Source organism: Rutidosis leptorrhynchoides, chromosome 1, assembly GCF_046630445.1.
Source record: "Rutidosis leptorrhynchoides isolate AG116_Rl617_1_P2 chromosome 1, CSIRO_AGI_Rlap_v1, whole genome shotgun sequence".
In the NCBI taxonomy this organism is placed as follows: Eukaryota; Viridiplantae; Streptophyta; class Magnoliopsida; order Asterales; family Asteraceae; genus Rutidosis; species Rutidosis leptorrhynchoides.
The window spans coordinates 17,669,986-17,742,074 of record NC_092333.1 but is presented as its reverse complement, the minus strand read 5'-3'; the positions used below and the strand labels follow the sequence as shown (position 1 = coordinate 17,742,074).

The 72,089-nt window shown below is 34.6% G+C and overlaps 2 protein-coding genes and 1 pseudogene across 2 annotated transcripts; all 3 read left to right on the top strand.

Annotated features, from left to right (window-relative positions):
- The first annotated feature begins 54,160 nt into the window (after positions 1-54,160).
- LOC139857160 (enolase 1-like) lies at positions 54,161-58,294 on the top strand. Its single transcript, XM_071845894.1, has 16 exons — positions 54,161-54,315; positions 55,112-55,175; positions 55,312-55,376; positions 55,473-55,520; positions 55,608-55,694; positions 55,786-55,866; positions 55,990-56,091; positions 56,262-56,342; positions 56,459-56,533; positions 56,633-56,695; positions 56,816-56,896; positions 57,327-57,521; positions 57,608-57,747; positions 57,839-57,890; positions 57,974-58,030; positions 58,210-58,294. Exons 1-16 carry the CDS (start codon positions 54,250-54,252, stop codon positions 58,288-58,290), a joined length of 1,338 nt encoding a protein of 445 aa, XP_071701995.1. The 5' UTR covers positions 54,161-54,249; the 3' UTR covers positions 58,291-58,294.
- Positions 58,295-59,425: 1,131 nt separating this feature from the next.
- LOC139886403 (cysteine-rich receptor-like protein kinase 2) lies at positions 59,426-62,431 on the top strand. Its single transcript, XM_071870217.1, has 8 exons — positions 59,426-59,814; positions 59,908-60,317; positions 60,426-60,545; positions 60,636-60,745; positions 60,840-61,050; positions 61,147-61,378; positions 61,496-61,646; positions 61,881-62,431. Exons 1-8 carry the CDS (start codon positions 59,435-59,437, stop codon positions 62,136-62,138), a joined length of 1,872 nt encoding a protein of 623 aa, XP_071726318.1. The 5' UTR covers positions 59,426-59,434; the 3' UTR covers positions 62,139-62,431.
- A 215-nt stretch (positions 62,432-62,646) lies between these two features.
- On the top strand, positions 62,647-64,268 carry LOC139843468 (enolase-like; annotated as a pseudogene).
- The last annotated feature ends 7,821 nt before the right edge of the window (positions 64,269-72,089 follow it).

The following is a 72,089-nucleotide window of genomic DNA, read 5'->3' as shown; positions in this document are numbered from 1 at the left end:
AACAACCATAACCTTTATTTCATAAATAAAGGTTTAAAAAGCTTTACGTAGATTATCAAATAATGATAATCTAAAATATCCTGACCATTACATAATGGTTTACAATACAAATATGTTACATCGAAATCAGTTTCTTGAATGCAGTTTTTACACAATATCATACAAACATGGACTCCAAATCTTGTCCTTATTTTAGTATGCAACAGAGGAAGCTCTTAGTATTCACCTGAGAATAAACATGCTTTAAACGTCAACAAAAATGTTGGTGAGTTATAGGTTTAACCTATATATATCAAATCGTAACAATAGACCACAAGATTTCATATTTCAATACACATCCCATACATAGAGATAAAAATCATTCATATGGTGAACACCTGGTAACCGACAATAACAAGATGCATATATAAGAATATCCCCATCATTCCGGGACACCCTTCGGATATGATATAAATTTCGAAGTACTAAAGCATCCGGTACTTTGGATGGGGTTTGTTAGGCCCAATAGATCTATCTTTAGGATTCGCGTCAATTAGGGTGTCTGTTCCCTAATTCTTAGATTACCAGACTTAATAAAAAGGGGCATATTCGATTTCGATAATTCAACCATAGAATGTAGTTTCACGTACTTGTGTCTATTTTGTAAATCATTTATAAAACCTGCATGTATTCTCATCCCAAAAATATTAGATTTTAAAAGTGGGACTATAACTCACTTTCACAGATTTTTTTACTTCGTCGGGAAGTAAGACTTGGCCACTGGTTGATTCACGAACCTATAACAATATATACATATATATCAAAGTATGTTCAAAATATATTTACAACACTTTTAATATATTTTGATGTTTTAAGTTTATTAAGTCAGCTGTCCTCGTTAGTAACCTACAACTAGTTGTCCACAGTTAGATGTACAGAAATAAATCGATAAATATTATCTTGAATCAATCCACGACCCAGTGTATACGTATCTCAGTATTGATCACAACTCAAACTATATATATTTTGGAATCAACCTCAACCCTGTATAGCTAACTCCAACATTCACATATAGAGTGTCTATGGTTGTTCCGAAATATATATAGATGTGTCGACATGATAGGTCGAAACATTGTATACGTGTCTATGGTATCTCAAGATTACATAATATACAATACAATTTGATTAAGTTATGGTTGGAATAGATTTGTTACAAATTTTCACGTAGCTAAAATGAGAAAAATTATCCAATCTTGTTTTACCCATAACTTCTTCATTTTAAATCCGTTTTGAGTGAATCAAATTGCTATGGTTTCATATTGAACTCTATTTTATGAATATAAACAGAAAAAGTATAGGTTTATAGTCGGAAAAATAAGTTACAAGTCGTTTTTGTAAAGGTAGTCATTTCAGTCTAAAGAACGACGTCTAGATGACCATTTTAGAAAACATACTTCCACTTTGAGTTTAACCATAATTTTTGGATATAGTTTCATGTTCATAATAAAAATCATTTTCTCAGAATAAAAACTTTTAAATCAAAGTTTATCATAGTTTTTAATTAACTAACCCAAAACAGCCCGCGGTGTTACTACGACGGCGTAAATCCGGTTTTACGGTGTTTTTCGTGTCTCCAGGTTTTAAATCATTAAGTTAGCATATCATATAAATATAGAACATGTGTTTAGTTGATTTTAAAAGTCAAGTTAGAAGGATTAACTTTTGTTTGCGAACAAGTTTAGAATTAACTAAACTATGTTCTAGTGATTACAAGTTTAAACCTTCGAATAAGATAGCTTTATATGTATGAATTGAATGATGTTATGAACATCATTACTACCTTAAGTTCCTTAGATAAACCTACTGGAAAAGTGAAAAATGGATCTAGCTTCAACGGATCCTTGGATGGCTCGAAGTTCTTGAAGCAGAATCATGACACGAAAACAAGTTCAAGTAAGATCATCACTTGAAATAAGATTGCTATAGTTATAGAAATTGAACCAAAGTTTGAATATGATTATTACCTTGTATTAGAATGATAACCTACTGTAAGAAACAAAGATTTCTTGAGGTTGGATGATCACCTTACAAGATTGGAAGTGAGCTAGTAAACTTGAAAGTATTCTTGATTTTATGTAACTAGAACTTGTAGAATATATGAAGAACACTTAGAACTTGAAGATAGAACTTGAGAGAGATCAATTAGATGAAGAAAATTGAAGAATGAAAGTGTTTGTAGGTGTTTTTGGTCGTTGGTGTATGGATTAGATATAAAGGATATGTAATTTTGTTTTCATGTAAATAAGTCATGAATGATTACTCATATTTTTGTAATTTTATGAGATATTTCATGCTAGTTGCCAAATGATGGTTCCCACATGTGTTAGGTGACTCACATAGCCTGCTAAGAGCTGATCATTGGAGTGTATATACCAATAGTACATACATCTAAAAGCTGTGTATTGTACGAGTACGAATACGGGTGCATACGAGTAGAATTGTTGATGAAACTGAACGAGGATGTAATTGTAAGCATTTTTGTTAAGTAGAAGTATTTTGATAAGTGTATTGAAGTCTTTCAAAAGTGTATAAATACATATTAAAACACTACATGCATATACATTTTAACTGAGTCGTTAAGTCATCGTTAGTCGTTACATGTAAGTGTTGTTTTGAAACCTTTAGGTTAACGATCTTGTTAAATGTTGTTAACCCAATGTTTATAATATCAAATGAGATTTTAAATTATTATATTATCATGATATTATCATGTATGAATATCTCTTAATATGATATATATATACATTAAATGTCTTTACAACGATAATCGTTACATATATGTCTCGTTTAAAAATCATTAAGTTAGTAGTCTTGTTTTTACATATGTAGTTCATTGTTAATATACTTAATGATATGTTTACTTATCATAGTATCATGTTAACTATATATATATCCATATATATGTCATCATATAGTTTTTACAAGTTTTAACGTTCGTGAATCACCGGTCAACTTGGGTGGTCAATTGTCTATATGAAACATATTTCAATTAATCAAGTCTTAACAAGTTTGATTGCTTAACATGTTGGAAACATTTAATCATGTAAATATCAATCTCAATTAATATATATAAACATGGAAAAGTTCGGGTCACTACATTCGGGTCGGGTCCCGGACTATTTTTCTGAGGTTTTTAATCATATATGAGCATGTTAGAACAAGTTTCATGTGAATTGGAGGTCCGTAGTATGCCAAACATTTTTCGTATTTTGGACATGGAGGTCAGAACCTGACCACGGCTTATGTCGCGCCGCGACATAAGCTGGTCGCGCCGCGGCATTGGCCGTGCGCTGGTACCTTGTCAGTCTCAATTGTTCAAGTCCCAAATCAAAACTCTTTCAAGCATAAATTACAAACCGCTAACTCTTAGAACTCGCACCTTATATCGTTGGAAAGCTCTTTTGACAAGGAACACAACTAAACATGTATCATCAATCAAAAACATCATTTTCAACAACCAATTTCAGCATGACCATCTCTCCAATTTCAAATTCTATATCTTTTCTTTTAATGTCAGCGTAGCTCTTTTGTCGACTTTGGGCGGTTTTCAACCGTTGTTGAATTTGGATGATCTTCTCGGTAGTTTCTTGTATAATCTCCGGACCCGTAATCTGTCTATCCCCCACTTCACTCCAACAAATCGGAGACCTGCACTTTCTACCATAAAGTGCTTCAAACGGCGCCATCTCAATGCTTGAATGGTAGCTGTTGTTGTAGGAAAATTCTGCTAACGGTAGATGTCGATCCCAACTGTTTCCGAAATCAATAACACATGCTCGTAGCATATCTTCAAGCGTTTGTATCGTCCTTTTGCTCTGCCCATCAGTTTGTGGATGATAGGCAGTACTCATGTCTAGACGAGTTCCTAATGCTTGCTGTAATGTCTGCCAGAATCTTGAAATAAATCTACCATCCCTATCAGAGATAATAGAGATTGGTATTCCATGTCTGGAGACGACTTCCTTCAAATACAGTCGTGCTAACTTCTCCATCTTGTCATCTTCTCTTATTGGCAGGAAGTGTGCTGATTTGGTGAGACGATCAACTATTACCCAAATAGTATCAAAACCACTTGCAGTCCTTGGCAATTTAGTGATGAAATCCATGGTAATGTTTTCCCATTTCCATTCCGGGATGTCGGGTTGTTGAAGTAGACCTGATGGTTTCTGATGCTCAGCTTTGACCTTAGAACACGTCAAACATTCTCCTACATATTTAGCAACATCGGCTTTCATACCCGGCCACCAAAAATGTTTCTTGAGATCCTTGTACATCTTCCCCGTTCCAGGATGTATTGAGTATCTGGTTTTATGAGCTTCTCTAAGTACCATTTCTCTCATATCTCCAAATTTTGGTACCCAAATCCTTTCAGCCCTATACCGGGTTCCGTCTTCCCGAATATTAAGATGCTTCTCCGATCCCTTGGGTATTTCATCCTTTAAATTTCCCTCTTTTAAAACTCCTTGTTGCGCCTCCTTTATTTGAGTAGTAAGGTTATTATGAATCATTATATTCATAGATTTTACTCGAATGGGTTCTCTGTCCTTCCTGCTCAAGGCATCGGCTACCACATTTGCCTTCCCCGGGTGGTAACGAATCTCAAAGTCGTAATCATTCAACAATTCAATCCACCTACGCTGCCTCATATTCAGTTGTTTCTGATTAAATATGTGTTGAAGACTTTTGTGGTCGGTATATATAATACTTTTAACCCCATATAAGTAGTGCCTCCAAGTCTTTAATGCAAAAACAACCGCGCCTAATTCCAAATCATGCGTTGTATAATTTTGTTCGTGAATCTTCAATTGTCTAGACGCATAAGCAATCACCTTCGTTCGTTGCATTAATACACAACCGAGACCTTGCTTTGATGTGTCACAATAAATCACAAAATCATCATTCCCTTCAGGCAATGACAATATAGGTGCCGTAGTTAGCTTTTTCTTCAATAACTGAAACGCTTTCTCTTGTTCATCATTCCATTCAAATTTCTTCCCTTTATGCGTTAATGCAGTCAAGGGTTTTGCTATTCTGGAAAAGTCTTGGATGAACCTTCTGTAGTAACCAGCTAGTCCTAAAAACTGGCGTATGTGTTTCGGAGTTTTCGGGGTTTCCCACTTTTCAACAGTTTCTATCTTTGCCGGATCCACCTTAATACCTTCTTTGTTCACTATGTGACCGAGGAATTGAACTTCTTCCAACCAAAATGCACACTTTGAAAACTTAGCGTACAATTCTTCCTTCCTCAATACTTCTAACACCTTTCTCAAATGTTCACCGTGTTCTTGGTCATTCTTTGAGTAAATAAGTATGTCATCAATGAAAACAATGACAAACTTGTCAAGGTATGGTCCACACACTCGGTTCATAAGGTCCATGAACACAGCTGGTGCATTAGTTAAACCAAACGGCATGACCATAAACTCGTAATGACCGTAACGTGTTCTGAAAGCAGTCTTTGGAATATCATCTTCTTTCACCCGCATTTGATGATACCCGGAACGTAAGTCAATCTTTGAATAAACAGGCGAGCCTTGTAGTTGATCAAATAAGTCGTCGATTCTCGGTAGTGGGTAGCGGTTCTTGATGGTAAGTTTGTTCAACTCTCGGTAGTCGATACACAACCTGAATGTACCATCTTTCTTCTTGACAAACAAAACAGGAGCTCCCCACGGTGATGTGCTTGGTCGAATGAAACCACGCTCTAAAAGTTCTTGTAATTGGCTTTGCAGTTCTTTCATCTCGCTGGGTGCGAGTCTGTAAGGAGCACGAGCTATTGGTGCAGCTCCTGGTACAAGATCTATTTGAAATTCAACGGATCGATGTGGGGGTAATCCCGGTAATTCTTTCGGAAATACATCGGGAAATTCTTTTGCAATGGGAACATCATTGATGCTCTTTTCTTCAGTTTGTACTTTCTCGACGTGTGCTAGAACAGCATAGCAACCTTTTCTTATTAGTTTTTGTGCCTTCAAATTACTAATAAGATGTAGCTTCGTGTTGCCCTTTTCTCCGTACACCATTAAGGGTTTTCCTTTTTCTCGTATAATGCGAATTGCATTTTTGTAACAAACGATCTCTGCTTTCACTTCTTTCAACCAGTCCATACCGATTATCACATCAAAACTCCCTAACTCTACTGGTATCAAATCAATCTTAAATGTTTCGCTAACCAGTTTAATTTCTCGATTCCGACATATATTATCTGCTGAAATTAATTTACCATTTGCAAATTCGAGTAAAAATTTACTATCCAAAGGCGTCAATGGACAACTTAATTTAGCACAAAAATCTCTACTCATATAGCTTCTATCCGCACCCGAATCAAATAAAACGTAAGCAGATTTATTGTCAATAAGAAACGTACCCGTAACAAGCTCCGGGTCTTCCTGTGCCTCTGCCGCATTAATATTAAAAACTCTTCCACGGCCTTGTCCATTCGTGTGAAGACCCGTCCTAATCCATCCGGACGAAGTCCATATCGATTATAAACGATTCACAACAGTTGATTACATCGCGAGGTACTTGACCTCTATATGATACATTTTACAAACATTGCATTCGTTTTTGAAAAGACAAACTTTCATTACATCGAAAGTTGACAGGCATGCATACCATTTCATAATATATCCAACTATAATTGACTTGATAATAATCTTGATGAACTCGACGACTCGAATGCAACGTCTTTTGAAATATGCCATGAATGACTCCAAGTAATATCTATAAAATGAGCAAATACACAGCGGAAGATTTCTTTCGTACCTGAGAATAAACATGCTTTAAAGTGTCAACCAAAAGGTTGGTGAGTTCATTAGTTTAACTTAAACAATCGTTTCCATCATTTTAATAGACCACAAGATTTCAGATTTTCATTTCTCATAAACATACGTCCCATGCATAGAGACAAAAATATCATTCATATGGATTGAACACCTGGTAACCGACATTAACAATATGCATATATAAGAATATCCCCATCATTCCGGGATCCTCCTTCGGACATGATATAAATTTCGAAGTACTAAAACATCCGGTACTTTGGATGGGGCTTGTTGGGCCCGATAGATCTATCTTTAGGATTCGCGTCAATTAGGGTGTCTGTTCCCTAATTCTTAGATTACCAGACTTAATAAAAAGGGGCATATTCGACTTCGATAATCCAACCATAGAATGTAGTTTCACGTACTTGTGTCAATTTCGTAAAACAGTTATAAAAGTTGCGCATGTATTCTCAGCCCAAAAATATAAAGGGTAAAAAGACAAATGAAACTCACGATACTGTATTTTGTAGTAAAAATACATATGACGTCATTGAACAATGCAGGGTTGGCCTCGGATTCACGAACCTATATCAATTGTGTATATATTAATACGTATAATGTAAGTTACAAAATTTCATTTATTAATATGTATTATTTATATATTATAGTTTTGTAGAATTTATTCTAACCTTTATTTTAAAACGTATACTTATATTATATTTTAAGTTATATTTTATATATATATATATATCTATTTTATGTATATATATCTATAATGATTTACCTTTATATAAATAGTGACATTAATATATTTATATACATATATTTGTGGTTAGTATTGTATTTATGAAATTTTATTAGTTTGTTATGTGAATTATTAATACAATCCTAGTATATACCATAAGTATATATATAGTGTACAAAAGATTTATTTGTTAAAATAATAATTTAGATAATAATGATTTACTAATAATAATAATAATTTTATTAATAATGATAATACTAATAGTAAAAAAAAATGAAAATGATAACTGTTAATGATACTAATAATAATAACTCTAAAATAATATTAATACTAATACCATACTTATGTTAATAATAAGGGTTCTAATATTTATAAAATGATAAATGATAATCATAATAATACTAGTAAATATTAATGATGATACTGATAAATATGATATTATTAATTGTAAATGTACTGATGATACTATTATTTATAAACCGGTACAAATTCTAATATTGATGATAATAATATATTTTTATTTCCTTCATAATAATAATAATGATAATCATAATCATAATCCTAATGATGATAAAATACTAAAATGATAAGTTTATTACTAATAATAATATTATTAATACCTATCATAATAATAATAGTAATGTCTATAATACTTTCAAATATGATAACAAGTATGATACTAATAATAACAATAACAATAACAATCAAAACAATCACAATAATAATAATAATACTAATAATAATTAATATATAATAACAATAATAAAATTAGAAAAGAAAACTACCTCACATGAAAAGAGTTTCAAAAAAAAAAAAAGAAACTACCGTCCTCTGGACTCGATCTCGTGACCACATGCTCACACGCAAACACTCTCGACCATCCCACCAATTCTGATTCTCTGTACTAATATCGAATTTAAATTTTATATATAAACTGTTTTTCTTCTATTCCTCTTCTTCTCCACAAGTCTCATGGATTCAACAAAACATCAATAACCAAAAAAAAAAAAAAAAAAAAAAAAATCGGGGTTCCCTTTAAAGCTTCAAAACATTACAGAAAAAATAATAATTTGGGTTCTAAAATAAAAAAAAAAATACTAAAGGCCTACTGCAGCGTCGGTTCTTGGAACAAAACAAAAAAAATTGATTTCGTAATAGATAACATTATAGATAATGTTTATAACACGAAATAGTTTTCTAAACATGTATAAAAACTACTGGAATCGTCAATTTGATCAGAAACATATACACGAACGCGAATTTGTCTCAAGAACAATTGTTGACTTTTTTAAACTAAACTTTGACTTCAAAATTCAAGATCGATATAAAGATTTGAGAGTTGAGATTTTGCAGATAGATTCAAAGAAAGATTTCTAACCTTTCTGCATTTTTAGATTTTGAAACTTTATTCGAAATTGAATTAAGAGAAAAAAAAAATTGGAGCGTGCAGAGAAGAAGAAAAAAAATATCGCTGTGCTCTTTAATCCCATTGGATTTATTTTTTATTTGATTTGCAATTATACATAATCATGTTGTAATAATAGAGATCGGTTGATAAAAAATGGAGAAAATGTCAACACAGGTTCACGAGTTGGGAGCAGGAAAGAAACAAAAAAAATAATAATAATAGAGATAAAGGATACAGAGGTCACGCGTATAATATAGATCCCTACTGTTTTTTTTTAATTAATAATAATAATATATAATAACAATACTATTAATATCTAATAATATTAATAAAATTAATAATAATGATAAATATAATATTAATGATAATAATAATTGTAAAAATGATAATAATAATAATATAATAATAATAATAATACCATACTAATTATGATAATATTAATATTTTATCGATAATAATAATATTAGTAATAATAATCTAATTTATACATCCAATTTCATCTTTATATGATATAAAGTGATATTATGAATACAAATATTGATATTTGACGATACAAATAACATTACTACAATAACTATATTTGTATTTAAATTTAATTTATTAATATCATCTATTATTATGTAATATTTAATAATTATGTAATATGTATTGTAACATATACTGAATATTATATATTTATGCATTTTAATATAAATATATTATAATATTTATTTACATACTAATTATATTATACTTATGTATGTAATTATGAAAAATATAAATTTTTTATATATGTAAGTATTATATATATTTATTAAAATAGTACATTATTTCATCATAGATATATTATAAATTTCTACATATACATAATATAATAATTATGTATAAAATCATATATATATAGTTATATTTATGTATATATGTATACTACCATATATATAAAATCATGTTTTAAATGTTGAGTAGATGATTAATTATGTATATTAAACAATTAACTACAAAGTATAACATTGTACATTTAATATTTTGATAACGTTGGTAAAATATGTTTGAATCATTTATATACAATATACTATATATATTCAAAATGAAAATCTTTAGTTATTAAATGTTATCTTTTATAATAACAAAATTACTTAATAGTTCATTAATACTAATATAATTAGTTTTATATATAATTATTTATATTTACATTCTTAGTTACAATTAAAGGTTCGTGAATCGTCGGAAATAGTTAAAGGTCAAATGTTATCATGAAATAGTTCAAACATAATGAGACTCGGTTTAATAGACTTTGCTTATCGAGTCGAATCATATAAGATTATGTTTAAATTTGGTCGAAAATTCCCGGGTCATCACAGTACCTACCCGTTAAAGAAATTTCGTCCCGAAATTTGAGTGAGGTCGTCATAGCTAACAATAAATATGTTTTCCTGACGAATATGAGTTGATAACTTGAGTTTTATCATCATTGAGTAATATGGATAAAAATAATTCGATTATTCGAAGAGTGCGAATGAAGCTATTCACAAAAGGATGAAATGAGAAACAAAGATTTGTTTTTAACTTTTGACGTAGTCAGGTTTGAATTTAGAAAATAAGGCGCGTCTTAACTTTTGACATTGCCTTGGTTGAATTCCGGAATTTAAGGGATTTAAAGAAAATCTTGAAGATCTATAAAATCTGATTCTTCGGGATTTATGGAAATTAAGATCTCTTTAATTAAATACAGTGATCTGCCCCGATTACTACGTCTGATATTTCCAGTATAAATTAAGCTCTTCCTTTCCATTATTCTCACCATTCTTATACTTTCTTTCTTAGTTCATACATCCAAAAGATTCTGAAAATGATTAATCCAGTTCTGATCCTTGTCCTCATCCTTACTATCGCAACAATCATTCTCCTTTTCCAACTTCCACCAGAGGAATCTGCTTTCTTCTACTTCGCCCTCGGGATTATAATGTTTTTAATTCTCCCGTGTCTTTATGTTGCGATAAACATTGATATACACGGTTTGTAATTTATGTGTTGTTATCGGACTTTATATTCTCCCTTATATTTCAAAGCTCTATGCTTTTGTTTTCTCTTCCCGACTTCAAGTCAAGCGAATAATGGTCCAGAATTTATAGATATAGAGTTTCGAATGATTATAATGTTCTAAGCATGAAGGAACGTGATAGCACGATTTGATTTTCAAATTTATCAACATCACGGAAGATAGAACCATCAAGAATACATTTTCTTGATTTGTTACGGAGTTAAGTAGGATGAAAGAGTTATGTAACATGGCACATGATGACGTTATGATCTGTGAATCATCACGTTTCATTTAGAAACTCAGCATGACTTACTGTAATATAATCACGTTGATCAAGTGTCATTATATTATACTAACTCATGCATCAGTTCCCATCATTACTACAATAACATTCATATTTTAAGCTTGAAAATTTACAGAATATAGAAACTATAGTTTCTATATGATGTAATACTGATAGCACGAAAAGATTAATGATTTCAGATAAGAATAGTTATAAAAATATCTCCAGAAATATGGAGGATATTTATAATGAAAGGTACGATAATATCTCAGAATATCTAAGATCAGAGGATGATAGAAACTATTGTCTGCAAGGGTTTAGAGTAAGGAGCAAGTTATTCACTATAGACTTTAGCAGACATTGAATTATTTGGATTCTTTGAAGTCAAACTTATTCTTTGTGATTTATCCACGGCTTTCTTCATAGTTTCGCATAATCTGCTTTTCGGTACTATATTTTCTATTGAATGTTTCCAATATATTGATACACAGGAAGCACGAAGAGGTATATAATTTCGGACGAGAATATTTATGAAAATATCCTCAGAAATATCAAAGATATTGATGATGATATTTTGGAATTTCTAAGTTCGACGGTTGATAGAGAAAGATTTTCCGCAAGATTTTAACATGACTTCGGAGCAAGATATTCTCTAAAGATTTCAACGGATCCAGAATTACCTGAATCCTTTGAATATAGGATTTGGTCCTTGTATTTGTCCTTGGTCTCCTTCATGGGTAACTCAATATGTTTTTCAATACCCAATTTTCTATCGAGCGTTCCTAACACTCCTTTCTTTATCATCAAACTTTTGTCCGTTTAGACCATCTACCATTTTTCTGTTTCCTCTGCATTTAATGCTATGATATCTGAATCATCGGTTATTAATCCGAGGTGGTTTCAGGAGAATTGTGTTTTTAGATGATTAAACGCTGATGGTAATATGATGGAATATGAAAGGTTACCTGGTAACAATAAAAGAGCACGCGTATATATAAACGTTATAATAAGGTTGTTTCGTACGAAAAGTCGAAGTTGACTTGTTGGAGCTGTGACAAAATTGGCTAATTTTGAAAAGGGATCGCAAAGTTGTTTTTGTTAATAAATGCCAAAGGATCTGACGCGGCTATGTGTTGAACTTTTACTCAATTGCCGAGAGTTTTTCAGGTGCATAACTATATGCATAAATCTTTCCTTCCGTAGATGAAGTGCGGTTGATTCATCCTATCGATTGAGGTGTTTTCAAGAATCATGAAAGGTTTGAACGCAGAATGTAATCGTGAAGATACAAATGAGGTTTAAGACGAAATCAAGTGGCAAACTTGAAGAATTGTTTAGTTTCATATGTTATATTCAATATTTTAATTCATTTTAATTGTCCAATATTATTAGTCCACAGTCGATAGTCCACAGTTGACAGTGCAATCATTCATATATAGTTTAATATATAATATTTGAATTAATTAATACGTATCGTGACCCGTGTACATGTCTCAGACTCGATCACAACTCAAAGTATATATATTATTATAGAATCAACCTCAACCCTGTATAGAGAACTCGATCATTACTGCATATAGAGTGTCTATGGTGATTCCAAATAATATATATAGATGTGTCGATATGATATGTCAAAACCTTGTATACGTGTCCCGATATTTAAAGTACGTAAAATAAATAACAGAAATTAAATGACGATAAATAAAGTGCGTAAAGTAAATAACAGAAATTAAATGACAATAAATAAAATTGCGAGAATATAAATTGCGATAAATAAATTGCGATAAATAAAATGTAATACGGAATTAACAGTTAGCTAGGAACAGTTAGCTAGGATTTTGTTAGCGTGGTTTCTTAATAAAATTTAATATTGTTAATTAGTCTGTTTCTAATCAATTTTTATTGTGTCCATTATTTCTTCATTATGCCACTTGTTGGATTCTGATAGGTCAAAATTCAAATATGAAATTGAATTTGAATGAAAATAGTTATTCTTTGGTGAATGGATAAGTATCCCGGTGGTTGTAAATAGGATAGTGAATAACTGTTGAATCAGATTCGAAGAATATACAGTGTAACTTATTAATGTGAAATTTAAATATTCCTCGGGTATTACCTACCCGTTAAAATATTTTTATTATTAACAGTTTGTACAAAAGAATTTTTAATTACAATCTTTATGAAAACATATATACATATATATTTTCTTCAAATGTAATCATGAATTTAATGAGTTAACATGATATTAAACTCATTTAGTTTTCAGTTGGAACTAGAATAAATAATCTCTAAAACATTAGAGATTACATAATCACCATGTCGAACGAAGATAACTGATGTAGAATGTCATGTAGAATGATGATTATACTCGAGGTATAGATTGAGATGTTGAGGCATGTGATATTGAAATTTGGGTTGTTGGTGGTACTGTTGGTGCCGGTGATTTGGATGAAGCTGGTACGTTTTGCACCATATTTTCCAAGACTACAACTTATGCGCGAAGTTCGTTAACTTCTTCTATTACACCGGGATGATTGTCGGTTCGGACGAGCGGATGAATGAGGTTTAGAATCTGAGATAGTATATGATCGTGATGAGATACTTTGGAAATGAGAGAGAAAATGGTGTCTCGAACAGGTTCGCCGGTAAACGTTTTAGGTTCATTGTCAAGAGGTGAATTTGGTTAGTGGAAATGATCGCCTTCTTCGCGTTTCCATTGATTAAGTCGACTACGAACCCATCTCCAATTCATTCAGAATAAATGATGGCTAATTGATCGATTCATTCCGGTTACTCTGCTTTCGGAGCTCGAGTGGAAATCCATATCGAAATAGCTGTCGGAATAACTATCGAAATAGCTATCGAAATCTGATGGACTCGAACTGGTTGAGGGATTCATCTCGTACGATCAGATGAAGGATTTTCGATAAGAAATAGATTATAGGATGTAGATTAGTACCCTGCAATACATAATTTACATATGCATATATAATACTAAAATCCCATAAGCTACGGAGGAATCTACGGAAGCTGTCAGGCAAAGGTAACAATAACAGATACGCTAAGATATGAATTTAACTATACACTGTCTATGCAATAAAGGCAGTAAGACGTGTCTTAGACTTTAAGGATGATAAGCAAATAATTTTTCGATACTAAATGATAAGCAAAACTTTTGACATGCAAACACGGTCGAAGTCCAGACTCATTAATGCATTCTAACGACTATCAGTTAGACTCACTAATGCAAAACCTGGTTCGCTAAGACCACCGCTCTGATACCAACTGTGAAGACCCGTCCTAATCCATCCGGACGAAGTCCATATCGATTATAAACGATTCACAACAGTTGATTACATCGCGAGGTACTTGACCTCTATATGATACATTTTACAAACATTGCATTCGTTTTTGAAAAGACAAACTTTCATTACATCGAAAGTTGACAGGCATGCATACCATTTCATAATATATCCAACTATAATTGACTTGATAATAATCTTGATGAACTCGACGACTCGAATGCAACGTCTTTTGAAATATGCCATGAATGACTCCAAGTAATATCTATAAAATGAGCAAATACACAGCGGAAGATTTCTTTCGTACCTGAGAATAAACATGCTTTAAAGTGTCAACCAAAAGGTTGGTGAGTTCATTAGTTTAACTTAAACAATCGTTTCCATCATTTTAATAGACCACAAGATTTCAGATTTTCATTTCTCATAAACATACGTCCCATGCATAGAGACAAAAATATCATTCATATGGATTGAACACCTGGTAACCGACATTAACAATATGCATATATAAGAATATCCCCATCATTCCGGGATCCTCCTTCGGACATGATATAAATTTCGAAGTACTAAAACATCCGGTACTTTGGATGGGGCTTGTTGGGCCCGATAGATCTATCTTTAGGATTCGCGTCAATTAGGGTGTCTGTTCCCTAATTCTTAGATTACCAGACTTAATAAAAAGGGGCATATTCGACTTCGATAATCCAACCATAGAATGTAGTTTCACGTACTTGTGTCAATTTCGTAAAACAGTTATAAAAGTTGCGCATGTATTCTCAGCCCAAAAATATAAAGGGTAAAAAGACAAATGAAACTCACGATACTGTATTTTGTAGTAAAAATACATATGACGTCATTGAACAATGCAGGGTTGGCCTCAGATTCACGAACCTATATCAATTGTGTATATATTAATACGTATAATGTAAGTTACAAAATTTCATTTATTAATATGTATTATTTATATATTATAGTTTTGTAGAATTTATTCTAACCTTTATTTTAAAACGTATACTTATATTATATTTTAAGTTATATTTTATATATATATATATATCTATTTTATGTATATATATCTATAATGATTTACCTTTATATAAATAGTGACATTAATATATTTATATACATATATTTGTGGTTAGTATTGTATTTATGAAATTTTATTAGTTTGTTATGTGAATTATTAATACAATCCTAGTATATACCATAAGTATATATATAGTGTACAAAAGATTTATTTGTTAAAATAATAATTTAGATAATAATGATTTACTAATAATAATAATAATTTTATTAATAATGATAATACTAATAGTAAAAAAAAATGAAAATGATAACTGTTAATGATACTAATAATAATAACTCTAAAATAATATTAATACTAATACCATACTTATGTTAATAATAAGGGTTCTAATATTTATAAAATGATAAATGATAATCATAATAATACTAGTAAATATTAATGATGATACTGATAAATATGATATTATTAATTGTAAATGTACTGATGATACTATTATTTATAAACCGGTACAAATTCTAATATTGATGATAATAATATATTTTTATTTCCTTCATAATAATAATAATGATAATCATAATCATAATCCTAATGATGATAAAATACTAAAATGATAAGTTTATTACTAATAATAATATTATTAATACCTATCATAATAATAATAGTAATGTCTATAATACTTTCAAATATGATAACAAGTATGATACTAATAATAACAATAACAATAACAATCAAAACAATCACAATAATAATAATAATACTAATAATAATTAATATATAATAACAATAATAAAATTAGAAAAGAAAACTACCTCACATGAAAAGAGTTTCAAAAAAAAAAAAAAAGAAACTACCGTCCTCTGGACTCGATCTCGTGACCACATGCTCACACGCAAACACTCTCGACCATCCCACCAATTCTGATTCTCTGTACTAATATCGAATTTAAATTTTATATATAAACTGTTTTTCTTCTATTCCTCTTCTTCTCCACAAGTCTCATGGATTCAACAAAACATCAATAACCAAAAAAAAAAAAAAAAAAAAAATCGGGGTTCCCTTTAAAGCTTCAAAACATTACAGAAAAAATAATAATTTGGGTTCTAAAATAAAAAAAAAAATACTAAAGGCCTACTGCAGCGTCGGTTCTTGGAACAAAACAAAAAAAATTGATTTCGTAATAGATAACATTATAGATAATGTTTATAACACGAAATAGTTTTCTAAACATGTATAAAAACTACTGGAATCGTCAATTTGATCAGAAACATATACACGAACGCGAATTTGTCTCAAGAACAATTGTTGACTTTTTTTAAACTAAACTTTGACTTCAAAATTCAAGATCGATATAAAGATTTGAGAGTTGAGATTTTGCAGATAGATTCAAAGAAAGATTTCTAACCTTTCTGCATTTTTAGATTTTGAAACTTTATTCGAAATTGAATTAAGAGAAAAAAAAAATTGGAGCGTGCAGAGAAGAAGAAAAAAAAATATCGCTGTGCTCTTTAATCCCATTGGATTTCTTTTTTATTTGATTTGCAATTATACATAATCATGTTGTAATAATAGAGATCGGTTGATAAAAAATGGAGAAAATGTCAACACAGGTTCACGAGTTGGGAGCAGGAAAGAAACAAAAAAAATAATAATAATAGAGATAAAGGATACAGAGGTCACGCGTATAATATAGATCCCTACTGTTTTTTTTAATTAATAATAATAATATATAATAACAATACTATTAATATCTAATAATATTAATAAAATTAATAATAATGATAAATATAATATTAATGATAATAATAATTGTAAAAATGATAATAATAATAATATAATAATAATAATAATACAATACTAATTATGATAATATTAATATTTTATCGATAATAATAATATTAGTAATAATAATCTAATTTATACATCCAATTTCATCTTTATATGATATAAAGTGATATTATGAATACAAATATTGATATTTGACGATACAAATAACATTACTACAACAACTATATTTGTATTTAAATTTAATTTATTAATATCATCTATTATTATGTAATATTTAATAATTATGTAATATGTATTGTAACATATACTGAATATTATATATTTATGCATTTTAATATAAATATATTATAATATTTATTTACATACTAATTATATTATACTTATGTATGTAATTATGAAAAATATAAATTTTTTATATATGTAAGTATTATATATATTTATTAAAATAGTACATTATTTCATCATAGATATATTATAAATTTCTACATATACATAATATAATAATTATGTATAAAATCATATATATATAGTTATATTTATGTATATATGTATACTACCATATATATAAAATCATGTTTTAAATGTTGAGTAGATGATTAATTATGTATATTAAACAATTAACTACAAAGTATAACATTGTACATTTAATATTTTGATAACGTTGGTAAAATATGTTTGAATCATTTATATACAATATACTATATATATTCAAAATGAAAATCTTTAGTTATTAAATGTTATCTTTTATAATAACAAAATTACTTAATCGTTCATTAATACTAATATAATTAGTTTTATATATAATTATTTATATTTACATTCTTAGTTACAATTAAAGGTTCGTGAATCGTCGGAAATAGTTAAAGGTCAAATGTTATCATGAAATAGTTCAAACATAATGAGACTCGGTTTAATAGACTTTGCTTATCGAGTCGAATCATATAAGATTATGTTTAAATTTGGTCGAAAATTCCCGGGTCATCACAATTCGTGTTCTCCTGGTTCGGGAAATTTCTAATAATGTGGCCCGGTTTTCCACATTTATAACAAACTACATTGGCATAACTTGCTCCGACAATACTTGCTCCGCCATTACTCGTTCCGACACCATTTGTTACTTTCGTTCTATTAACCCCTGGTCCGTAGACCTCACACTTCGCTGCGCTATGACCATTTCTTTTACACTTGTTGCAAAATTTGGTGCAGAACCCTGAGTGATACTTTTCACACCTTTGGCATAGCTGCTTCTGATTGTTGTTGTTGTTGCGGTTATTATTGTTGTTGGGATGATTGTTGTAGTTGCTGTTGTTGTTGTTGTTGTTGTTGTTGTTGGGCCGTTTGTTGTAGTTGCGATTGATGTTGCGATTGTTGGGATAATTGTTGCGATTATTGTTGTAATTGCTGTTGTTGTTGTATTGGTGATTCTTATCACCGTTTTCCTCCCACTTTCTTTTGACTTGCTTCACATTGGCCTCTTCAGCAGTCTGTTCTTTAATTCTTTCTTCAATCTGGTTCACTAGTTTGTGAGCCATTCTACATGCCTGTTGTATGGAGGCGGGCTCGTGTGAACTTATATCTTCTTGGATTCTTTCCGGTAATCCTTTCACAAACGCGTCGATCTTCTCTTCCTCATCTTCGAATGCTCCCGGACACAATAGGCACAATTCTGTGAATCGTCTTTCGTACGTGGTAATATCAAATCCTTGGGTTCGTAACCCTCTAAGTTCAGTCTTGAGCTTATTGACCTCGGTTCTGGGACGGTACTTCTCGTTCATCAAGTGCTTGAATGCTGACCACGGTAGTGCGTACGCATCGTCTTGTCCCACTTGCTCTAGATAGGTATTCCACCATGTTAATGCAGAACCTGTGAAGGTATGCGTAGCGTACTTCACTTTGTCCTCTTCAGTACACTTACTTATGGCAAACACCGATTCGACCTTCTCGGTCCACCGTTTCAATCCGATCGGTCCTTCGGTTCCATCAAATTCCAAAGGTTTGCAGGCAGTGAATTCTTTGTAGGTGCATCCTACACGATTTCCTGTACTGCTAGATCCAAGGTTATTGTTGGTATGTAGCGCAGCCTGTACTGCGGCTATGTTTGAAGCTAGAAAAGTACGGAATTCCTCTTCATTCATATTCACAGTGTGTCGAGTAGTCGGTGCCATTTCCTTCAAAATAGTCAAATGGAACAAGTTAATCATACAGAATATTAAGAGTAGTTAATAGTATTTTGTAGCATAATATGAACTCATTTATAAAAGCTTTTTCTTCATATTAGCATTTTATAAGTTTAAATTCGGGTAGTACCTACCCGTTAAGTTCATACTTAGTAGCTAATATACAATTCAACTACTACAATTCTATATGAAAAACTGATTATAATAATATTTCGCGTTCAAACTTTTACACAATATTTTACAAACTTACAATACCGCTTATTTTACATATAGCATGAAATATAGCACACAATAAATTTGATACAAGATGGTTGTGAAGATAATTCTAGCTAGTACACAAGTCGTTCAGCAAAGGCAATAAAAACACGTAATTCATACGTCCAGAAACAAGTCATGCATTCTGGTTTTACTAGGATTACTTCCCATCCTTAGTCTTGTGGAACATAACCATTATGGCCGTTGATAAGACAGCGTGTTGTAACGTCGTCAAAGGGACGAGGGTTACGTAATGTCCAACAGTCCCGTAACAATCTAAAAACCTCATTTCTTACCCCAATTACCGACTCCGTCACTTGTGGGAACGTTTTGATTAATAGTTGTAGCCCGATGTTCTTGTTCTCACTTTGGTGAGAAGCGAACATTACTAATCCGTAAGCATAACATGCTTCTTTATGTTGCATGTTAGCCGCTTTTTCTAAATCACGAAGTCCAATATTCGGATATATTGAGTCAAAATAATTTCTTAACCCATTGCGTAAAATAGCATTTGGGTTCCCCGCAATATATGCGTCAAAGTAAACACATCGTAACTTATGGATTTCCCAATGTGATATCCCCCATCTTTCGAACGAAAGCCTTTTATAAACCAAGGCATTCTTGGAACGTTCTTCGAATGTCTTACAAACTGATCTCGCCTTAAATAGTTGTGCTGAAGAATTCTGACCGACTCTAGACAAGATTTCATCAATCATGTCTCCGGGTAGGTCTCTTAAAATATTGGGTTGTCTATCCATTTTGTGTTTTTATACTGTAAAATAGACAAGAGTTAGATTCATAAAAAAAAATACTTATTAATACAAGCAATTTTTACATATATCATAAAGCATAAGCACACTATATTACATATATTACACCACACGAATACAACTATCTTATTCCGACTCGCTTGTTTCTTCTTCTTCAGTTTTGGTTCGTTTTGCCAAGTTTCTAGGGATATATGATGTTCCCCTAATACGAGCCGTCGTTATCCACATTGGTTTAGAAAAACCTGGTGGTTTAGAGGTTCCCGGGTCATTGTTACAACTTAAGGACTTCGGGGGTTGACGATACATATAAAGTTCATCGGGGTTGGAATTAGATTTCTCTATTTTTATGCCCTTTCCCTTATTATTTTCTTTTGCCTTTTTAAATTCAGTTGGGGTAATTTCTATAACATCATCGGAATTCTCGTCGGAATCCGATTCATCGGAGAATTGGTAATCCTCCTAATATTTTGCTTCCTTGGCGGAAACACCATTGACCATAATTAACCTTGGTCGGTTGGTTGAGGATTTTCTTTTACTTAACCGTTTTATTATTTCCCCCACCGGTTCTATTTCTTCATCCGGTTCCGATTCTTCTTCCGGTTCCGATTCTTCTTCTGGTTCCGACTCTTCTTCCGGTTCCTCTTCAGGAACTTGTGAATCAGTCCACGAATCATTCCAATTTACATTTGACTCTTCATTATTATTAGGTGAGTCAATGGGACTTGTTCTAGCGGTAGACATCTATCACATAATATCAAACGCGTTAAGAGATTAATATATCACATAATATTCACATGTTAAAAATATATAGTTTCCAACAAAATTTGTTAAGCAATCATTTTTCAAGTAAACACGGTCGAAGTTCAGACTCACTAATGCATCCTAACAAACTCGATAAGACACACTAATGCAAAATTCTGGTTCTCTAAGACCAACGCTCGGATACCAACTGAAATGTCCCGTTCTTATTGATTAAAAACGTTCCATATTAATTGATTTCGTTGCGAGGTTTTGACCTCTATATGAGACGTTTTTCAAAGACTGCATTCATTTTTAAAACAACCATAACCTTTATTTCATAAATAAAGGTTTAAAAAGCTTTACGTAGATTATCAAATAATGATAATCTAAAATATCCTGACCATTACATAATGGTTTACAATACAAATATGTTACATCGAAATCAGTTTCTTGAATGCAGTTTTTACACAATATCATACAAACATGGACTCCAAATCTTGTCCTTATTTTAGTATGCAATAACGGAAGCTCTTAGTATTCACCTGAGAATAAACATGCTTTAAACGTCAACAAAAATGTTGGTGAGTTATAGGTTTAACCTATATATATCAAATCGTAACAATAGACCACAAGATTTCATATTTCAATACACATCCCATACATAGAGATAAAAATCATTCATATGGTGAACACCTGGTAACCGACAATAACAAGATGCATATATAAGAATATCCCCATCATTCCGGGACACCCTTCGGATATGATATAAATTTCGAAGTACTAAAGCATCCGGTACTTTGGATGGGGTTTGTTAGGCCCAATAGATCTATCTTTAGGATTCGCGTCAATTAGGGTGTATGTTCCCTAATTCTTAGATTACCAGACTTAATAAAAAGGGGCATATTCGATTTCGATAATTCAACCATAGAATGTAGTTTCACGTACTTGTGTCTATTTTGTAAATCATTTATAAAACCTGCATGTATTCTCATCCCAAAAATATTAGATTTTAAAAGTGGGACTATAACTCACTTTCACAGATTTTTTTACTTCGTCGGGAAGTAAGACTTGGCCACTGGTTGATTCACGAACCTATAACAATATATACATATATATCAAAGTATGTTCAAAATATATTTACAACACTTTTAATATATTTTGATGTTTTAAGTTTATTAAGTCAGCTGTCCTCGTTAGTAACCTACAACTAGTTGTCCACAATTAGATGTACAGAAATAAATCGATAAATATTATCTTGAATCAATCCACGACCCAGTGTATACGTATCTCAGTATTGATCACAACTCAAACTATATATATTTTGGAATCAACCTCAACCCTGTATAGCTAACTCCAACATTCACATATAGAGTGTCTATGGTTGTTCCGAAATATATATAGATGTGTCGACATGATAGGTCGAAACATTGTATACGTGTCTATGGTATCTCAAGATTACATAATATACAATACAAGTTGATTAAGTTATGGTTGGAATAGATTTGTTACAAATTTTCACGTAGCTAAAATGAGAAAAATTATCCAATCTTGTTTTACCCATAACTTCTTCATTTTAAATCCGTTTTGAGTGAATAAAATTGCTATGGTTTCATATTGAACTCTATTTTATGAATCTAAACAGAAAAAGTATAGGTTTATAGTCGGAAAAATAAGTTACAAGTCGTTTTTGTAAAGGTAGTCATTTCAGTCTAAAGAACGACGTCTAGATGACCATTTTAGAAAACATACTTCCACTTTGAGTTTAACCATAATTTTTGGATATAGTTTCATGTTCATAATAAAAATCATTTTCTCAGAATAACAACTTTTAAATCAAAGTTTATCATAGTTTTTAATTAACTAACCCAAAACAGCCCGCGGTGTTACTACGACGGCGTAAATCCGGTTTTACGGTGTTTTTCGTGTCTCCAGGTTTTAAATCATTAAGTTAGCATATCATATAAATATAGAACATGTGTTTAGTTGATTTTAAAAGTCAAGTTAGAAGGATTAACTTTTGTTTGCGAACAAGTTTAGAATTAACTAAACTATGTTCTAGTGATTACAAGTTTAAACCTTCGAATAAGATAGCTTTATATGTATGAATTGAATGATGTTATGAACATCATTACTACCTTAAGTTCCTTGGATAAACCTACTGGAAAAGTGAAAATGGATCTAGCTTCAACGGATCCTTGGATGGCTCGAAGTTCTTGAAGCAGAATCATGACACGAAAACAAGTTCAAGTAAGATCATCACTTGAAATAAGATTGCTATAGTTATAGAAATTGAACCAAAGTTTGAATATGATTATTACCTTGTATTAGAATGATAACCTACTGTAAGAAACAAAGATTTCTTGAGGTTGGATGATCACCTTACAAGATTGGAAGTGAGCTAGTAAACTTGAAAGTATTCTTGATTTTATGTAACTAGAACTTGTAGAATATATGAAGAACACTTAGAACTTGAAGATAGAACTTGAGAGAGATCAATTAGATGAAGAAAATTGAAGAATGAAAGTGTTTGTAGGTGTTTTTGGTCGTTGGTGTATGGATTAGATATAAAGGATATGTAATTTTGTTTTCATGTAAATAAGTCATGAATGATTACTCATATTTTTGTAATTTTATGAGATATTTCATGCTAGTTACCAAATGATGGTTCCCACATGTGTTAGGTGACTCACATGGGCTGCTAAGAGCTGATCATTGGAGTGTATATACCAATAGTACATACATCTAAAAGCTGTGTATTGTACGAGTACGAATACGGGTGCATACGAGTAGAATTGTTGATGAAACTGAACGAGGATGTAATTGTAAGCATTTTTGTTAAGTAGAAGTATTTTGATAAGTGTATTGAAGTCTTTCAAAAGTGTATAAATACATATTAAAACACTACATGCATATACATTTTAACTGAGTCGTTAAGTCATCGTTAGTCGTTACATGTAAGTGTTGTTTTGAAACCTTTAGGTTAACGATCTTGTTAAATGTTGTTAACCCAATGTTTATAATATCAAATGAGATTTTAAATTATTATATTATCATGATATTATCATGTATGAATATCTCTTAATATGATATATATATACATTAAATGTCTTTACAACGATAATCGTTACATATATGTCTCGTTTAAAAATCATTAAGTTAGTAGTCTTGTTTTTACATATGTAGTTCATTGTTAATATACTTAATGATATGTTTACTTATCATAGTATCATGTTAACTATATATATATCCATATATATGTCATCATATAGTTTTTACAAGTTTTAACGTTCGTGAATCACCGGTCAACTTGGGTGGTCAATTGTCTATATGAAACATATTTCAATTAATCAAGTCTTAACAAGTTTGATTGCTTAACATGTTGGAAACATTTAATCATGTAAATATCAATCTCAATTAATATATATAAACATGGAAAAGTTCGGGTCACTACATTCGGGTCGGGTCCCGGACTATTTTTCTGAGGTTTTTAATCATATATGAGCATGTTAGAACAAGTTTCATGTGAATTGGAGGTCCGTAGTATGCCAAACATTTTTCGTATTTTGGACATGGAGGTCAGAACCTGACCACGGCTTATGTCGCGCCGCGACATAAGCTGGTCGCGCTGCGGCATTGGCCGTGCGCTGGTACCTTGTCAGTCTCAATTGTTCAAGTCCCAAATCAAAACTCTTTCAAGCATAAATTACAAACCGCTAACTCTTAGAACTCGCACCTTATATCGTTGGAAAGCTCTTTTGACAAGGAACACAACTAAACATGTATCATCAATCAAAAACATCATTTTCAACAACCAATTTCTCGTCAAGTGATCAATAAAAGTCTATTTTCAAATTTTCAAGTTCATCAAATGCATTTTGAGTTTCGGGAATCCAATTCTCACATATGATATGCCGTTTTGAAGGTAATGAGGCATACATTACAACTAAACACTGACAATTAACATTCCATAGCATTCAAGCATCCAAAAATTCATGTCAAGAACTATCATACCCTAGTCAAACATCTCAAAATCAATAATCATGCTTTTGAAGTTTTCTTAATCAACCTACACATCAAATTGAAGCTAATGATGCTAGTAACACATTTAATACATGAACTTTAACAATTAAACAACATTTAATCATCCAAAATCAAAGATTAAGCACACCCATTTCAAAGTTCATACTAGTTACTCCAAATCAACAAATCGAGCAAACAAAACATATATTCATATTATACACGAGCCATAGACACTAACTAACACAATTTCAAGTCAAAAACACGAATTTAAAGAAAATTAGTGATTTTAGAAAGTTACCCAAAATGAATGAAATTGGTACCAAATCGAAGAGGATGAAGAGAGGATCACGAATATGTAATTTGTTTTGAAGTTTGCTTCCCGATCCGGATTTAGATGATGATTTATGTTTGTGTTCTTGAGAAAAAAAAAAGAAAGAAAGAAAAAAAATAGAAATGGATGAATGAGTGGGTGGAGGTGGAAGATGGTTGACTAGTCAAGTGCTAGTCACCATTTTGGGGTTTTGGCAAAACAAGTCCCTCAAGTTGTAGTCGGGTGCGGGAATTACCTAAACGGAATATTTTAAAACGCGTATTAACGGAGGATGTTAAAATCCAATAACGGAAAAATATTAAGAATGTTAGCTAACGGAGGATACGAATTTAGTTACGAAGGATATTATTAAAATAAAAAGACGGGCGTTAAAATAATTTAACGAAAAAATGCGGGATGTTACATTACCCACACCTTAAAAGAAATTTCGTCCCAAAATTTAGTTGGAAGTAATAGTCGATGTCTCTTCCTTGAGACCTTGCATTGTCAATGCTATGAATAAGTGAAGATACGTCCTTGGGCATTCCCACGAATTTGGACAGTCGGGGTTTTATGTTGTATTAAGGCTTGGTTTTACGATCCACAATTTCAACCGGTCTTTCTACGAAGAGGAGTTGTCATCAATAGTAAGTTTATCTAGAAGGATAGCACGTTCCTGTTCCGCAGGACACGTATCTAAGTTTGTTACATGGAACGTAAGGTAAACGGGAACTTAATTGAGTCGGAAGTTCTAAACGGTAGGAAGCGGTTCCAATACGCCCCAAGATTTCAAAAGGATCAATATTGCGGATATAAATTTCCTCGATTTCCCAAAACGGATTACACCTTTCCAAGGTGTGGTTTTCAATATTACACGGTTACTGACTTTAAATTTGAGAGATTTTCATCTAACATTGGTATAACTCCTTTGGCGACCACGGGCCGTCTTGAGCCCTTCTCGGACTTGAACTATTTCAAAGGTTATTTCTTGAATGATTTCGGATCTGATGATTTGCTTGTCACCTACTTCGGTCCAACGAATAGGAGAACAACATTTGTGGTTATATAAAGTTTCGAAAAGTGCGCGTTAACACGCGAGTGGTAACTACTGTTGTAAGAGGGATCAACTAAAGGCGACAACACAAGTTTGTAACATGTCTTTCCAAGATGTAAATTGTTCGTTTGCTTAGCTCGTCTGTTTGTGGAAGATACGCAGTACTCACGTCTAAACGTGTTCCGAAGGCTTCTTGTAAACAAGATGTGTAGCGAGTATTTTCGATCCGGGATAATTGACAATGATACACCGTGTTGGAATATAATTTCTTAAGATATGTTTGGACAAGTTAGTTAGGGTTCGAAAGCGTTTGTTGGAACAGGTTTCTTGTCGGCTACTGAAAAATGTTCGTAAGGGCTAGTCACCCTCGTGGCGAATACTAGTAACACGTGAAGGGTCTCTCTCTCCATTGAGAAATTATATAAAAAGGTTTCCGTATACGGAAGTACGAGCGAAAAGATAGGAGTGAAATGAGAACTTAGAATAGGATGAGTTCACATTTTGAGGTAGCCATATCGCGCATCTAGTGGCCAAATGTTGAGACTTGGTGGGAAACGAGATAGTACACGTAGTTGTATAGCTCGGGGTTGAGTAGTAGTTGGCCGTATAACAGAAGCACAAGGACGTTAAGTCAAAGAAGAAAGGGGTATCCTTGGATTGTGTGTTATCTTTGGTCCCAGTAATATCAGACGGTAATAGTGAAATAGCATAGCTATGTATCGTGGTACGCGATGACGAGAAGATTGATCGGATCCATAAATAAGTATTCAAATTCTCCGTGTAAAATAACGAATTTCAGCTTCCTTGATTTCGAGTCGAGAGGGGTTGCCTTTCAGGCGTTCACGTAGAAGTATTTCTATATTTGAGTTCCATTTTGTGCCACACGAATTTATCTAGTAAGGTTGGTGTGAAAAATCACGTTCAAAGTCCGGACACGGAAAATGTTTAATTCTTTCCCTTAGTACGTTAACAAGGTTAAAGGACGAGCGATACGGGAAAAATTGGAAATTAATCTTTGGTAATAATCGCGAGATCCAAAATTTTACGAATACAAGTCGGAGTCGTGAGGGTTTCTCCAAAATTAATTAATTAATTAATTTTTTTTTTTTTTTTGCGAGATCTACTGTAATACCTTGACCACTAACAACATGGTTTAGAATTTGGACTTCGTTTAACCAAAATTCTCACTTGGAGAATTCGGCATAGAGTTGCTCTTTTCTCAAGAGTTCGAGCGTAAGACGGAGACGTTGTTCGTTTTTCCTTTCCGCTTGAATAGCTTAAAACATCAATTATAAGTACGGTAACAGATTTGTCTAGATAAGTTTGCATACGCGGTTCCGGAGGTCTATGAATACGGGCGGAGCCTTAGATAAACTGAACGGCACTAAAAGAAATTTATAACTATCGTAGCGAGTTCGGAAAGCGGTTTAGGAGACATCTTCTCCCTTAACCCTCAATTGATGATAACCAGAATGAAGGTCGATTTTAGAATATACGCGAGATCCGTGTAACGGTTCAAGAGGTTGTTGATACGGGGAAGAGGATATCGGTTCTTAAACGGAAATTATTTAGTTCACTAAAATCACATATATGTGGGGAAAACATTCCCTTCCTAACGTATAGGTTTTGGGCTCCCTAGTTCTATAGATGTCAAATCAAAGTTCAAATTACCTACCCAATAAGTTTGACGTACACTCTCCGATAAATTTGTCGGTACGCAATAGTTTTCCGTTGGTCACTTGAATGGCCTAAGTAATATCTAGGGGGTGGTGGAGTGCAAATAGTAGGCTCCAAAGCCTTAGATACAAAACATTTATCGACATCCGAATCGAATAAACATGAAGTATAGGAGTTGTTAAGAAGAAACGTACCCGTGACTAGTTCATGTCGTCTCGAGCATCCTCGGTGCTAATGTTGGAAGTTCGGCCGCGTGTGTTGGGGTTGGCTTTCTTCGTTGGACATGCATTCCTAAAATGACCCGGTTGGCCACATTCGAAACAAACACCCGGCTTTTGTGTGTTGGGTCCCTTTTGACTGACGGGGGCAGTACTTCCACAATATTTGGCAATATGACCACTTCCCTGACACCGGTGGCAAATTAGCTTGTCACATTTACCAAAGTGATGCTTGTGGTATTTGTTGCAAAAAGGTCGAGTTCCAGCATAACTTTTCTTGCCGACGGAGGTGAAAGGTTCCTTGGCAAAGTTGTTGCTGTTGTAGTTGCTGGATTGAGTGGCTTCCCATTTTCTTTTGTTGTTACCCGGTTGGTCCTCGGCCGTTGGTGCCGGTGCTTCAATTTCATCCACCGTTTCTATAGATTGGCGAGCCATCGTTAAAGCCTCTTGTAGGTTGGCGGGTTTGGATGACATTACCCTGTGTTGAATGCTCTTCGGAAGGCCATCCATGTAAAGTTCAACTCTTAGGGACTCGAGAGTCATGAGGTTTGGACACATTAAGACTAGTTCAGCAAACCGTTGATTATAAGCTTCGAGGTCATTCCGGACCGTTTGTAAATTTCTTAGCCCCTGTTCGAGCCTTCGAGTCTCGTCGCGCGGAAAGTATTCGGTGATCATTCTTTCTCTTAATTCGGTCCAAGTGAGTGCGTGGGCTTCATCGATACCCACTGATTGTACATACGTGTTCCACCATGAGAGAGCAATACCGGTGAGAGTGAGGGTGGAAAACTTGACCTTATCTTGGTCCCGACAACCGCTTATGTTAAAAACGGCTTCTGTTTGTTCAAACCATCTGGTGAGAGCAACCGGTCCCTCGGTTCCATCGAAAGTGGGAGGTTTGCACCCCATGAAGTTCTTGTAGGAGCACCCCTCGTTTGAATTACCAGCTCCATGATTATTGTTGTTGGAAAAGTGATCGGCCACGGCCGCACCCACGGCGGTGGTTATCATTCGTTGAAGAGCTTGTTCGAGAGTTTCGGAAGGAGTATTGGGTTGTCCTTGGTGAGCCATTGTTCCTTCATGACACAAGAATACCGTTGTTTAGTATTATCAATAATACTAATCGTGATATGGAAATCAAGATAAAGAGGAAATTTTTCCTTGACTCGCCTTAAATTCTTTATGTCATAATGTCGGAATGTTCATATGAGTCACCGTAATATAATCCCGGAAATTATATTACCCTGATTCATATGTGCATTCGACATCATTTCATATAGTCAAGGTGGCGTGTCAATCAAATCAACCACGTGAGATTAAGGTAGAATAAGAGTTAGATGTGAATAGAAGAGATCGAGTATAAATGCACAAGTAGTCAAGTAATTCCTACTCCAAGTCTATATGCCGGTTGTAGTCTAGACTCACTAATATACCCTATGACTCGGGGTTGACACCAATGAACTCTAAATCCCTACAACCAACGCTCTGATACCATCTGTAGATACCCGACCAAACCATGTTTGACGGCGCCGACTACTTCGGTCCCGTTGCGTGGTCATAAGTCTTTATTATGACTTTTGACCAAAATATGTCGCATTTATTTTATAAGAAAAAGGATGTTTCAAGTTTACAAATGTAGTTCGAAAGACTAGTTACATTACAATGTTTAACGTATGAATGAAACCTATGCGACACAATTTAAAGTAGTCAAAAGACGCTCCATCTATGCATGTATACTCGACATCCAATGCAAGTATCAAAATAATGAGCGGAAGTATGTATCATGTATCGTTCAAGGACCTGAGAAAAACATAGAAATCTGTCAACGAAAACGTTGGTGAAATCATAGGTTTAAGTAAGTAAGTACAAATGAACCACAAGATTTGCATCAATGAAATAATAGTAATACATTCCAAAAGTTTGTTTCACGAGCACCCAATTATCAATGCTTAACATTCCTTCCATTGAACCCCATCACTTAGTGCTAGAACATACACTATTTCTCGAAAATATATTTCATTCGTAAACGGCAGCGAACCGTTTGAATGAGGGTTTGTCAAACCCATATGGATCCATACAACATAAGTTCTCGCTTACACCCGGCAAGTGTAACTAATGATAATCGAATTGAGGATTTTGTTCTAAACTCGTATGTAGAATGTTTGTTTTCCTGTACTTGTGTTCACTTAGTAAAGAAATGTTTATGTTTTCTCATCCCAAATGTAAGTTCAAAAAGAGTAAAAGTGGGACTATGATCTCACCTTGAGTGCACGAGTAGTAAAGTACTTCAACAAGTAAACGTGTGCAAAGAACAATGCTAGTCTTGACCTAAACAATAGGTTGTATCAATAACGGTAAACACGATAGGTCAAAGATGTTCAATTAGTCCTATGGCTCGTTAAGACTCGATCATAATAGCATGTGAATCAAATTGTCAAGTTTCATGCAAGGTACAAGTATAAAAACATGTTAGAACGATTGCACATATATTTGGTTAAGTTTGATTAAAAGTCAACTTGGTCGGGTCAAAGTCAACGAAAAAGTCAACATGTTCGGGTCGGGTCCCGAACTATTTTTCTGAGGTTTTTAATCATATATGAGCATGTTAGAACAAGTTTCATGTGAATCGGAGGTCCGTAGTATGCCAAACATTTTTCGTATTTTGGACATGGAGGTCAGAACCTGACCACGGCTTATGTCGCGCCGCGACATAAGCTGGCCACGCCGCGGCATTGGCCGTGCGCTGGTACCTGGTCATTCTCAATTGTTCAAGTCCCAAATCAAAACTCTCAATTGTTCAAGTCCCAAATCAAAACTCTTTCAAGCATAAATTACAAACCGCTAACTCTTAGAACTCGCACCTTATATTGTTGGAAAGCTCTTTTGATAAGGAACACAACTAAACATGTATCATCAATCAAAAACATCATTTTCAACAACCGATTTCTCGTCAAGTGATCAATAAAAGTCTATTTTCAAATTTTCAAGTTCATCAAATGCATTTTGAGTTTCGGGAATCCAATTCTCACATATGATATGCCGTTTTGAAGGTAATGAGGCATACATTACAACTAAACACTGACAATTAACATTCCATGGCATTCAAGCATCCAAAAATTCATGTCAAGAACTATCAAACTGTAACACCCGCGTTTTGGGCCTAGATGAAATGACCATTGTACCCTTAGGTTATGGTGTAATTAGTGATTTTAATAATTATATGTTTATAATTATTTGGTTATTTAGTTGAGACCAGTTTGTGACAAGGGTCACAGAACACGTTCGTTTGTTGAATTTGGACTCCGTTAGGGCCTCCTAACGATGTACGAAAGATATTAGATAACTGGTAAATACCCGTGTGTTATGAGGTATGGGTTTATAACCCATTTATATGTATGTTCTGGACACTTCTTGATCATTTTCCTAATTGAAAAAATATACACACCGTACCTAAACTCTTTCACCTTGAAACCCTAACTTGATCCAAGCCTGAAATTGGTTTGTGGAGCTTTAGGAACTGATTTATATCATCTTTGTAATCATCAAACCAGGTTAGCATGCTTGAATCATTGCTTGAATCTTGTGTAAATTGGGTTTTTGTGTTCTTGAGCAAAAGTGTGATTTTTAGCTTGAATCTTCATGAATTGTGTTAGTTATGCTTAATTGATGTTAGAAATAGGTTGTATATATGTTTAGTAACTTTCTTGTGCTTAAAATTTGGTCAAAAACACTTAGAAATCGAGTTTTTGGGGAAGAAATCACAAAATCAGCGAAATTGGTTCGAAACCCAGTTTGCTACAGTACCGATTTGCTACAGTACCCCCGAGTGCTACAGTACCGAGTTGTAACAGTATCACTATTTGCTACAGTGTCACTATTTGCTACAGTACCACTATTTGCTACAGTGACGAGTTGCTACAGTACCCCCGAGTTGCTACAGTACCGGGTTGCTACAGTACCGGGTTGCTACAGTGTCACTATTTGCTACAGTACCTTTTATGAAATTGAAACGGGCGTAACTTTCAAAACGTAACTCCGTTTTTGATGAATAAACTATCGTTAGAATCGTAATAAAGAATACTTTTCAATGGTGAACTTTTAAGAAACTAGATCAAACTGTTTTTGGGTCGGAAAAGGAGTTTTAGTGTGTATGTCGTGTTTTGCACGCACTTGTATGCCATTATTGAATGGAGTCATGATGTAGACTCATAAAATTATGAATATATGGTGTTATGACCTAGTTTATAGTATGATTTGATTATACTATTGATTGAGATATGTATATTGACTTCGTTGTGTTGTTCTCAGGTGATAAGAACAAGGAAGAAGCTCAGAAGTAAGATAACTGAGCTGTAGCTGGTAATCGGTGAGTGGGATTATCTTCGGGTGTAGTATACAGTAGCAAGTTGTGCTACTATGTTATACTGTTATAGTTGCTATGTTTAGTAGATATGTTGTAATAATGATCATCGTAGAGTTGCCATGCTAGTCGTAGGAACAGTTGTTCGTAGTGGTAGTTGCTTAACAGTTGTGTGCACAAGTTGTAGTTGCCTGTTGGAACCTATTGTTGTTAGGTTCAGCTCAGAGAGGTCAACCTTGTTGTGGTTGGGTCCAGTTGGCTACTGTTTGTTGAGTATAGTGCTGAATGACGCATCACCTGCGTGTGGATTTACTATACTGGGGATTCAGTAGTAAGGACTTTCGGTAGACGCTAGACTGATCAGCTAGTGGTCGTGTGCTCGTACAAGCCGCCGAGTCTCTAGTTGGAGCATAGTTGCTAGTTGATTGTTGCCAGTTGATAGTTGCTAGTTATTAGTTGTCAGTTGCCTGTTATGGATTGTTGTAGTTGTACAAGTTGGTACTGTATGCTAGATCTGTTAGATGATTCCATTCACTTAGCCTCGTGCTAACCCCCCTCACCTCCTCCCTTGCAGGTTTTCGATCTTAGTGCTGGTAGGGACGGGAGTTGGGTTGACGATATGTTTGACAAGACGAACTCTGATGTCTTAACTTTTATAAATATGTAACTAGTTGTTTAACGTAACACCAGTTGTTTGTAATAAGTAACTATCTAATGATTTGTGATAATCATGTTCGTAATTAACTAAGGGTATTTATGTGAATTAAGACTTCCGCTGTGATTAAAAAAAAAAAAAGCAGGGTGTTAAAACTTGGTATCAGAGCATAGGTTTGGCCGCATGTACATTGTGTTGAATGTCATGTTCCCAAACCTTGTGTTGTGTCAAACATATATGAGGGAACGGGTTAAGTGAATGTAGGGATTACATGTGTTAGTTGATAGGTACTAACCTGTTTTCCACTAAGAGTTTGTGTGAGATGTTGTGGTAGTGCAGATATGGCAGATAATACAGGAAACGCAACTGGTCCGTCAGCCCCCGGAACATTCAGAGCCCCAGATGAAGACGGATATGTGTCAGAAGAGGATCCGCAGGAACAAATTTTAGATTTGCAAAGTAAGTTAAAGGAAGCACGTGATCGAATAAGGGAATTAGAACAATGCCAGGTAACCGTGAATCCAAGTGGTAGTGTACCGAATCAGACGATTAGTGGGTATCCGGTGCAGTCAAATAATTATCAGCAAATTGGAAGTGCTTTCCAACAACAGCAATGGTTACCACCTCAATATCAGTTTCCTCAACAGTTTCAGATGCCACCTCAGTTTAATCAACAGTTCCCAAATCAGATGTGGGGTCCGTATCAGACGCCGATGTTTCAACAACCAAAGAAATGTACCTTCAAACAGTTTCTGAATTGTAATCCACCAGAGTACTCAGGAAGTTTTAACCCAACAGTAACACTTAACTGGTTAAGAGAGATAGAAAAGGTTTTTGAGGCCTGTCAGTGCGAACCACAATTACAGGTTATTTATGCTAGTCGTATGTTGAAAAATAGGGCAATGGTTTGGTGGGATACGGTTATTTCTAGTATACCAAAAGAGCAAGTGAACATGATTACTTGGGAACAATTTTATAGTAAAGTTTGTGAGCAGTATTGTTCGTCTTATGACCTCAATCGAATTAAGACGGAATTTCTGGCAATGAAAATGACACCTCAGATGACGATAGATGAGGTGATTGAGCAGTATATGGATAAATTAAGGTTTGTGCAACAGTGGGTTCCAGATGAGCAGTCCAGAATTCAGCACTTTGTTAATATAATTTTACCGGAGTACAGAACAATGGTTAGGATGGCGACGACGTTATCGCAAGCGTTTGTTATGGCAAAGATGGTAGAGGATGACGTCAGAGCAGCAAGGAATAGAATAGTAGGTTATGAGATGCCACAACAAGATCAGGTGATGAGTCATTCAGACTCTAGGTCAAAGAAGTCTGTTAAGTTGAAACAGAAGAGTGGGTCAGAACATAGTGGGTCAGCATCAAGTCAGAATTCTTGGTGCTATAGTTGCAGATCATCTCATAGTGGTCCTTGTTCAGATTCAACCAAAAGATGTTTGAGATGTGGTATTGTGGGGCACGAGATTCGAATGTGTTCATTCCAAGAGGATGTATGTTGGAAATGTCATCAAGTGGGGCATAGGTCAGCTCAGTGTCCGTATGTAAGAGGATCAGGTTCTGGGGCGGGGCCAGGAGCGCAGTCGGGATCAGTAGGTGGATCTTCTGGTTCTCCAGTTGGGCAGAAAAGAAAGAATCCACCTACGGCAACAGCAAGAGCTTATCAAATGGTTGTAGATGCAGATGTTGATTATGATGTGAATGCAGGTATGATTCAAAATCCTCGTACTGTTTAGTTGTATATATGTATGATTGTGTATATGTACATATATGTGTGTTTTAGATTGAAAAATCTTGTTGATAGTGTAAAATTTATTTAGTTGTGCTATGTTGTTGTATGCTTAGTTGCGACCCTTGTGTGCATGGTTGGGTAAGGGAGACCTTTAGGTTAATTTTGAGATTGAAAACTGTGACTTTGATAGAGATGTGTTGGGTACCCTGATGTAGTGGACTTTTTGTCGACATGAGATTATATGATAGTAACACTGTTGTAACAGATATGATAGAAAGAGGACTGTGCTGATTGGATAATTCCTTTGCTTAAACAGATGTATGATACTGCTAGTTGAGCGTATTTTTGACATTGATGAACATATGTTGCGATTTCCTATGCTTGTTGGATGTGTAGTAATGTTCGTAGATTATATTTGAGTATTTGATGGACAATGTTTTGAGTAACTATGATTGGACAGATGTTGTGATTGATTAGTCATAAAGTAGTTAAATTAATTACCGATGCTTATTGAGGTGATTGATTGGACATAAGTTAGTGAATGAGACAAGTAGAATTTTTTCGTTACGAGCAACTCAGAATGAAGGTATGATTTAGGATAATATGCTTGTGTCTGGCCAACAGAAGTATATTGTGATAAATCATACGGAATTTCTGGGAAGCTGAAGGAAAATTAGGCGGCCTGTGCTATATTGGATTGTGATGTGACTGGATATGAGATGAATAACCTATGAAGTTCTGTTGACTTACGAGGCAATTTCGTAGACATAGGTATAGATTTTAGCATGATGACTAATTCTATTGCCTAAGCTTTGGATAATTGGGAAAAGTGGACAGTATAAAGAGTTGAATTGGATGACAGATCGTGAAATTTAAGATGCGGAATGGCGAAGAAACACGAATTTGACTCTGATTATTTGACTTGATCGTGTAATTTTTGGGCTTAAGTGGATTAACGGACGTTGATCGATGAAGATTATGACAACTTACTTTGTACCGGGAGTGTATTGACGTCAAGAATCTCATTTCCCTATGCAATTGTGGTGGATATTGTCGGTATTGGGGATAAGATTGATAAAGTTAACCGTGTGTTTTGGCGGTTCGAGTAACAATTTTTGGGTTTGTTGACCATAGTTGACCCGATTCCGAGGACGGAATCTCTTTTAAGGAGGGTAGATTTGTAACACCCGCGTTTTGGGCCTAGATGAAATGACCATTGTACCCTTAGGTTATGGTGTAATTAGTGATTTTAATAATTATATGTTTATAATTATTTGGTTATTTAGTTGAGACCAGTTTGTGACAAGGGTCACAGAACACGTTCGTTTGTTGAATTTGGACTCCGTTAGGGCCTCCTAACGATGTACGAAAGATATTAGATAACTGGTAAATACCCGTGTGTTATGAGGTATGGGTTTATAACCCATTTATATGTATGTTCTGGACACTTCTTGATCATTTTCCTAATTGAAAAAATATACACACCGTACCTAAACTCTTTCACCTTGAAACCCTAACTTGATCCAAGCCTGAAATTGGTTTGTGGAGCTTTAGGAACTGATTTATATCATCTTTGTAATCATCAAACCAGGTTAGCATGCTTGAATCATTGCTTGAATCTTGTGTAAATTGGGTTTTTGTGTTCTTGAGCAAAAGTGTGATTTTTAGCTTGAATCTTCATGAATTGTGTTAGTTATGCTTAATTGATGTTAGAAATAGGTTGTATATATGTTTAGTAACTTTCTTGTGCTTAAAATTTGGTCAAAAACACTTAGAAATCGAGTTTTTGGGGAAGAAATCACAAAATCAGCGAAATTGGTTCGAAACCCAGTTTGCTACAGTACCGATTTGCTACAGTACCCCCGAGTGCTACAGTACCGAGTTGTAACAGTATCACTATTTGCTACAGTGTCACTATTTGCTACAGTACCACTATTTGCTACAGTGACGAGTTGCTACAGTACCCCCGAGTTGCTACAGTACCGGGTTGCTACAGTACCGGGTTGCTACAGTGTCACTATTTGCTACAGTACCTTTTATGAAATTGAAACGGGCGTAACTTTCAAAACGTAACTCCGTTTTTGATGAATAAACTATCGTTAGAATCGTAATAAAGAATACTTTTCAATGGTGAACTTTTAAGAAACTAGATCAAACTGTTTTTGGGTCGGAAAAGGAGTTTTAGTGTGTATGTCGTGTTTTGCACGCACTTGTATGCCATTATTGAATGGAGTCATGATGTAGACTCATAAAATTATGAATATATGGTGTTATGACCTAGTTTATAGTATGATTTGATTATACTATTGATTGAGATATGTATATTGACTTCGTTGTGTTGTTCTCAGGTGATAAGAACAAGGAAGAAGCTCAGAAGTAAGATAACTGAGCTGTAGCTGGTAATCGGTGAGTGGGATTATCTTCGGGTGTAGTATACAGTAGCAAGTTGTGCTACTATGTTATACTGTTATAGTTGCTATGTTTAGTAGATATGTTGTAATAATGATCATCGTAGAGTTGCCATGCTAGTCGTAGGAACAGTTGTTCGTAGTGGTAGTTGCTTAACAGTTGTGTGCACAAGTTGTAGTTGCCTGTTGGAACCTATTGTTGTTAGGTTCAGCTCAGAGAGGTCAACCTTGTTGTGGTTGGGTCCAGTTGGCTACTGTTTGTTGAGTATAGTGCTGAATGACGCATCACCTGCGTGTGGATTTACTATACTGGGGATTCAGTAGTAAGGACTTTCGGTAGACGCTAGACTGATCAGCTAGTGGTCGTGTGCTCGTACAAGCCGCCGAGTCTCTAGTTGGAGCATAGTTGCTAGTTGATTGTTGCCAGTTGATAGTTGCTAGTTATTAGTTGTCAGTTGCCTGTTATGGATTGTTGTAGTTGTACAAGTTGGTACTGTATGCTAGATCTGTTAGATGATTCCATTCACTTAGCCTCGTGCTAACCCCCCTCACCTCCTCCCTTGCAGGTTTTCGATCTTAGTGCTGGTAGGGACGGGAGTTGGGTTGACGATATGTTTGACAAGACGAACTCTGATGTCTTAACTTTTATAAATATGTAACTAGTTGTTTAACGTAACACCAGTTGTTTGTAATAAGTAACTATCTAATGATTTGTGATAATCATGTTCGTAATTAACTAAGGGTATTTATGTGAATTAAGACTTCCGCTGTGATTAAAAAAAAAAAAAGCAGGGTGTTAAAAAAACCCTAGTCAAACATCTCAAAATCAATAATCATGCTTTTGAAGTTTTCTTAATCAACCTACACATCAAATTGAAGCTAATGATGCTAGTAACACATTTAATACATGAACTTTAACAATTAAACAACATTTAATCATCCAAAATCAAAGATTAAGCACACCCATTTCAAAGTTCATACTAGTTACTCCAAATCAACAAATCGAGCAAACAAAACATATATTCATATTATACACGAGCCATAGACACTAACTAACATAATTTCAAGTCAAAAACACGAATTTAAAGAAAATTAGTGATTTTAGAAAGTTACCCAAAATGGATGAAATTGGTACCAAATCGAAGAGGATGAAGAGAGGATCACGAATATGTAATTTGTTTTGAAGTTTGCTTCCCGATCCGGATTTAGATGATGATTTATGTTTGTGTTCTTGAGAAAAAAAAAGAAAGAAAGAAAAAAAATAGAAATGGATGAATGAGTGGGTGGAGGTGGAAGATGGTTGACTAGTCAAGTGCTAGTCACCATTTTGGGGTTTTGGCAAAACAAGTCCCTCAAGTTGTAGTCGGGTGCGGGAATTACCTAAACGGAATATTTTAAAACGCGTATTAACGGAGGATGTTAAAATCCAATAACGGAAAAATATTAAGAATGTTAGCTAACGGAGGATACGAATTTAGTTACGAAGGATATTATTAAAATAAAAAGACGGGCGTTAAAATAATTTAACGGAAAAATGCGGGATGTTACACCATTCACTTTAAACGTGTCACCTTTTGCGTTTCTTAACTCCACCGTTCCATATGGAAAAACCTTATTAACCACAAATGGTCCCATCCATCGGGACTTGAGTTTTCCTGGAAAAAGATTAAATCGTGAGTTAAATAACAAAACACGATCACCCTCTTTAAAATCTTTTGGATTCTTGAGACGGTTATCGTGCCAAACTTTGGTCTTTTCCTTGTAAATGAGTGAGTTTTCATAGGCATTTTGTCTCAACTCATCCAACTCATTAAGTTGGTTTAGACGAAGGTTTCCCGCTTCCGTAAGATCAAGATTACATGTCTTAAGAGCCCAATGTGATTTGTGCTCTATCTCCAAAGGGAGATGACATGCCTTCCCATAGACTAGGCGGTAAGGTGTGGTTCCAATAGGAGTTTTGTAGGCGGTTCTAAACGCCCACAAAGCATCGTCAAGCTTTGTTGACCACACCTTAGGATTTGATCCAACTGTTTTCTCAAGGATCCTTTTCAATGCCCGATTCGTGTTTTCAACTTGCCCACTTGTTTGTGGGTAATAAGATGTAGAAATTTTATGGGTTACCCCATATCGTTTCAACACCTTTTCCAATTGAGTGTTGCAAAAATGGGTACCACGGTCACTAATTAATGATTTCGGGGTACCAAATCGGGCAAAAAGCTCTTTAAGAAAAATTATAACAACTCGTGCATCGTTTGTGGGGAGAGCCTTTGCCTCCGCCCATTTTGACACGTAGTCAACTGCAACGAGTATGTATTGGTTGGAATTAGATTTTGGGAATGGTCCCATGAAATCAATGCCCCAAATGTCGAAAACCTCACAAACTTGGATTATGTTTTGAGGCATTTCGTTTTTCTGACTAATTTTTCCTGCCCTTTGGCAAGAATCGCATGATTTACATACTTGGTGGGCATCCTTGAAGATGGTAGGCCAATAAAAACCGGCCTCATAGACTTTTCTCCCCGTGACTTGGGGTCCGAAATGTCCACCAGTGGAACCAAGATGACATTAGAGAAGAATCTGATTGCATTCTTCCCCGGAGACACATCGACGGATTATCCCATCGGGACACCGTTTGAAGAGATACGGGTTTTCCCAAAAATAGTATTTTATGTCACTGAAATTTTTTTTTCGTTTCTGATGTGACATACCGGTTTCTAGGAATCCACCCGCAAGATAGTTGGCTATGTCTACAAACCATGGATCATCAATTTTCTCAATCTTCATGAGATTTTCGTCTGGAAAGTTATCTTGGATAACAGTCTCATGGAGAACCCCAAGATTCGGGTTCTCAAGTCGAGACAGGTGATCGGCAGCTAGGTTTTCGGCCCCCTTTTTGTCTTTAATATCGATGTCAAATTCTTGCAAAAGCAAGACCCAACGTATTAACCGGGGTTTAGCATCTTGCTTAGCAAGCAAGTACTTCAATGCCGAGTGGTCTGTATAGATAACCGTCTTTGCTAGTACCAAATAGGATCGGAATTTATCAAACGAAAAGACGATTGCCAGGAGTTCCTTCTCGGTGGTAGTGTAATTAAGTTGGGCTCCTTGCAATGTCTTTCTAGCATAATAAATGGGCTTGAAATGTCTTTCAATTCTTTGCCCCAAGACGACACCAATAGCAAAGTCACTAGCGTCACACATAAGTTCGAATGGTATTGACCAATTCGGCGATATGAGAATGGGTGATTGTGTGAGCTTTGTTTTAAGTAGGTTAAAAGCGGTAAGACACTCGTCCGTAAAGACAAATGGAGCGTCTTTCTCAAGAAGTTTGTTCATGGGGGTTGCAATTTTGGAAAAATCTTTAATGAACCGCCGGTAAAAACCGGCGTGCCCCAGAAAACTTCTTACGCCTTTTACATTTGACGGTGGTGGTAATTTGGCTATGACTTCCACTTTAGCTCTATCCACCTCCAGACCCGCACAAGAAATTTTATGACCCAATACAATTCCCTCTTTTACCATAAAATGGCATTTTTTCCAGTTTAGCACAAGATTTGATTCTTCACACCTAATCAACATACGCTCAAGATTATGAAGACATGAGTCAAAAGAATCACCGAAGACTGAAAAGTCATCCATGAATACTTCCATAAAGTCTTCAATCATATCATGAAAAATAGCTACCATACACCTTTGAAAGGTAGCAGAAGCATTGCATAAGCCAAAGGGCATACGTCGATAGGAGAAAGTACCATAAGGGCATGTAAAGGTCGTTTTCTCTTGGTCCTCTGGTGCTATAGGGATTTGGAAATATCCCGAGAAACCGTCAAGAAAACAATAAAAGTTCTTTCCTGCCAACCTTTCCAACATTTGATCAATGTAAGGAAGAGGAAAATGGTCTTTTCGGGTAGCATCATTTAATTTTCTGTAATCAATACATACCCTCCAACCCGTGATAGTCCTGGTAGAAATTAATTGGTCGTCTTCATTTGTGACAACGGTCATGCCACCCTTTTTGGGCACGCATTGGACCGGACTCACCCAAGGGCTATCCGAAATTGGATAAATGAGACCTGCATCTAGGAGTTTGACAATCTCCTTTTTAACAACTTCTTGCATATTAGGGTTGAGTCGCCTTTGTCTTTGTACACATGGCTTATAGTTATCTTCCATTAATATCTTATGCATATAATAAGAGGGACTTATACCCTTGATGTCATGAATTTTCCATGCTAGAGCCGTTTCATGGGCTTTTAACATGAAAACAAGTTTAGACTTCTCACTTACAGAGAGTTCGGATGAAATGATAACCGGGAGAGTAGAACCTTCTTGTAGGTAAGCATATTCCAAGTGTTTTGGAAGTGGCTTGAGTTCTAAAACGGGAGGTTCTTCAATCGATGTTTTACATCGGTACTCATTTCCTAAATCCAACTTTCTGTATTCTTCATCATTTGGCTCATAACCGTTAGCCATCAAGGTGGTCAACATCTCCACTTCTTCCAACATATTCTCTTCATCACCTTCCGCAAAAATGCATTCTCCCGTACCTTGCAATTCTGGAAACTCCTGCAACAACTCCGAATATGTGTCTATGGTTTGCACATAATAACATTGATCATCAGTAGACTCGGGGTATTGTAGGGCATGGTCAATGGAAAAGGTAACCTTCATATCCTCAATACTAAGGGTCAATTTCTGCCCATGAACATCTATCATAGCTCTAGCGGTATTGAGGAAAGGTCGACCTAATATAAGAGGCACACGTGTGTCCTCCTCCATGTCCAAAATTACAAAGTCAGCCGGAAATACTAGGGTACCTACTTTTACCAACATATTCTCTAAAATTCCACGAGGGAATTTAACAGAGCGGTCCGCTAGTTGAATTGCCATTCGGGTTGGTTTTAGTACCCCGGGATTTAGCTTAACATATAATGAATAAGGCATTAAATTTATGCTAGCCCCTAAATCCGCTAATGCTTTAATGCATTCCAAATCTCCCAGGAGACATGGTATGGTAAAACTTCCAGGATCTGCTAATTTCTTTGGTATTTTGTTCATCAAAATTGCTGAACAATTAGCATTCATGGTGACGGATGAAAGTTCCTCCATTTTCTTCCGATTAGTAAGTAAGTCTTTTAAGAACTTAGCATACTTGGGCATACCTGAGATTACATCAATGAAAGGCATATTTATGTTAATTTGTTTAAACATATCTAGGAATTTTGACCTTTCGGCCTCTAGCCTTTCTTGTTGTTGTTTTCTTGGGTATGGGAGCGGTGGTTGATATGGTTTCACTACGGGTTTTTCCCGTTCTTCCTTTTCAACCACTTTTTCTGGCTCCTTAACCGGTTCATCCTTTCGGTTCAACGGAACACTAAAATCAGAATTTTCGGGCATTTTTGGAGCATCGTATGCTAAACCACTCCGTGTGGTGATAATATTGGCGTGCTCATTTCGAGGGTTCTTATTTGTATCGCCCGGTAAACTACCTGGTTTTCTCTCACTAAGTAAATTAGCTAAACCACTCATTTGTTTCTCCAAATTCTGAATTGAGGCTTGTTGATTTCGAAACTGGTGTTCGTTTTTCTCGTTGGTTTGGTTTATATTTGTGACAAGCTGAGTTTGTGATGAAATCAACTTTTCCAACATATTCTCCAAATTTGACTTTTTTTCTTCCTGTTGGGGTTTTTGATAAAAACCCGGAGTTTGTTGTTGGAACCCACTACTTGACCCTTGTTGGTAATTGGAATTTTGACCTTGAGGGTTGTAGGGGTTGTTAAAGTTCCGGTTAAATTGGGCTCTTCCTTGAAATTGATTGTTATTTCTTTGGCTTACGAAAGCCACTTCTTCTTTTTGAGCCATTGTTAAACCGGCATCACAATCTTTTCCTAAATGAAGACCACCACAGTATTCACAACCTACTTTCATACTATGAATTTCCTTGGTGATTTTATCCATGGTTCGAGCAACACCGTCTATTTTAACACTTAGGGAACTAAGGTCATCATAGGCGCCGGCGCTTTGGACTTGAGCATTACGAGTAATTGGGCGTTCTTGATGCCACTCATGAGAATTATCTGCTAGCTTCTCGATTATTTCATAAGCCTCTTGCTCGGTTTTGTCCATAAGAGAACCACCGGCCGCTTGGTCAATTGAAATTCGGGTTGCTACATCACAACCTTTGTAAAAGATTTGGACCTTTTGAAAGGTATCCAAACCATGGTTTGGACAACCTCTTAGCATTTTGGAAAATCGATTCCATGCTTCGTACAGGGTTTCCATCGGCTTTTGACAGAATTGGGTAATTTCGTGTTGGAGTCTCGTGGACTTGGATGCTGGAAAATATTTCTTAAGTAATTTTTCCAACATACCATCCCATGTTTCTATCGTAGCCTCGGCCAATGAATCTAACCAACTTCGTGCTTCTCCTTGGAGTGTCCAAGGGAAAAGTCTTAATAATATGGTTTGGTCAGTTTCTGGTTTAAGTTTAAAAAGAAGACATATCTCTTGAAAGAGACGAATATGTTCGTTTGCATCTTCATTCGGACCACCACCAAATTGACACCTGTTATTAATCATTTGAAGAATAGGTCCTTTTATTTCAAAAGTTACCTCACCAGTAGGTGGAGTAATAGCACTACCTTGTCCGGTCCGGGTTGCTTTCATCTTTGCTGCCATTGATTGCCGTGGTACCAACGGTCTTTCTCCTTCCATTTCAAAATTTGGGGGTTGAACGGGTTTACCAAAGTCTGAATATCGAGGCTTGGTCGTACTTGATTCTGAATCAAAGGTTTCTTGCTTTGATGAAGATTCAAAAATTTCAAATACTTCTTTTGAAATCCTACCAAGCTTTCTATCAGGTTCTGTAAACGGTGTAAGTAATGGAGATTCTGAACTTCGGGTATGTGGCATATGCGACCTATAAACTGCCAATCACACAACTAACAAAAATTATTAAATATACCGATTCTATAAGTTTAAAAATCAAAGACTATTAAAAATTTAAAATAATTAAGAAACTACTTAATCACAAATCAGTTAATAATTCTATTTTGACACAAAACTGTCCCCGGCAGCGGCGCCAAAAACTTGATGTGCGAAAAGTGGTATATGAATTGTTGTATGGAAAATACCGGTTTTAAAGATTACACACACTAATGGGCAGTGTACCCGATCGTGTAGTAGTATAGATAATGGTAAAATCCGTGTATCGTTCCAAGGACAGTTGTATTAGTCAAACTAGAATTATAAACTATATTATGATTAACTAAGTAAATGAAGCTTAAAGGTACAAGTTTTATGTTTTGTGGCTTATTTAACGATTAGCCAAATCAGAGAAGAGTAAAAGTAAAAACAATATTTTTGGTCTTTTAAATTTATAAGTGCAAGGAAAGCAATTAAGATAGTTTTGATATCAAAGAGATGAAATATGCTCATCTAGACTTTTTACCCTCGATGTGAATGTTTATTTAGGATTGGTTATGCACGAGAACTAATTGATCGGTTTACCAAGAGTAGTCTTGAATAAACGCTCAAACGGGATTACACGACGCAAGTGATGTTCTTGTCATATAAGACCTCCTATTTGCAATCAACTAATTCAACTAGTCTAAAGACTTGAAGAATGATCAAGTCAATGGTGTGTTGATCATGATCCACTCCTATGTCAACTAATGGTTTAGCTTAGTTCATTCCCTTGATCTGGTTAAATGTTCAATTCACCCAACCCAAGTAAACAATTAAGTGTGGTAATAAGATCCCTATAAACGTCACTAGATAAGGCAATTTACTAACACCTATTAGTTATATGGAATTGAGTAGTGAAAATATGTATAACAGATTCTAGGGAATTGATCGTTCACCTAGACAACTACACATATCAATTAAGCTATCTGAGAGTATCTACAAGAGTCGTTCTTACATTCCTATATAGATTAACCGTTTGAACGCAACTTACCCCTTTTTGTAAAAGATGGGCAAACACTTGTCACTAGGTGTAAATCAATATACTAAATCAGCAAGATGGTGTTTCTTAGTTGAACAAGTATACTAACTAGTTGAATCGAAAAGATTAAACTTAACAAGAATGGTTCTTGTATTCACACATCAAACTATCGTACATGGTAACTATCAATCAAAAGTAAACATTCAACATCTCGGTTATTTATCTAGATGAACATAAAAGAAACTAGCCAACAATCATGGTAACAGACAACATAACAATCAGATTAACAACTGAAATCATTGTTTTAGAACAAGGAATAACCTACAAGAACAAGGAGTTCTTGGATGATGAAGGTTTTGATCTTTGATGTCTTGATGTTGAGCCTCTTCCAAGAGCTTGGAGTTCTCCAATTTTGCTCCTAAAAATCGTCTCTGTACTCTCTGGTTCGTAAGCTGTGAAACAGTCCCTCAAAATAGTAGTTTTAAAGTGGAGAAAGTAGGTAAAAAGCACAAAAGTCGGCTGAAACCTACTACGGGACGACATCCAAAAAGGCTGGACGGCGTCCCGTCCTTAAGAGCTAGACGGCGTCCTATAAATCCAGGACGGCGTCCTGTTTCAAGAGTCTGGACGGCGTCCTGTAACCCCGGACGGCGTCCAGATATGCTGAGATTCACTGTTTCGCTTTCTTTTCAATCCTCTTTTATTTGGACGAAACCTAACACCTTGGAAGCTTCGTTTTACCATTTTAGAGCACTAAATAGACCTTAAGTCGTATCGGGATCAACCAATGTCATAAATCATCAAAACTCTTTGTAAATCACTCTTCCGATACAAATTTGCGCATCTTGGATTATCACTTGTAGAAACGCCTTCATTATCCTCGATTCTAGAGCATTTTACACGATATTGCGATAGATATATATGATGTTATTGAGCAATATCAATCATACAAAGATTAAGTTTAAATTTGATCAGAAATTTCCGGGTCATCACAGTACCTACCCGTTAAAGAAATTTCGTCTCGAAATTTGATTGAGGTCTTCATGGCTAACAATAAAAATGTTTTCATGACGTATATGAGTCGATAAATAGAGTTTTATCACCTTTGAATAATATGGATAAAGCAATCCAATTACTCGAAGCGTATGAGAGAAGTTATCGTAATCGAGTGAAATGGAGAATAGAGATGCGTCTTATCTCTTGACGTAGTAACGATTGATTTCCGGAATTTAAGGAATAGAAAATCTTCATAATCTAAATAAGATTTGATTCTTCGGATTTTAAGGAAATTAAGATTTCCTTTGATTAAATGCGTAATCTGCCTCGATTGCTATGTCTGATATTTTGCTATAAATTAACCACTTCCGTTTCATTATTTTCATCACTCCTACATCTTCTTCCTTAATTCATACTCTCAAAAGATTGTGAAAATGCTTCATCCAGTTCTGATTCTTGATATACTCCTAACTTTCATATCTGTCATTCTTCTTTTTCATCTACCACCGGAGGAAGTTATTTTCTTCTACCATTACCTTGGGGTTATAGTGTTTTTCATTCTCCCGTGTCTTTATATTGCTATACGCATTGATATACACGGTTTGTAAATTTCAGGGTTGTTATCGGGCTTATATTCTCCTTTATATTTCGGAGCTTCATGCTTTCGTTTTCTCTTCCCGACTTTAAGTCAAGCGAATAATGGTCCAAAATTCATAGGTATGGATTTTGAAATGAACATAATTAATGTTCTAAGAAAGAAACGGTAATGGCACAATCTGACTTGTCAAATTACCAGAATACCTCGAAAAAAACCGAATCATCAAGAAAATATTTTCTTGATATGTTTAGAGGTTAAATAGAATGAAAGAGTTATGTAACATGGTTCATGATGAGGGTATGATCTGTGAACCTTTATCACATTCCATTAGAAACTCAGCATGACTTACTGTAATATAATCACGTTGATCAAGTGTCATTATATTATACTAACTCATGCTTCAATTCCCAACACTACTTCAAAAACATCCATTTTTTGAAATTTTCAGAAATTAGAAACTAAAATAGTTTCTTTTATGATGTAACACAGATAGCGTGAAGAGATGAATGATTTCAAATAAGAATGGTTATGAAAATATCTTCAGAAATATCGAGGATATTTATAATGAAAGATATGATGATATCTTAGAATATTTAAGATAATGATGATGATGAAGAATATTGTCCGCAAAGGTTTTAGAGTAAAGAGCAAGGTATTTACTAAGGATTTCAGCAGACACTGAATCATTTGGATTCTTTAAAGGCAGGTTCAGTCTTTGTGATTTATCCATAGCCTCCTTCATACTTTGCTCAATCCGTTTTCCAGTTCCAAACCTTCTCTTTTTCTCAGCTTTACCAACATACTATTCTTTATCATTAAACTTTTGACTGTTAAGGTCGTTTACAGTTTTTGCTGCTTCATCAGCATTGTTTCAATTTCAGAGAACTAGTTCATAGTTTGGGATGTTTTTCAGAAACTTCACATTCGAAGTATGTAAATATAGAAGATAGACATTATATGTATATATATAACTGTTGACGTAGAATTGCTGCGATATTCGAAATACTGATTGCTAATTCCCGGTAGTTGATATGGTAATTATTGTTACAAGATGTGGAAGAGTACATGATAGGGTTTCAATGAATATTATGATTTTTCGGAAGGTCAAAGATCAATGGAGTTGTTGGTAAATTTACTGCTAATGTGGTGGAACATGAAAGGTTTCCCAGTAACAAGAACGTATATATCAAAGTCACAATAAGGCTAATATGAAAAGTCGAAGTTGGTTGGAAGTGTGATAAAACTGGATACTTTGAAAAGGATTGCAAGATTTTTTTCGGTAAAAACAACGCTAGAGGATCTTGCACAGTTTTGAAGTCAAAATATAGCTTTGAAAGATGTCAAGATCTAAGAATGATGTCACCGGTTCAGAGTCTTGGATTCTAATCTGTCAATATGTAATCGAATTTGTATGAAAACGATTGTATATCGTTGTGAGCATTGTTAATAATTTTTGAATCAAAGTTGAAGAATGTACAGTGTAACATATTAATTGCGAACTTATATATTTCTCGAGTATTACCTACCCGTTAAAGATTTCACAATTAATACTTTGTACAAAAGAATTTTTATTATCATCTTTATGAAAATATATGTATGTATATTTTCTTCATATGTAACGCAGATTTAATGAGTTAATATCATATTAAGCTCATTTAATTTTCGGCTTGACTTAGAAATGATTAATCTCTAAAACATTAAAGATTACATAATCTTTGCGGAGTATTTCGCTAATGTAATCGATACTTCATTATTTATTCTTATTGATATTCCTCGGTGAAGGATGTTGGTGCTCGTGGAATTTTTGTGAAGCTTACAAGGCACAGATGATGTTTTCTGAAAAGTTTCGAGTATATTGAAATTGAAAATGTAAAATCAATTATGTAATTGATTAATACACTTGGTTTATTATGAAATGGAATTCTTTGGATTGAAACAGAGATTGTAGTTAACGAAGGTTAAGTTGTTAACGAAGGATGTACATCATAGCATATTAGTAATATGAATTTAACCGAGTAGTATTTACCCTTTTTCAATTCATACTTAATAGCTTAGTAAGAAAAGATTTATGATGGTTTTAAAATATATATAAGATATACATATAAATTCTTCAGAGGGAATGAGTTAATATTTCATAACTCGTTGATACAAATATACGCGTTGTTGACTTGTAATAATATCCACGGTGCTTTCTTGAACTAGCGGAGCTTGTGATGTTAGAGGTGCTGATGATTCTAATGATGTTGACAGCACTAACTGTGCTGGTGAGGCTAAGGGTACTATTGATGCTGTTGGTAAAACAAGTCTAGCTTGTACCTTACACATCATTCTTATCAGGGTTTCTATTCTTCCTTCTATTTATCTGATTTACGGTTAGAACTGGGATAAATAATCTCTAAGATTTTAGAGATTACATAATCACCGTAGAATATTTCTTCGATGAAGTTATGAATCAGTACTTCATCATTTATTGTTGTTGGCACTCCTTGGTATCTACAGTACGTATGATGTTGATATTTGAAGTACAGTTTTTAGATGTGATATTGAGGTGTGGGATGCGGATGTGGTTGTTGGTGGTGGTAATGGTACTGTTGTTGTTGATGATGGTGGTACTGGTTATACTGCTGGTGTTTGTAAACCTCGCACCATATTCTCCAAAGCCACTACCCGAGCGCGAAGCTCGTTGACTTCTTCTATTATACCGGGATGATCGGTGGTTCAGACGAGCGGACGAATAAGATTTAGAATGTGATATAGTATATAATCATGACTAGATACTCTGGAAATGAGAGAGAAAATGGTATTACGAACATGTTCGCCGGTAAGTGCTTCAGGTTCTTCGCCAAGAGGGCAATGTGGTGGATGGAAGGGATCGCCTTCTTCTTGTCTCCAATGACTAAGTAAGCTACGAACCCATCCCCAATTCATCCAGAATAGATGATGGCTAATTGGTTGATCCATTCCGGTTACACTGTCTTCGGAGTTCAGGTGAATATCTATATCGGAATAGCTGTCGAAATTTAAGGAATTTGAACTAGATACGGGATCCATCTTGTATAATTAGGGAGATGATTTTTGATATGAATTAGATTATAGAATTTAGTTTGGTATTCTTCAATACATAATTTACATATGTATATATAATACCAAATTCCAAAAATCACGGAGAAATTTTCGGAAGATATCAGGAAAAGTTTACAGTAACAGATACGCTAAGATATGAATTTTTGTCTATACACTATTTATGCAATAAATGCAGGAAAACGTGTCTAGACTTAAGAATGATAAGCATGTAATTTCTGACAAGAAATGATAAGAAAAACTTTTAACATGCAGACACGGTCGAAGTCCAGACTTACTAATGCATCTTAACAACTATCAGTTACACACATTCATGCAAGACCTGGTTCGCTAGGACCAACGCTCTGATACCAACTGTGACGATCGCTCCAAATCCATATGGACGAACACGTCATTCATTGATTTCATTGCGAGGTATTTGACCTCTATATGATACGTTTTGTAATCATTGCATTCTTTTGAAAAGGCACACCATCAATGAATATTTGAATCAAAGGTTTTCGACATCTGATGATTTCTATATATAGACAATCACCGTAAATAATAGTTTACAATAGTAATTCCGTTGACAATGCAGTCAAAATAAGATACATGGTGATGATTTGGTGAATGCAACGTTTTCTTGAATAAAGCATGCAAGACTCCATGTACATAGCTTGTATAACATGTAAGCAAACAGCGGAAGACTTCTAGGGAACCTGAGAATAAACATGCTAACAAGTGTCAACACAAAGGTTGGTGAGTTCATAGTTTGTATGTTTCGCATAATCTGTATATAAAGATGGATCACAAGATTTCAGTTGTTTTATCCAGAAACGTTTATCAAAAGTTTGTCAATAGATTCTACGTAACAGAGCACCCTGGTAACTAAGCTTTAACGTTATAATGATAAATACCCCATTCGTTTTAATACACGCAAACCAACGTGTCCTAAACTCAAATAACACACGTCCGTTAAAAGGCTAGTGCTCTAGCTCGGACGGGGATGTCAAGCCCTATGGATCCATATACTGTTATTCGCGCCCACCAGTCCATATCCTATGTACTGGCAGCTACTAGTTACCAAAGCTAAGGGATTTTCGGTTTAAACTCAGCGTAGAATTTAGTTTGTACTTGTATCCATTGCGTTTAAAATAAGTGCATGTATTCTCAGCCCAAAAATATATATTGCAAAAGCAATTAAAAAGGGATCATATGAAACTCACCTTAGCAGCACATAAAGTTGTTCATCGTAATGTGACCGAAACTCGGTATATCAAATAATCGTAGATCTCAACCTAGAGAACATATGTTGGTCAATAAATGTCTATCAAGCTAGGTCAGGTCATAGTGTATCACAATCCTAATGCTCGAAATTGACATACAAAATTTATTCAAAGTTGTTTCAAAAAGTCAATTTTGACAATAGTTCAACAAACGAGACGTACCTTATATAAGGATTCATTTACTCGGTTGGTAATATTCAAAAATCCATTTTATCAATCTCGTAAACAAGTTGTTTAAGTATTAATTGCAGATTCAAAAAGCAATTCTAATTAATGTCAATTATAATTCAGTTGACCATATCTTTTGATTCGTTCCTCGAAACTATTCGATATCTAAATGAAAAGTTATTGATTTTTCGCCAGCTTTCCGAAAACATGTATATCATATACCTTTTACCCGTAATATAGGTATTTAATTCGTGATTTATTATAAACTGTTTAACGACGAAATTTAGCATACAAGCATGTATAAATATATACACTCGAGCACTAGTATGTATACACTATTAATTTATAAAATATAAAATATAAATGCTTACGTATTAATATTGAGATTCAATATTGTAGAAAAGTACGTAGACGTAACGGAGATGATAAACACTAAGTTTGATTCACAATTATACCCCCGAACATTACCCATAACCTCCTTGGCAATAACCCATAATTTCCTTAGCTTTAATTCACTCGAAAATCATTTTTGAAATCGTTTGAACATGACCTCGTCGTAGTATTTTATGTGTAATACTAATAATAATACAAATACTACTAATAATAATAAGATTAATCTTAATAATAATAATAATAATTAATAATAATAATAATAATATAATTAATAAATATAATACGGAGTAGGAATTAAAATGAGAACCAGAATGCAGAAATGGCTCGATTTATAGATGTGGCCAGATTTCAGACTCCATGCGATCGCATGAGTTTTCAGTGTTTTTGCCATGCGATCGCATGGCCACCTTTTCCGTTTTTGTTTGCTAGTTCGTCGACATAAAATAGTGTTACTGTAGCAATTCATCGTAGCAAAGTCGGTTTCAATGTAGCACTGTAGCAAAATACGGTTTCACTGTAGCAAAGTACTGTAGCACTGTAGCAAAGTACGGTTTCACTGTAGCAAAGTACTGTAGCACTGTAGTGTTTTAATGTAGCAAAGTCGTTTTCACTGTAGCAAATAGTGTTTACTGTAGCAAATAGTGTTTACTGTAGTAAATAGTGTTTACTAAATAACTTGAAATTATATATATGTATATATCTTTATTTAATATACATAAATCAGTTTTTAAATAAACATTGCAAGTTATTTATGAATAATTAATATTCCAACTTATTGTGTGTGTGTATATATATATATATATATATATATATATATATATATATATATATATATATATATATATATATATATATATATATATATATATATATCTATTTACAAATAGATGTTCGTGAATCATCGGTCAATAGTCAAATGTTAACTGAATATATAACATTAGTTCAAAAAGTTTGAGAATCAATATTACAGACTTTGCTTATCGTGTCGGAAACATATAAAGATTAAGTTTAAATTTGGTCGAAAATTTTCGGGTTGTCACACTTGTGAAACCCAACTTCGTCATCATCATTTTAGGAGTCATCGTGCTTGATGAAGGCGGCGACGACAGTGATTTCCAGGGAGGAGGTGGTAGTGGCTACTTGATGTTAAGGCTTGATAGAGGATTAATTAGATAAATCTAGTGTTATAGTATCTATCTGCAAAAGGAATTGAGGTTTGATTCATTGTAGTTCACGAAATCAGAAGTTGAAGTTTGGGTTTATTCAAGTATATTCTTCACGATGATATGAAGCTTTACAGGAGAAATAAAATAAAAAGAAAACTAGGTTATTTATTTAAAAAGGATAAATTGTCTATAATACCCTCACATGCTTTGCACATGACTGGAGTTAACAGCTTAAATTGACGGAAATACGAGGGATGTAGATTTTTGATACATTAGGGACGAGGAATGCACAAAAAAAGAAAAATGATATGTAGTCAAATTTGATATAAAGTTCAGGAACGATGATTGAAAATTTTGTCAAAAAAAAAAAAAAAAAAAAAAAAAAAAAAAAAGTGGGGGACCAAACCCTACTTCAAAAACAATGAGTCAGTAGTCATGACCTTTCACCTAAACCAAAAGTCAAATAAAAACCAATACTATGTAATACATAATACGGATACGGATGGTTTTAATTGTTCTAGAATCTAGAATATTCAAAAAATAGCATAGCATTTTAACTTGTACTAAACGGACGGTTTTTATTGTTCTAGACTATTCGAAAAATAAGAACGAGTATTTTTCATCGTGATATAAGGTGTTTAATTAAATAATTAAATTAACCTCACACTAATAATAATCTTGAAGGATTAAAGTTGCAAATAACGTTCACATAAGTCTTGTGGCTTTCTAATCACGCTAATCTGACGGTTGTAATTGACTCAATAACTTCTACAAATACACGGTCGTCTTCGTTCACATCAATTCTCCCAAATCTCTATTTCCTATTTTCTCCTAATATTTTTCTCCTTCAAAATCTAGATCTTAATCTCATGGCTACCATCAAATCAGTTCACGCTCGTCAGATCTTCGATAGCAGAGGCAATCCTACTGTGGAGGTCTGTTCATTATTTTATTAGATTATATCTTAATCATTCTCATCTAATCGTATCGATCGTTCGTTATTAATACTAATTTGTGTGTCCGATTGATATATACTTTTATTGTTGATTTCAACGTATAAGTAGGTCGATTGTTGATTCGTGTTTTAGTTAATTATTAAGTATTATAATTACTAAACAATTACTGTATATACTGTGATATTTGTAATTGATTTTTATATATAAATATATTCTGGCTGATTATTACGTTTAACTTTTGTTGTCATGTGAGACTAATAGAGATATTTAACTTTTGTTGTTACTAAGGGTGCGTTTGTTTAACTCTTAATGGAATGGTTCACCACTGAATAATGCTGAACCATTCAGCATTGAATGATGAACTATTCAGCATGTTTGTTTCTGACCTCTGAATGACATATGGTTTTGAATGGTTCAGAATTAAACTCTGAGCAGTATCCTGATTTCACTTAACTAACAAGTATATTAAAAATTTTATTAATGTAACACGGTAATCGTTCATTCTAAATGATTATCAAACGGCTTATTTTAATTCAGAGCAAACTTTATTTAGAGGCTCTGAACCATTCAGATTCTGAACCATTCAACACTAAATCATTCAGTTTTATCAAACACACCCTAAGTGCAATGTTTATCTAGATCAATTATTGATTTAATTATATGCATTAGTGTATGTAACTATGTATAAAAGGTATAGTTAGTATTGAAGTTTGTAATTAGCAATATGTATGCGTTAAATTAAATTAATATATGTTGATTTGTATGTAATATATAGGTTGATATTACTCTTTCTGATGGCTCATTGGCCCGAGCTGCTGTACCTAGTGGTGCATCCACTGGTAAGATCTGATTTACTGAATATATCTACTATATTTTTGCTATTGAAGCATGGTTTTGCTATCTGCATATGTGGATATAGATATAGATATAGATACAGATGTATATGATATGTATGTAATTTATTGTGTTTTGTAGGTATATACGAGGCTCTTGAACTAAGGGATGGAGGGTCAGACTACCTTGGAAAAGGTGTCTCCAAGGTGATTGTTTAGCTGCTCTTGATTGATATGATTTTTTTGTTTGTATAATAGATAAATTGGCTGATATTGAATTACTTGTTGATTTGTCTTGAGTAGGCTGTTTCAAATGTCAACACAATTATTGGTCCAGCTCTTGTAGGAAAGGTTTGATCGTCCATCTCAATTCAATTGCGAATATTGATTTTTGTAGTATAAAGATGGGGTGTTCTTAGGATAATGTGTATGTTACAGGACCCAACTGATCAAGCTGGTATTGATAACTTCATGGTTCAACTACTTGATGGAACTCAAAATGAGTGGGGATGGTGCAAACAAAAGGTATAAGTTAAAAAATGTTTTACTTCTATTATGTTGATGTTGTAATCTTTGATGTAAGTGATACTTATCGATGTACAATTATATTGTTTAGCTCGGTGCAAATGCCATCTTGGCTGTGTCTCTTGCTCTTTGCAAGGCTGGTGCTAGTGTCCTTAAAATCCCCCTTTACAAGGTAATTTTAGTTTAGAATTTAAAATAGATCATTATCATTGTACTTGGAACATATTGGGCATACATGTGATATGCATCGTCATCTTGACAAATTGATTCATTAACTGGAAACTTGTGTGTGCAGCATATTGCCAACTTGGCTGGTAACAAGAACTTAGTTTTACCGGTACCTGCATTCAATGTCATCAATGGTGGATCACATGCTGGAAACAAGCTTGCCATGCAGGTATATGTCCTGTTTATACTTCTTCTTGATGTATTTTGGACCATGGTTAAACTCGAACTAGTTGTGAGTTGACTCAGACTACACCTAAAAAGAGCTGACCTAAATTTTGCATGATGTGATTACTGATGTCTCACAGTGAAGAGATTCTCACACGATTAAATATGATGCAGGAATTTATGATTCTCCCTATTGGCGCCTCGAGCTTTAAGGAAGCCATGAAGATGGGCGTTGAAGTGTATCACAACTTGAAGGTGTGTTGATTTATGTTTTATATTTTTAGTTTGTAATTCTGGATGTTGGTGCATTTAAGATTTCTAATTTTGTTATTGGTGTTTGGTTGGCTAAAATTTCTATGTAAAATTTTCAGTCTGTGATTAAGAAGAAATACGGTCAGGACGCCACCAATGTTGGTGATGAAGGTGGCTTTGCTCCTAACATTCAGGTTATACATGGGCTTATGTTAGCTTGCGCTTTACTATTTATTATTCTGTCTGTAGTTTTTGATTTATTTCTAACATCATTTCGTCTTTTTGAACTTCAGGAAAACAAGGAGGGCCTTGAATTGCTCAAGACAGCAATTGCTAAAGCTGGATACACAGACAAGGTAATTTTTCAAATTTAATCTTATATATACCATGCTTGCTATTGTTCTCTTTGACTTGATACATGTTACTTATAATTTGTTTCATAACTGTAAAAACGTTATCATGTGCTATTCCCATAGGTTGTTATTGGAATGGATGTTGCTGCATCTGAGTTTTATGGTGAGAAGGACAAGACATATGATCTGAACTTCAAGGAAGAGGTACAGGTTTCATTCCATGCTATTTCTGATGTATGATATTGTCATTGGTAAAATTAAAATGGCATAAAAAATTCTTAACCTCACCAAATTTCTCTTATTTGTTGTACATTAACGACTCGGAATACAGTTCTCTTTTTCCCCCCATCAAACGGCTAGTTTTGTGATGCGTTTTCAACATCCACTTTTAAACACCTCACTTTTTTGAACTCATAACAAATAGAGCCCTTGTTTGGTGATAAAAATTAAAATGTACTTTAGTTGGTATAATAAAATAAGTTAAGTACTCCTGTGATATTGGATGAAGTTTAGTAGTATCTTTTTGTACCATTCATCAAATTCTCGTCTAAAAGCAGATGCCATTAGATGGATCTACTGCTCCGTATGCATATACCAATTCTCTCATTTCCCCTTTAATGATTTAATTATGCAGAACAACAATGGCAAAGAAAAGATTTCAGGAGAACAACTCAAGGATCTTTACAAGTCGTTTGTGAGTGAGTACCCTATCGTGTCCATTGAGGATCCCTTTGACCAAGATGACTGGGAGCACTATGCTAAGATGACTGCTGAATGTGGTCAACAAGTACAAATTGTGGGTGATGATCTTTTGGTCACCAACCCCACGGTAAAATTAATCCCTTGACCTTTTTTAAAATTGTAACATGTGTTTTACTTGACATTCTGATCTTTCTTGAAAACTTGTATTTCCAGAGAGTTAAGAAGGCTATCGATGAGAAGACCTGCAATGCTCTTCTTCTGAAGGTCAACCAAATTGGGTCTGTTACCGAAAGTATTGAAGCTGTGAAAATGTCCAAACATGCTGGTTGGGGTGTGATGGCCAGTCACCGCAGGTATGAAAATAAACTTCTGAAAAGTATCAATCTCCATATAATTTTCTTCATAATATTTTGAAAAAGTAATTTATGGTATTATCATTTACAGTGGTGAGACTGAGGACACCTTCATTGCTGATCTTTCTGTTGGTTTGGCAACGGTATTTACCCGCCTAATTAGAAATTTCAATGTTTTGTTGTGTGATGGTTGTGATTATCTGATTATACGCTGGAACTTTTTCAGGGTCAAATCAAGACTGGAGCTCCATGCAGGTCTGAACGTCTTGCCAAGTACAACCAGGTTGATTTTCATCCCTTTTTCCTTTAGAAGTTTCATTTATGTGTAATTTGAATAGGAATGTTAATGTAATGTGTAATTTGTAATGTTCAAAGTATATTGAAGTAATTCCTTGATTTAATCTTGCAAGCATTATTATGTAACATAAATTATGTTAAATCCGTCCATTTTTTTTGTATCAGCTTTTGAGAATTGAAGAAGAGCTTGGTTCAGAAGCAGTTTATGCTGGAGTAAACTTCCGCAAGCCTGTGGAACCCTACTAGAAGATTTTAAAGAGTTATGAATGGTTGTGTCGGCGGCAGTCAATAAAAGTTAGAGTAGAAGGCTTTCTTGAATAATGGTGACTAAAATTTTGTGTTGAGAGTTCAACATATCCCTTCGTTTGGAGTAGTTTTTAACTTTTGAAATTTTCATTTAGTTTTGACATTTGGTAAATGGACTAGTTTCGTGGTTTACTTATGGTTATTTATGGCTCATGTTATTAACATTGGTTTTACTTGAAAGTTTCTTATGTTATTTCTGGGTTGATGGGATCACGATTCCAGGCTTAAAGCCCCTGTTTTGGAGACTTGGGAGTGAAAGGGGATGTTTTACATCATGTTAGATCTTCGAAGTTTTGCTATTGTTTCAGTGCTGATTTACATCGTGTTTGACTTTTTTCAACATTTAGGTAACGTAGGTATAATACTCCAATAAAATGCTAGACTGATCATTTTCGACTACAAGTCACTATGATTACAAGTGGTTTGTTGTAATGAAATCACATACACAGTGAAATTTGTAAAATCACATACAATAACTAATCATTTTGATGATGTTGATTGACAACCAAAAGTATATGCTCCAGCTCACCTAACGGAATTTGTTTAAATGGTGAAAAAGTATATGCTCCAGCTCGCCTAAACGGAATTTGTTTAAATGGTGAAAAAGTTTTTTGATAAAATTTTCAATCGAGATTAATTGATTTGGTCTACGACAATGGAGATTAAGATGACACCCGTTTCTCAATATCACAATGTAACATGTTTAGTAATTAGTAGATAAATGAAATTATATTTTTGACAATGAAATAATAGATCCATTGAAAGTGGTGTCTTCAAAGTGATCAAACCACGAATTTTAACACTTTAAAATAGGTTTGAAATCTTAATAATATTTTGATAAAAATCTTCCCTGGGATTTTATATAGTCAAAGTTAATATTACATGGCGTGTGGTAATCAGAGTTTACAGTTTTTTCCCTCTCCATATGAGATAATTATGATGTGGTAGTGCATGGTGCACAATGCCTTAAGACTTTAATCTAGACCTCACATCGTGCAGCTTGCTTTGACTGACTAAATCAACACTGACTTTTACCATTAAGACAGATTATAAACTAATTTGATCATCACAATTTAAGTGATAGATGATGGCTGTCCTGATTGTATTACTTGTATTATTGCAGACGAAAATAGGAACTTCACAATCGAACGTTTATAATAATGATACTAACATTCATATCTTCACATACTGTGGTAGTAACTCTATGTCAAGCGAGTCGGATTTTAACAAGACTCGTAACTCTACGCTTGATGAACTCAGAACGAATTTATTGAGCAAAAGAGACCTACTTTATGCAAGATCACAGGCTTTCTTCGGTCAGGAGTCACTTTTCGCGTTAGCTCAGTGCAGGAACTACCTGTCCATTGATCAGTGTGTCGATTGTTTTGATGTTGGCGTTTCAGAACTTGTCAAATGTACAGGTGGCAATGGTGCTTACGTTACTCTTGATAACTGCTTTATCAGGTATAAACTTTTTTCCTCTTGAAACTTGAGTATATGTCATGTATGTAAATTATTTAAAGTAATAGTCCTGTATCTTGATCATTCCTTTTTAAGGTACGAGGGCTGGGCTGGTTTTTATAACGACCCGTATGTCATGATGGTTGATGCTGTAACTCCACCTGCGTTATGCGGCAACCAATCATCAACATCATCTTTTAATCAAGGTGTAAATGGGTTGTTATCAGATATTAGAGATGCTACACCAAAAACATCTGATTTTTATGTAGCATCCTCTAGGCAAATAACAAATGAAAACGAAACACAAGTTTATGCAATTGCGCAGTGTGTGGAAAATATTAGTCAGGACATTTGTCAAACGTGCATGAATACGGCGTATACAAAGATAAGTGATTGCCTTCCTAGTACAGAAGGGAGGTATTTCGAAGTGGGTTGTTTTATGAGGTATTCATATACTCGATTTTTCAATGACAACCAGACAACAGATATCTCGCGTATCTTAAAAAGTTAGTTAGACGACTTCTTTCATTTTCTTTACATATTTGATTAATTTTTCAAGATGATATATGTTAATGTATTGGTCAGATTATAAGTATTATATATATTTTCGATAGGGTGTTCAAGTAAGGTGACTATAATTGCTGGAGCCGTTGGTGGTGTAGTTTTTGTTTTACTTATCTTTCTCTTGTGGTTATTGTATCGGTTGCGGATGAAGACTGCAAAGGCTGAACAAGGTGATTTTATAAGACACTTGTTATTTATTTGACAAATACTCAGCTGACCAATTAAGTTTATGGACCGTACGTGTTATGAGTTTGATGCAGGGGATATGAATGGGTTAGTAAATTACAGTTCTAAAGATCTCCTGTTAGCCACCAGTAATTTCAGTCAAGAAAATATTTTGGGGAAAGGAGGATTTGGCATGGTGTTCAAGGTATTAAATATAGAGTAGTTTTTAAGGGAGTTGATTCACATTTTTAGAAACTTATCTTAGTATTCTGACAATTAAATTTTGAATGACATAATAGGCGATCCTTGATGATAAACGTGTCGTAGCAGTAAAGAAACTTGAAGTACGTCATGCTAGAGCGAAAGAAGAATTTGAAAATGAAATTAAACTTATGAGTTTAATTAATCATCGAAATCTTCTACGCCTGCTTGGATGGTCCAGTGAAAGTGATGATCTACTTTTAGTCATGGAATATATGGCTAATGGAAGCTTAGACCGTTTCTTATGGGGTAAATTTGCATTGCAAAACTAATACTACTAGTCACATTTATGGTATCTTAATCTTAGAAAATTTGGTATGCCAATAACCATTTTCATAATTAAAGGTGACAAAAGGGGAACTTTGGACTGGAATCAACGATACGAAATTATATATGGAACAGCTAGAGGTCTTGCATATCTACACAATGAATTCCACATAAAAATCGTTCATAGAGATATCAAGTCAAGTAACATACTTCTCACTGATGATTTCAAACCAAAAATAGCAGATTTCGGGTTGGCAAGGTCTCAATCCGAGAGTCAAACTCACGTTATCACCAACTTTGCTGGGACATTGTGCGTCGAATGTTCTAATTACCATCAACATCGTTTCATTATATCTTACTTTTGTGTCGAATCAAATTACTATTTTCACCCATACAACTTACACCATATATATTACCATATTATTAGGGGATATACCGCACCAGAATATGCACTTGGAGGTCTTCTATCCGATAAGGTTGACACTTATAGCTTTGGAGTCGTGATTCTTGAAATCATTAGTGGTCGAAGAAGTACCGAAGTATTATATGACAGATCATCAGCTTACCTCCTGGAACATGTGAGTATTAATACTATTAATTCCCAATTTTTGTTTGTTCTGTTCTAGCTATATGACTACTTTATATTAGTTGAAACACTCATAAAACTAATATCATTTTGTTGCTGATAAGTTTTGAACTAGTTATGTCTTAAGAAATGTTATTTTACAAAAAGAAACACAGACAATATCGATCAGAAAGCTTAATAGCGAATTAAGTCATTGTTATATCGTTTTGCTGCAACTGGTGAACAGGCATGGAAGCTGTATGAGAATAATACACATACGCAACTGATTGACGAGACATTGGAGTTGAACCATATCGAACGAGAACATGTGATGAATATTACTGAGATCGCTTTATCGTGCACTCAATCACGTATTTCAGATAGGCCAAGTATGTCTGAAGTGGCGTTGATGCTTCAAGATGGCCAATCAATAGGCGTCAGACGATTAACTAGATCTACTTTTGGCAATAATCAAGATAGGAGGATCCACGTAGGCACTTCTTAAACTATAGGGAGCTGGGATCACAAAGTATATGTTACGGACAAGGGAATTCATATAGTGTCCCGTAACAAAGATCTTGTGAGTAGACTAATATCTAGTTCATGAGTATACGGTTGACTATGTAAAGGTTTTAATGCATTATGTAAGATTAAGAACGATTTGATCACGATATGGACCTCCAACAGAGATATAGCAGAAAATAGAGATTGTATGGTCCAGGAGGTAAGCTGATGATCCATTAGGGGTAATGTAAAATGCTGTTCTAACGGTTTTAATGTATAATGCACATTTCTATTTATTTATTTTTTATATATAAAATACACTTTATTTAGTGAAAACTGAGATTTTTTTTTTTTAGGTAAACTCACACATACAACTACACAAATAAACTACGAAATATATATGGAGCAAATTATGTTAATCAGAACTCGAACTTTCAACTTTCTGATGATCCATCTTAGGCTTTTATTATTTTTCGATTAATATAAGTATAAAGTAATATAAATAATATAAAGAGTTTAATATTAAAAAATGGAGGTGGGACCAAGTATTGAGTGCGTCATGGTTGTTAGCATTTAATCTTTGGTTAGTGACGGGAAGGAAGAACTTAGTTTTACCGGTACCTGCATTCAATGTCATCAATGGTGGATCACATGCTAGAAACAAGCTTGCCATGCAGGTATATGTCCTGTTTATACTTCTTCTTGATGTATTTTGGACCATGGTTAAACTCGAACTAGTTGTGTGTTGACTCAGATTACACCTAAAAGAGCTGACCTAAATTTTGCATGATGTGATTACTGATGTCTCTTAATGAAGAGATTCTTACCCGATTAAATATGCAGGAATTTATGATTCTCCCTATTGGCGCCTCGAGCTTTAAGGAAGCCATGAAGATGGGCGTTGAAGTATATCACAACTTGAAGGTGTGTTGATTGATGTTTTCTATTTTTAGTTTGTAATTCTGGATGTTGGTGCATTTAAGATCTCTAATTTTTTTTGGTGCATGGTGAGCTATATTTTTACATAAATTTTTTAGTCTGTGATTAAGAAGAAATAAGGCCAGGACGCAACCAATGTTGTTGATGAAGATGGCTTTGCTCCTAACATTCAGGATTTCAGGTTAGCATGGGCTTATTAGTATTATTGTTCTGTCTCTGTAGCTTTTGATTTCTTTTTAACGTCATTTTGTCTTTTTGAACTTCAGGAAAACAATGAGGGCCTTGAATTGCTCAAGACAGCAATTGCTAAAGCTGGATACGTATACACAGACAAGGTAATTTTTCAAATTCAATATTACATACAGCATGCTTGCTATTGTTCTCTTTGACTTGATACATGTTACTTATAATTTGTTTCGTAACTGTAAAAACGTTATCATGTGTTATTCCCATAGGCTGTTATTGGAATGGATGTTGCCGCATCTGAGTTTTATGGCGAGAAGGACAAGACATATGATCTGAACTTCAAGGAAGAGGTATAAATTGCGTTCCATGCTATATTCAATGTATGATATTGTCATAAGTTAATGACAAACAAGTTCTTAACCTCACTAACAACTGGTATTACAATTTTCTGTTATTTTTACCATCAATAGGCTGATTTTCTTATGTGTTTTGAACATCCACTTTTAAATTAACCTTTTAGATTATTAACTATTGCGGAGTACAACACTTTTTTTGGTGCTAAAAAACTAATTACCTTAGTTAATACTCGGTATAAAATAAGTTGAGTACCCATCATGTGATATCGGATTAGGTTTGGTAATTTTTTGTACAATTCACCCGATTCTCATCTAGAAGTAGATGACAATTGGTTGGATTTGCTGCCTGCGTGTGCATATATACTAATTTTATCATTTCCCCCCTTTTAATGATTTTATGCAGAACAACAATGGCAAAGAAAAAATATCAGGAGAACAACTCAAGGATCTTTACAAGTCGTTTGTGAGCGAGTACCCTATCGTGTCCATTGAGGATCCATTTGACCAAGATGACTGGGAGCACTATGCTAAGATGACCGCTGAATGTGGTGAACAATTTCAAATTGTGGGAGATGATCTTTTGGTCACCAACCCCACGGTAAAATTAATCCCTCGACCTTTCTTATATGTTTAACGTGTTTCAGTTGTGATATGTTCTGATCTTTCTTGAACACTTGTCATGTATATCCAGAGAGTTAAGAAGGCTATCGATGAGAAGACCTGCAATGCTCTTCTTCTGAAGGTCAACCAAATTGGCTCTGTGACTGAGAGTATTGAAGCTGTGAAAATGTCCAAACATGCTGGTGGGGGTGTGATGGCCAGTCACCGCAGGTACGAAAATTAACTTCTGAAAATTACCAATTTTCATAACATATTGATGGAAGCTTCGACGAGCCCAACACACCCACTATAGAGGACCTAGACTATACTAGACTCACTACACCAACACTTTGACGTTGGTTAGCCTTTAATTTTATGAATTCTTAGTGCACAATAGTACTTAGGCGACAGTGTCGACTATATATCATTTAGGCGGTATAACCGACCATGTATCACTTAGGCGGCAGAGCCGACCATATAATAAGAACAACACAAGTGCACTAAGAACTTAAACACAAACTAAGGCTTAACCGGAAAACTTAACAAAGAACACTTTTATTAATACAAAATACAATTACAATATTACTTACTTATAAGTTTTCTCTTCTCTAACTCACACTCTTCTTACTTCCTCACAACTCTCACACCTTACTTCTTCTATACTTTTCAACTCACTCTTTTCACAACTTAATTACAAATGAAATCAACACCCATATTTATACTACTCCATGGAAACTTTTACACACAAGATTTTTCCATGGATAAATATCTAGATATTTTTACCACATAAAAATATCTAGATTTTTTCATTTTAACATCTAGATTTTTCTTCATATATATATTAATATCTAGAGATTTCTTTTACATTTTAATATCTAAATATTTATATACATTACTAATTCCATATTATCTAAATTTGCATTGTATTTTAACACCCCCCTCAATGCAAATTTTCTTCCAACGATGTCTTGCAGACCATTCCAAGTGCTTCTCTGAATTTTGTAAACTTCGGTTTACTTAAGCTCTTGGTGAATATATCTGCTACCTGTTCATCTGTCTTTGTTGGCACCATCTTGATCTCCCCTTCAAGGACCTTTTCGCGAACATAGTGATAGTGTACTTCTATATGTTTTGTTCTTGCATGAAAGACTGGATTCTCTGCTAGTCGTATAGCTGATAGGTTATCGCAAAGAAGATTTACTTGATAATCTGTTGATTGATGAAGATCTTCCATTAGTTGCTTCAACCACATAATTTCTTGTGTTGCTGATGCTGCCGATCGATATTCTGCTTCAGTGCTTGACAAGGATACTGTTGGTTGTCTCTTGCTGCACCATGATATTACTCCCGATCCAAGACTAAACATGTATCCAGTTGTTGACAATCGTGTATCATAGTCTCCAGCGTAATCGGCGTCACAATATCCAGTCACCCGACATTCTTTTGTTCTCTTATATAAAATGCCAAAGTTAATAGTACCTTTAACATACCTTAAGATGCGTCGTACAATATCAAGGTGAGGCTTCTTCGGATTGCTCATGTATCGACTAACCACTCCAACTGCATAAGATATGTCTGGCCGGCTTAGTGTGAGATAAATAAGACTTCCGACCATCTTTCAATACATGGTAACATCTTGAAGACTTTTTCCTTCATCTGCTCGTAGTTTTGTATTCGGATCCATCGGAGTTGAGATAGGTTTGCAATTAAGCATTCCGTACTTTTGTAAAAGATCTCGCGCATATTTCTGTTGTCCCAGAAATAATCCTTCTCTTTTCTGCTCTATTTCGAGTCCAAGAAAATGTTTGAGTTCTCCAAGCTCCTTCATATGAAATCTGATAGACAGATTCTCTCTTGTTCTTTGGATCTCCTCATAGTGATCTCCCGTGATGATTAAGTCATCCACATATACTAGCACTATGGCTAGTTTTCCTTGATCTTGTTTCACAAATAAACTAGAATCAGAAGGAGCAACTGTGAAATCACTTTGTACTAAGAACTCGCCAATCTTCCCGTACCAAGCTCTTGGAGCCTGCTTCAAGCCGTATAGTGCTTTCTTTAATTTGCAGACATGGTCAGGATGGGACTTGTTCTTAAAGCCTCTTGGTTGCTCCATATAAATGTCTTTGTCAAGTTCTCCATGTAAGAAAGCGTTCTTGACATCCATCTGCCACAGCTTCCAAGATTTGCTAGCGGCTAAAGCTAGTAGAGCTCGAATTGTTGTGATCTTCGCCACTGGACTAAACGTTTCTTCATAATCTAGCCCATATTGTTGAGAAAAACCTCTAGCAACAAGTCGAGCTTTATACCTTTCAACGGAGCCATCTGATCGAGTCTTCACCTTGTAAACCCATTTACAAGATATTGGTTTTACATCTTTTGGCTTTGGAACTAAACTCCATGTCTGGTTTTCTTTTAGTGCATTAATTTCTTCTTCCATCGCTTTCTGCCATTCTTGACTTTGTGCTGCTTCTTCATAAGTGGAAGGCTCAATAGGTATTGATTCATCCACATGAGCAGCATTGGCATACCTCGGATTAGGTTTCCTCGACCTTGTTGATCTCCGTAATTCTTGCACATACTCCTTGGCATCCATTGGCTTGGACAAACTTCTTCGGATATAGATTGATGTACACCAGTTTTCCATGGACTCTTTTCCTTAGAGTACGACCCTTCTCCTTCTTTTATTGGATCCAATACCTGCTCTTTAGGCTCTTCTTTTTCTTCTGGACCTTCTTCTAATCCATGAGATTCTGGAAGCTCTATCTTTTGAGGTGACCACCATGAAGAAGCTTCATCAAATACCACATTTCTTGAAGTATGGCACTTTTCAGTATTTGGATCACAACATCTCCATCCTTTTCTTGATTCATCATAACCGACAAAAATGCACCGAATTTCCTTCTTATCAAATTTGCTCCGGAGATGATCTGGCATGAAGACGTAGCATACACATCCAAAAACCTTGAGATGGTTGACGGTTGGCTTGATCTTCCATAATCTTTCGTATGGTGAAATATATCCCAACTTTGTTTGTGGGAGTCTGTTAATCACGTATGAAGCCGTCTTCATACATTCGGCCCAAAATCTTCCTGGTACATTCTTACCATGAAGCATACTTCGACAAGTTTCAGCAAGATGATGATTCTTACGTTCTGCCACTCCATTCTGTTGTGGAGTATTAGGGCAAGTTAATTGTCTTCTAATCTTGTGCTTCTCAAGATAGATATTGAACTCGGTTGATAAATATTCTCCTCCATTATCTGTGCGTAAGCACCGGATCTTAGTATTGAGCTCACTTTCTACCTTGTTCTTGAACTCTTTGAACTTCAGAAAAGTCTCCGACTTCTCCTTCATGAAGTAAACCCACACATATCTTGAGAAGTCATCAATGAATGTTACCATATACTTCATTCCTCCAAGTGATGTTTGTTTCACTGGGCCAAAGACGTCTGAGTGTATGAGCTCTAGTGGTGTCTTGGACTGATGTTGTGACTCCTTGAATGGCAATTGGTGAGCTTTTCCAAATTGACATCCAGCACATATTGTATCTGTTCGGATATCAATTTGAGGAAGCCCATTTACTATACGTTTCACCATCATCTCCTTTAACTTATTGTATCCCACATGCCCAAGACGTTCATGCCACAGATCAGCCGTCTCATTCTTTCGAGTCTTATCCACATAAGCTGTTTCAGCAGATAATACATAGACCGATTCTATTCTTCTTCCATGCATAACTGGATTGCCAACCACCTTTACTCTCTTGAATACGGACACATCTTCTGGTCCAAAGAGCACATAGTTCCCTTCTGCTGTCAATTGTGGTACTGACAGTAAATTCTTCTTTAGGCCAGGGACAAGATACACCTTCTCGAGTTGGAGCTTTTGAGAGTCGCCTTCATTTGGAATTATTGTCTTTCCAATGTGAGAAATAGACAACCTTGAATTGTTGACTGTCAACACGACTCTCTTTCCTTTGTAATCCTCCATTTCTTGCAGCTTTGTCCCATCGTTGGTCATATGATTTGAGCACCCAGAATCGATGATCCAATCATCTTTGTAGTTTATTTTTGATTTTAAAGTTGTTGTAAGAGCTTGATCATCTATGTCAGCTTCAACAGAAAGTTCAGCTTCTGCATCCCATGTTTCCTCATTAATGGTTGCTTCGAATGTGGCCTCTTTCTTCTCATCTCTTGCGGTGGCCACATTTCCTCCGAAAGTTCGTCTTTTGGGGAATCTACAATCTCGAGCAAAATGACCCTTCTTGCCACAATTGAAGCATTCACCATTCTTTCTCTTATCATTTTCCCCGTATTGTTGGCGATGATCTCTTCTTCCTTGTTGAGCTCCCCCTGAAGCGTTGCCTTTTGATTTTAGGTGACCCTTCCACCCATATGTCTTACTTTCTTTCATCGCCTCTTGTCTTCGAGACATAGCTTTCTTCTTATTGGTGAAGAGTGCTTCTTCTTCTCCTTTTATGCTCACTTCATTCATCTGCTTGGCTAATGCCTCTTGGTTAGCCAATAAATTCTCCAGCTCTATTAATGATGGTTGAGTAGGCCATCCTCTCACAGCGGCTATAAATCCATTATACTCGGATCTTAAGCCATGGATGATAATTCTCTTCATCCTTGCATCACTCACTTTCTCTTCAGGAGCAAGTTGAGATATCTCACGACAAATAGATTTCACCTTGGTGAAATACTGAGAAATAGATAGACTTCCTTGTGAGATACCTGCGAGCTCATTTTCCAAGAGCTGGAGGCGTGCTTCATTCTTCTTTGAAAACAATTTTTCAAAAGTTTCCCAAGCTGCCTTTGGTGTTTTCTCGTCACGGATTTGCTCCAATAGATCCTCCTCGATTGTAGTCTTCAATATAAATAAAGCCTTCCCAGCCTTGATGTTCCATTTTCTCAAAGCTTCGGCATTTTCTTTTGGTGGAGGCGTTGTGTCACTGCCAGCAACTATTTCCCATAAATCCTGTCCTTGTAGGTAGGATTCTATACAAGTCCGCCAATAACCATAGTTGTGGTTATTGAGACTCTTGATTCCACTGCTCGTACTTGCAAGATCTACCATCATGACGTCCAACGTCCAATAAGCTTGATCCCAGACCGATGAGCTTTCACAGTTCCTAACTGTGCTCCGACAGAATCTCTTCCTTAGAGCTTCGGTGAAGTAAACGTCCAACGTTTACCGATGTTTTCCTCCACTAGAAATGGTCCCGAACGACCCGCTCTGATACCAATTGTTGGAAGCTTCGACGAGCCCAACACACCCACTATAGAGGACCTAGACTATACTAGACTCACTACACCAACACTTTGACGTTGGTTAGCCTTTAATTTTATGAATTCTTAATGCACAATAGTACTTAGGCGACAGTGTCGACCATATATCATTTAGGCGGTATAACCGACCATGTATCACTTAGGCGGCAGAGCCGACCATATAATAAGAACAACACAAGTGCACTAAGAACTTAAACACAAACTAAGGCTTAACCGGGAAACTTAACAAAGAACACTTTTATTAATACAAAATACAATTACAATATTACTTACTTATAAGTTTTCTCTTCTCTAACTCACACTCTTCTTACTTCCTCACAACTCTCACACCTTACTTCTTCTATACTTTTCAACTCACTCTTTTCACAACTTAATTACAAATGAAATCAACACCCATATTTATACTACTCCATGGAAACTTCTACACACAAGATTTTTTCATGGATAAATATCTAGATATTTTTACCACATAAAAATATCTAGATTTTTTTATTTTAATATCTAGATTTTTCTTCATATATATATATTAATATCTAAATATTTCTTTTACATTTTAATATCTAAATATTTATATACATTACTAATTCCATATTATCTAAATTTGCATTGTATTTTAACACATATTATTTGTTATATTGAAAAAATAATTTATGGTATTATCATTTATAGTGGTGAGACTGAGGACACCTTCATTGCTGATCTTTCTGTCGGTTTGGCAACGGTATTTATCCGCCTTACCAGAAATTTTAATGTTTTGTTGTGTGACGGTTGTGATTCTCTGATTATACGCTTGAATTTTATCAGGGTCAAATCAAAACTGGAGCTCTATGCAGGTCTGAACGTCTTGCCAAGTACAACCAGGTTGATTTTCTTCCCTTTTCCTTCAGAAGTTTCATTTATTTATTATTTTGCTCATTTGTTAGGTAAAAATTTAAATTAAGGAAATTCTGGGATGTTAAACACTATTGTCATGTTCAAAGTATATTGAAGTAATTCCTTGATTTAATCTTGCAAGCATTATTATGTAATAACATAATTTATGTTAAATCCGTCCATATTTTTGTATCAGCTTTTGAGAATTGAAGAAGAGCTTGGTTCAGAAGCACTGTATGCCGGAGTGAACTTCCGCAAGCCTGTGGAACCCTACTAGATTTTAAAGAGTTATGAATGGTTGTGTCGGCGGCAATCAATAAAGTTATTGAGTAGAAGGCTTTCTTGAATAATGGTGACTAAAATTTTGTGTTGAGAGTTCAACATATGCCTTAGTTTGGAGGAGTTTTTAACTTTTGAAAATTTTCATTCAGTTTTGACATTTGGTAAATGGACTAGCTAGTTTTCATGCTTTGCTTGTACCATTTGTGGCTCATGTTATTATCCTTGAGTAATGTTATTTCTGGTTGGTTCAAAATCACTTTTTTAGGCTGAAATCCATAAGAAAAAGAAGGCTCCTACTTTTGCATGAAACTTGACAAACTATATAATGTTAAGGTTGTGGTTTATGTCATGTTTGATCTTTAAAGTAATGCTAATTGAGCTGTTATCTATCTATTGTTTTAGTGCTAATTTACATGTTTGATTTTTTCAACATGTAGGTAACGTACTGAATCAATTTTTCTGAAATAAACACGCTAGATTTATCATTTTTCACTACAAAACACTATGATTACACAGTGGTTTGTTGTAATCAAATAGCATAGAAATTGAATTTTGTAGTACCTAATCATTTTGATGATGTTGATTGTGAACCAAAATTGTATGTTTCAGCTATCCAGCTCACCCTAACGGCATATGTTTAAAAGGCGATGAATTCTTTAATAAAATTTTTATCTGAGATTAAATGATTAGTTTTTGGTCTAGGACAATGGAGATTAAGATGACACTGTTTCTTAATAATCGCAGTGAAACATGGGTCGGGGATACCGTTGAAGGGGTTTTTTTTTTTTTTTTTTTACTATTTACTTCATGGATTTTTCTAATGACCTAAGGGCTGTCATAGAGACATTCCGACACGCATAAAATTTGCCCGTACATTCATTAACCACTTTGTACAACTCATTGATGCCTTAATAACAACCTTAAGTGGTGTCGTTAAAAAAATCCTAAAATAATATTTGAGCTTGATTTACCTTTCATATAATGGTTCTTAGGAGGTTTTTCATTGCCGGTGCCCGGTTTGGAGCGTGAGTTGCTAAATTATTACTTCCTTCATCCCATAAAGAATGTCCCCTATGAATATCCGTTGGATTTAACACAGGATTGATAAATTTCAGTTTTGCTCTCATATTCAAGGTAAGTTTAACTGAATTTATTCAATAATTAAATAATCGAGAATAATAAACGAGAGTATACCGGAAATATTTATGATATATTTGTTGGTTTTAAAAAGTGGACAAATTTTTTGAACATATTTAAATAGTAAGGTGAACACATATTTTGTAAGGAGAGTATATATTTTCATAGACATATAGAAATACTATCTTCCTTGTTATACAATACTTCAACCTACTAAGGGAGGTTGATTCACATTTATAGAAACGAAACTTGATATTCCGACATTTAAAGTTTGGATGACATAGT

Excerpts from the sequence above, each read along its gene's own strand:
- LOC139886403 (XM_071870217.1), top strand. The coding sequence starts at position 59,435 with ATGATGGCTGTCCTGATTGTATTACTTGTATTATTGCAGACGAAAATA. Across the intron at positions 60,746-60,839 it reads GATTTGGCATGGTGTTCAAG|GCGATCCTTGATGATAAACG; the intron begins GTATTAAATATA and ends ATGACATAATAG. Across the intron at positions 61,051-61,146 it reads CTTAGACCGTTTCTTATGGG|GTGACAAAAGGGGAACTTTG; the intron begins GTAAATTTGCAT and ends TCATAATTAAAG.
- LOC139857160 (XM_071845894.1), top strand. The coding sequence starts at position 54,250 with ATGGCTACCATCAAATCAGTTCACGCTCGTCAGATCTTCGATAGCAGA. Across the intron at positions 55,377-55,472 it reads TTGGAAAAGGTGTCTCCAAG|GCTGTTTCAAATGTCAACAC; the intron begins GTGATTGTTTAG and ends TGTCTTGAGTAG. Across the intron at positions 56,534-56,632 it reads GCTTTGCTCCTAACATTCAG|GAAAACAAGGAGGGCCTTGA; the intron begins GTTATACATGGG and ends TTTGAACTTCAG.